Source organism: Chelonia mydas, chromosome 7, assembly GCF_015237465.2.
Source record: "Chelonia mydas isolate rCheMyd1 chromosome 7, rCheMyd1.pri.v2, whole genome shotgun sequence".
Classification (NCBI taxonomy): domain Eukaryota; kingdom Metazoa; phylum Chordata; order Testudines; family Cheloniidae; genus Chelonia; species Chelonia mydas.
In genome coordinates this window covers 58,935,472-58,996,419 of record NC_057853.1, presented here as the reverse complement: position 1 = coordinate 58,996,419, position 60,948 = coordinate 58,935,472, and the positions used below count along the sequence as shown (strand labels likewise).

At 53.9% G+C, this 60,948-nt stretch overlaps 2 protein-coding genes across 2 annotated transcripts; one reads left to right on the top strand and one right to left on the bottom strand.

Annotated features, from left to right (window-relative positions):
* Positions 1 to 9,428: 9,428 nt before the first annotated feature.
* On the top strand, positions 9,429 to 11,443 carry LOC114021737 (C-X-C motif chemokine 5). Its single transcript, XM_027831701.3, has 4 exons — positions 9,429 to 9,581; positions 9,672 to 9,804; positions 10,711 to 10,800; positions 11,072 to 11,443. The coding sequence occupies exons 1-4, from the start codon at positions 9,479 to 9,481 to the stop codon at positions 11,145 to 11,147; spliced, it is 402 nt and encodes a 133-aa protein (XP_027687502.1). The 5' UTR covers positions 9,429 to 9,478; the 3' UTR covers positions 11,148 to 11,443.
* A 3,773-nt stretch (positions 11,444 to 15,216) lies between these two features.
* TMEM72 (transmembrane protein 72) lies at positions 15,217 to 33,557 on the bottom strand. The gene is made up of 5 exons (XM_007069559.4): positions 33,301 to 33,557; positions 19,158 to 19,224; positions 18,764 to 18,835; positions 17,791 to 17,930; positions 15,217 to 17,485 (listed from the first exon to the last, which is right to left on the bottom strand). Exons 1-5 carry the CDS (start codon positions 33,368 to 33,370, stop codon positions 17,007 to 17,009), a joined length of 828 nt encoding a protein of 275 aa, XP_007069621.3. The 5' UTR covers positions 33,371 to 33,557; the 3' UTR covers positions 15,217 to 17,006.
* Positions 33,558 to 60,948: the final 27,391 nt, after the last annotated feature.

Sequence of the window (60,948 nt, the reverse complement as noted above, 5' to 3'; positions counted from 1 at the left end):
CTGGGTACATATCGTCAGGCCCCCCTTCCCTCCCTCCTTCCGTGCAAGCAAGGGCAGACAATCCTTTTGCGCCTTTTTTCTTGAGTTACCTGTGCAGACGCCATACCACGGCAAGCATGGAGCCAGATCAGCTCACCGTCACCGTATGTCTCCTGGGTGCTACACAGCAGCAGTTTATTGCCTTTTGGCAGCAGACAGTGCAGTATGACTGGTAGCTGTCGTCGACATAGTCCTGGGTGCTCTTTTAATCGGGTGTCTGGGCAAACATGGGAGTGACTCAGCCAGGTCATTTCCCTTTTAAGTTTCGTCTCGTGGTGATTCAGTCCTACCAGCAGTGTCTTTTAACCCACTGTCTTTTAACCTCCAGCCAGCAGAAGATGATGGCTAGTCGTCATACTGCACCGTCTTCTGCCGAGCACCCAGGTGTTGACGATGGCTAGCAGTCGTACTGCACAGTCTGCTGCCAGCAAGATGTATAAAGATAGATGAAGTGGCTCGAAACAAGAAATAGACCAGATTTGTTTTGTATTCATTTTCTCCTCCTTCCCTCTGTGAAATCAACGGCCTGCTAAACCCAGTTTTGAGTTCTATCCTTGAGGTTTTGAGTTCTATCCTAGAGGGGGCCATTCAGTTTCTCGCAAAGCCACCCCCTTTGTTGATTTTAATTCCCTGTAAGCCAACCCTGTAAGCCATGTCGTCAGTCGCTCCTCCCTCCGTCAGGGCAACGGCAGACAATCGTTCCGCGCCTTTTTGCTGTGCAGACGCCATATCACGGCAAGCATGGAGCCCGCTCAGATCACTTTGGCAATTAGGAGCACATTAAACACCACGCGCATTATCCAGCAGTATATGCAGCACCAGAACCTGGCAAAGCGAAACCGGGCGAGTAGGCGACGTCAGCGCGGTGACGTGAGTGATGAGGACATGGACACAGACTTCTCTCAAAGCAGGGGCCCTGGCACTGTGGGCATCATGGTGCTAATGGGCCAGGTTCATGCGGTGGAATGCCGATTCTGGGCTCCGGAAACAAGCACAGACTGGTGGGACTGCACAGTGTTGCAGGTCTGGGACGATTCCCAGTGGTTGCGAAGCTTTCGCATGCTATGGAACTTGGGGAGGAGGGAGGTTGGTTACACAGGGGCTGTAGCGGCGGTCTGTGCTCCTGCTGCCTTTCCTGCAGCTCAACCATACGCTGGAGCATATTGGTTTGATCCTCCAGCAGCCTCAGCATTGAATCCTGCCTCCTCTCATCACGCTGCCGCCACAATTGAGCTTCAGCCCTCTCTTCAGCCCTCCACTTACTCTCTTCAGCCCGCCACCTCTCCTCCCAGTCATATTGTGCTTTCCTGCACTCTGACATTGTCTGCCTCCACGCAGTCGTCTTTGCTCTGTCAGTGTGGGAGGACAGCATGAGCCCAGAGAACTTTTGATCACGAGTGCGTTTTTTTCACCTTCTAATCTTCACTAGCCTCTGGGAAGGAGAAGATCCTGTGATCATTGAAACACATGCAGCTGGTGGAGAAAAAAAAAAGAGGCAGTGGTATTTAAAAAGACACATTTTCTAGAACAATGGGTACACTCTTTCATGGTAAACCTTGCTGTTAACATCACATACACAGCACATGTGCTTTCTTCCAAGGTCGCATTTTGCCTCCCCCCACCACGTGGCTAGCCCCTCAACCCTTCCCCCTCCCCGTGGCTAACAGCGGGGAACATTCACCCCCACCCCCCCCCGGCTAACAGCAGGGAACATTTCTGTTCAGCCACAGGCAAACAGCCCAGCCGGAACGGGCACCTCTGCATGTCCCCTTAAGAAAAGCACCCTATTTCAACCAGGTGACCATGAACGATATCACTCTCCTGAGGATAACACAGAGAGATAAAGAACGGATGTTGTTTGAATGCCAGCAAACATACACTGCAATGCTTTGTTGTACAATGATTCCTGAGTACGTGCTACTGGCCTGGTGTGGTATAAGGCTGCCCTCCCCAGAAATCTTTTGCAAAGGCTTTGGGAATACATCCAGGAGAGCCACAAATGTCAGGGCAAATTAATCATTAAACATGCTTGCTTTTAAACCATGTATAGTATTTTAAAAGGTACACTCACCAGAGGTCCCTTCTCCACCTGGCGGGTCCGGGAGGCAGCCTTGGGTGGGTCCGGGGGGGACTGCCTCCAGGTCCTGGCTGAGAAACAGTTCCTGGCTGTCAGGAAAACCAGTTTCTCCGCTTGCTTGCTGTGAGCTATCTACAACTTCATCATCATCATCTTCCTCGTCCCCAAAACCTGCCTCTGTGTTGCCTCCATCTCCATTGAAGGAGTCAAACAACACAGCTGGGGTAGTGGTGGCTGAACCCCCTAAAATGGCATGCAACTCATCATAGAAGCGGCATGTTTGGGGCTCTGACCCAGAGCGGCCATTTGCCTCTCTGGTTTTCTGGTAGGCTTGCCTCAGCTTCTTAAGTTTCATGTGGCATTGCTTCGGTTCCCTGTTATGGCCTCTGTCCTTCATGCCCAGATTTTGACAAAGGTTTTGGCATTTCGAAAACTGGAACGGAATTCTGATAGCACGGATTCCTCTCCCCATACAGCGATCAGATCCCGTACCTCCCATTCGGTCCATGCTGGAGCTCTTTTGCGATTCTGGGACTCCATCATGGTTACCTCTGCTGATGAGCTCTGGCCAGCGTGGCAAGCTGCAGATGACCATGCAAACAGGAAATTGAAATTCAAAAGTTTGCGGGCCTTTTCGTGTCTACCTGGCTAGTGCATCTGAGTTGAGAGTGCTGTCCAGAGCGGTCACAATAGAGCACTCTGGGATAGCTCCCGGAGGCCAATACCGTCTAATTGCGTCCACAGTACCCCAAATTCGACCCGGCAAGGCCGATTTAAGCGCTAATCCACTTGTCAGAGGTGGATTAAGGAAATCGATTTTAAGAGCCCTTTAAGTCGAAAAAAAGGGCTTCATCATGTGGACGGGTGCAGGCTTCATCATGTGGATGGGTGCAGGTTTAACGCTGCTAAATTTGACCTAAACTCCTAGTGTAGACCAGGGCATAGACCCTGAATCTGTGGCAAGAGCCCTTCTCACTGTCTTTAGCAGAGTGGGTTTCACTAAAGAGATTTTATCTGACCGTGGGTCAAATTTCATGTCTCAGCTATTCAGTGAGCTATGGAAGTTATGTGGGGGTGAAGCAGCTAAAAACTGCCCCACATCACCCAGAAACCAATGGTTTGGTGGAAAGATTCAATGGGATCCTAAAATCCATGCTGGGGATGTATGCAAATAAAAGCGGTTCAAAATTGGGACAAATTATTACTGTTTTTGCTGTTTGCTTATAGGGAAGTACCCCAAGAATCAACTGGGTTTTCCCCATTTGGTCCCCTGTATGGAGGGAAAGCGAGGGGACCCCTAGATCTCATCAGAGACTCCTAGGAAGGGGACACAGAGGTAAAGGAAGAGCCAGTAACTGAATATGTTTAAAGTTTCAGAAAGGAGTGAAAAGACACGAGTAACCTCACAGACAGTCAATTCAAACAAAAGGCATGTTATGACAAGAATACTTGTAAACTCTGTTTCTTAATAGGCGATTTGGTGTTGCTATTAAGCCCCGTGAAAAAGTACAAAATGCAAAGTTCTTGGGAAGGGCCCCGTGAGGTAACTGAAGTGGTGAATGAAGATACAGATCATGTTAAAAAAACTTCACGGTGTTGCTGTTCCACAGCTAGTACATGTGAACAGACTTACAATCTATCACAGCAGGGAAGCCATGGTAAACATGACCTGCTGTGGAGCAACGGAAACTGAGGCATGCCACCTCATTATTAATGGCTGAATGCCAAAATGACTCGTCTCTGGAAAGCATCGATATCTGCAGTGAGTTAACATCTGCTGAAAGGGCAGAGGTGTTGTAAGTGTTGCAGAAATACAAAGAAGTGTTTTCTAAGAAGCCAGGGAAGACATACTTGCTAACTCATAAGATCATCACAGGAGGACCACAGCCACCTCCAAGTAGACCCTACAGGGCCATTGGCAAGGGGCAGAAACACATTCATACAGAAACACAAAACATGTTAGACCTCGGAGCGATGAACGAGTCGGACAGCTGTTGGGCACACCTGTGGGCTTGGTCTCTAAGAAAGACAACACTGCAAGGTTTTGTGTTGATTATAGAAAACTCAATGCTGTCATGGTACCAGGTGTGTATCCCCTGCCCAGAGGTGAAAGTAAGCCGGTATGCCTCAGTACGGGACCGGCTTTCCCAGACTTCAATTTAAAGCCCTGGGGTAGCGGTGGCGGGGCTCCGGTGGGGATTTAAAGGGCCCCGGAGCTCCAGCCACCACTACCGCCCCGGCCCTTTAAATCCCCGCCGGAGCCCTGCTGCCAAAGCCCTAGCGTAGCAGAGGGGATTTAAAGGCCAACAAGAGCACAGCCCCCCGCTGCATCCACTGTATAACTGCTCCTTACTACTGTCCAGGCTGCCTGTGTACGGCTTCCTGAGCCATGGTAGCAAGGGGTCCCCAAGGATAACTATTGGCATTCAACATCCTCAATGGTAATTTTCTGGTCTGGGAAATAAGTCCCTTCTTGCAGCTGCTCGAACAGCCCAGAGTTCCTAAAGATGCGAACGTCATGCACCTTTCTTGGCCATCACACGTTGATGTCGGTGAAACGTCCCTTGTGATCCACCAGAGCTTGCAGCATCATTGAGAAGTACCTCTTGCGGTTTATGTACTGGCTGGCAAGGAGGTCCAATGCCAAGATAGGGATATGTGTTCTGTCTATTGCCCAACCACAGTTAGGGAACCCCATTGCAGCAAAGCCATCCAGTATGACCTGCACATTTCCCAGAGTCACTACCCTTGATAACAGAACGTCAGTGACTGCATTGGCTTCTTGTATCACAGCAGTCCCCACAGTAGATTTGCCCGCTCCAAATTGATTCCCGACTGACCGGTAGCAGTCAGGCATTGCAAGCTTCCATAGGGCTATTGCCACTCGCTTCTCAACTGTCAGGAAAACTCTCATCTTGGTATTACTGCACTTCAGGGCCGGGGGAAGCAGCTCACAGAGTTCCAGGAAAGTGGCCTTAGGCATGCAAAAGTTTTGCAACCACTGTGAATCATCCCACACCTGCAACCCTATGCGGTTCCACCAGTCTGTGCCTGTTTGCCTGGCCCAGAATCGGCGTTCCACTGTATCAACCAGTCCCACTGCCACCATGATGTCCCAATTGCCACAGCCCATGCTTTCAGGAACATCTGTGTCCACGTCCTCCTCACAATCGACCTCGTGCTGGCGTCTCTTACCCCAATTCTGCACATACACCAGGATAATGCGCGAGGTGTTTACAATGCTCACAACAGCAGCGGTGAGCTGAGCGGGCTCCATGCTTGCCATGGTGTGGCGTCTGCACGGGTAACCCAGGAAAAAAGGCGCGAAACAATTGTCTGCTGTTGCTTTCATGGAGGGAGGGGCGACTGACGACATGTACCCAAAACCACCCGCAACAATGTTTTTGCCCCATCAGGCGTTGGGAGCTTAACCCAGAATTCCAGTGGGCAGCGGAGACTGCGGGAATGCTACCCACATTGCACCGCTCTGTGAGTTGATGCTAGGCACAGTATTGAGGACGCACTCCGTCGACTTAATGTGCTTAATGGGGACATACACAATGGACTGTATAAAATCGATTTCTAAAGATCAACTTCTATAAAATCGACCTAATTTCGTAATGTAGACATACCCTTAGTGTAACAATGGAGCAACCAGAGTTCCTTATTTGGGATACTGTGTCGGGGGAGATCAAATAACCCTGGATCCTTTGAAAGTTGAAGACACTGTAAATTGGCCTGTATCCCAAACCAAAAAACAGGGCCAATCATTCCTAGGTCTGAAAATCTATTATAGAAGATTTGTGTGTGGGGGTTCAGTGACACTGTATCTGCAATCACAGATTTATGTAAAAAGACCCAGCCAAAGAAAGTCATTTGGATGAAAGCATGCCAGGAAGGATTTGATAAGGTAAAGAAAATCTTGTCAGAAAAGCCTGTTCTACCTAGCCCTGATTTTGACAAACTGATTGAACTGTGTATAGATGCATCGGCCGTTGGCCACGAGGGCCACATGAGGGTTAGTACTGAGGGCTGCACCATTGACCCCCCCCCGCCGCTGCCCCGGCCCCACCTCCACTCCACCCCTTCCATGAGGCCCTGTCCCTGCCCTGCCTCTTCCCACCCCTTCCCTGCCCCCATTCCAACCCCTTCCCTGAAATCCCCACCCCAACTCCGCCCCCTCCCTGCCCCCAAGGGGTGCAGGAGTAGTGCAGGGTGCATCAGGGGACTCAGGGCATGGGGTTGGGGTGCAGGAGGGGTGCAGGGTGCATCAGGGGGCTCAGGGCAGGGGATTGGGGTGCAGGAGGGGTGTGGGGTGCATCGGGGGCTCAGGGCAGGGGGTCGGGGTGCAGGAGGGGTGTGAGGTATGTCAGGGGGCTCAGGGCGGGAGGTTGGGCTGCAGGAGGGGTTTGGAGGGCAGGTCTGGCTCGGCATGCACCGGGAGCAGGGCAGGCTCCCTGCCTGCCTGCCTGCCCTGCCACCGCTCCGGAAAGTGGCTGGGACCTGCGGGAGGGGGAGGTACAGGGGTCTGTGTGTTGCCCTGGCTGCTCCTCCAGGTATCTCCCAGAATTAGAGCTGCGCTGACAGTGGAGAAGCGAGTGGCAATCGCACTGTGGAAACTTGCACTGTGGAAACAGTGAGCGGGAATCCATTTGGAGTCGGGAAATCCACCGCAGGGGCCATTGTGATACAAGTGGGTGGGGCCATTAATCATCTCCAGCTATGCAGGACTGTGTCTCTCAGCAACGTGCAGGACATAGTGGATGGATTTGCAGCAGTGGGCTTCTGTCAGCAGTCCCTGATGTAGTCTCACATGGGGTCTCTACTGTTCCCTGTCTGGCTTTCTTTGGTTAGCCCCTGATCAGGACAGTTCTTAGCCCCCTGGCTTCTAATTAGGCCCTGGAGTCTGCTTTGGTCCCTTTGGGCCTTGTTTCTGGAGGCAGCCTGGTGCAAAGAGGTTGCCCTTTCACTGTCCCAGGCCTTTCTGCCCCCTTTCCTCCTCTGAGCCCTCTCCTTTTATAGCAGGCCTTGTTTCCCTTATTGGTTGGAGCTGTGGGTGCCTGCCTCCATGACTGGCAGTTGTGGCAGCTGCACAGGGGTGTGATCAGTCTCCCCTCCCACTTCTGCATCTACTCAGTATGAGGTCTGTAGACCCCATTACTGCAACGGGGTGATAGCTGGCATGCATTTTGGCACTAGCCCACCTTGCCACAGAGCACCTCAGCAGAAAGGACCACTTTTCTGTGCTTATACAAGCATTGGTGGATCACTGGGGATGCTTCACTGCCATCAATGTAGGCTGGTCAGGGAAGGTGCATGCCGCTCACATCTTTAAGAACACAGGCCTGTTCAGAAAGCTGCAAGCAGGGATGTACTTTCCTGACCAGCACATTACCCCTGGTGATACTGAAATGTAAGTAGTGATCCTGGGGGACCCAGCCTGCTCCCTGCTCCCCAGACCCATGAAGCTGTACACCGGCCAGCCTGACAGCACCAAGGAACAATTCAACTACTCAACAGGTACAGAATGTGCTTTTGGTAGACTGAAGGGGCGCTGGCATCGTTTACTGAACAGATTGGGCCTCATGCCATGGAGGAGAAGGGGGCTAGGCCAGTGGCGTTCATGCCATGTCGTACAGAAAGATCTGAGGCACAGCAGTGGATCCTTTCCCCCAGGAAAGCATCATAGGGAGAGTGGAGCTGGCATCAGCCAGGCAGTGAATCAGGAGTCGGACTCTTTGGTGGAGGGGCCCCTGCTCTGCTGGAGAGCCTTGGTGGAGCAAAGCCACTGGGAGAGAATCACCAGCACTAGGCCATGCCACAACACATCCCAGCATGGGAGGGAATGGAGAATGAGGGCATCTGACAGCCCATGGCCCCTGCTTCTCCCCAGAGACACCCCTGACCCCAGCCTGTCAGCAACCCTGCCTCACACTGCCAGCCACGCCAACAGGCTAGGCATCCCATCCCACCCAGCATCACACTCACCCCTGACAGGGAGTGACACTGCCCCCTCTCCAGTGTGAGGCTGCAGGTACCCGCTCCAGAACCCCGCAATACCTCCTCCAGTGCCACCGAAATAAGCCCGCCAGCACCCCCCAAATACCTCCACCAACTCCCCCAGGTAACCCCTCCCAGTACACCCCCCTCCAGTGCCCCCCAAATATCCCCCCAGTACACACACACCCCTCTAGCACCCCCAAATGCCCCCTCCCAGTACACACACACCCCTATAGTGCCCCCAAATACCCCCTCCAGCACCCCAATACTCTCTCCAACACCACCCAAATACTCCCACTAGCATCCCCCAAATACCTCTGCCAGCACCCCCAGATACCCCTCCCAGAAAACACACACACCCCATCCAGCACCCCCCAATACCCCATCCAGCGCTCCCCAAATAGCCCCGTCAGCACCCTCCAACTGTACCCCCCCAGCACCCCCTCCCCGGGCAGTGTCCTCTATGTGGGAACTTGACATATGGTAACCCTAGGGGTCACTCAGAGAGCCCTGCCAGCAGCAGCCGCCTGCTCCCAGCGTCTGGGCTGGGCACCGTACTCACGGCAGCCTGGGGCAGGGCAGCCAACGGGTGCAAGGGGTTGTTCGGCTGTATACAAGGAGTGTTGGGAGGTTCCTGGGCAGTGCGAGAGGTGTGACGAGGCTGCTGAGAGGCACCGTGCCCAAGGGGTTGAGTATTGCGGGGAACACCTCGGGGCGCATCTCAGGGCAGCCGGGCTCCGCAGCAGGGGCCAGCTCCAGGGGGCAGTGGCAGCCAGTGCCGGGCTTCTTCGGGGCAGAGGCAAGAGTGTGTCAGGGGCGTAGCTTGGAGCTGTGCTGCCCGCCCTGCCTGGGGTGTGCCTGGCACTGCAGAGTCAGCCTGGATCTGGGAGCAGGGCAGGGAGGGCTGCCAGGCCAGCCAGCCAGCGCCACCGTTCCCACAGCGTGAAGAGCCAGGAGTGGGCCTGGTGGCTCCCCGCAGCTTCCGGTCCGCCGGGTCCTGGTAGGAGGTGATGGTTTTTAAACTGTGGGGCGTGCCCCCTAGGGAAGTGTGTGCCACAGAAATCAGGGGGGTGCGGGGGGTGCGGACATGACTCCATGTGCCCCTCCACATTCCACCTCCAGGGGGGCGCAAATATTCTTGCTCTCCCTGGGCACTAAACTGCTTGGTTAGGGCTCTGTTCAAACCGCAAGTCAGAGGACAAGGGGGAGCTGCCCAGTCATTCTGGCTTTGCAACACCTCGCCTTCATTTCCCTGGAAAGCAGAACCCTGCAGGGAAGCAGCTGATACTAACCCGCTGCTGCTGGGTTGGGCACGGGAACGCCCCCTGACTGCCGCTGCCTTTATAGAGCCTGGCTCCTGGCATGCTGCTGCTTGTGGCACTCCCCAGAGCTAGCATGTTCTCCATGCCCCCAGCGACCTTCGTAGGCATGCTCCTCTTCTGCCTGTGCCCTGGGCACCGAACAGGTAAGCAGCAGAGGCCGTGCAGGCTCCCTGTGTGCGGGACTGCAGCGGGCGTTCACCCGAGGACTCTTAGCTGTATCTTTTCCCATGCAGTCCGGCAGGCCCAGGCGGTCCATGTGCCTACGAGGTGCACGTGCTTGAAGTTCCAAGAGAAGGTTGACCCCAGAATCATAAGGGATTTCCAGATCATTGAGAAGGGAGCCCACTGCCACCGCCATGAGATCATGTGAGTAGCGTCTGGCTGCTATGCAACCAGAGTCCTCATTTACCCCCTCCCTGCCCCTGGTGGGCTGTGATTCAGGCTCCCTTGGTTGAGAGAACCGGCCATAGCCATGGCCACCCTCTGTTACCAGCAGCAGCCTTCCAGCTGCTTTATCCTTCTCTGGGGCCTCTTCACCCCCCGCCCAGGGCAAAAGCATCTGGCCGTCCTCCTTCCCTGCCTATGTCGCCCCACACCCAGCTATCACAGGGCCCAGCCCCTCTGCTTTCCCAGGGAGGGGAGACTGTGAGTAGGCTCCCTGGGTCCCAGCACTAGGCTTCAGGGAAGTTTCACCTGGACGGGTGTGACTAACATCTCCCTGTGGAGGCTGAGGGGGCGGGGGGGAGTGGGGCTTCCTCTGCCCCACTCCCAGTCACGTATTTGATTGTACTGGTGTAGTACCCAAGGGAAACTAAGGCATGACCCGTGTTAGCGGAAGACAGTAAACTAGTAAAACTCCCACGCAACATTACCAGGTTAATACTCCCTACTCTGTCATTCATAGGGCAAAAGCCACTCCAAGCACTTCTTTAGAAAAGGCCAACACTGTAGACAGAAAGGTAAACAGCTTTTCCTTTGTACTACAGGCCCAGGGGAAAACCCCTCCTTCTCTCCACTAGCCAAGCAATTTGCATTGCCATTCTCCTGGTTCGCTTCCTTCACGCCTTTGCTGTTGCAGGGACAGGCACAGAACTTTGTCTTAAAACGTGTTCTTGTTTACCCAGTGTAAATCTGGAGTGACTCTCCAGATCAGAATCAGGCCCATGATACTCGTCTGCCTGACAACAAGACCCCAGCTCCAGCTCAGGCCCCGGGGGCACCGCCAGGGTACCGGGCACTGCAGGGGACCAAACGTATCTGCTTGTCTTCCAGATTAACTGTGAGGCTCGGGGGAGCCCAGAGAGAAACGTGCCTCGACTCATCCAAGAGGCAAGGGAAGAATCTGCTGCACTGCTGGAAGAGGTCAGTGCTCGGAGCAGTGGGCCCTGACCCCAGCTGGCAACTGCCAGCACCTGCTCCTCAGACTGGCCCTTTGCTGTGTGCAGTGGCAGCACTGGGCCATATTGTGATGCTGGTTTCACAGCCGCCCGGGCCGCAGGGAGGGCAGAGGGGGTCACTGCAAGCTGCCGCCAGTGTACAGAGAGCAGAGTCTGGCTCTTTTGGCTTGTCCCTCTGGGTCCCAGTGGCTGAGAGGCCCTCGGTCCTGCTCTGAAGGAGCCTCCTTCTCTTACAGAAACCTGAAGGACCACAGGAAGCAGCACGACTGCATGACGAGAGGGCAGCGACGCAGGACCAGGCCAAAGCAGTGAGCACGATGCACAGGCAAGGCCAGGCTCTGGGCTCCAGGGGCATGCCTCCCACGGCTCCCCCTGCACAGGGACTAGCTGTGGCCACACAAGATGAAGCGTGAGAGAGACAAGCTTTTTAGCTACACTCAGCTCTTCTCCAGGTGTGGAGAGTGGTGTCTTATAATGTAAAGCCCTTATGAGGCACAGTCTGTCCCACCTTGGTTTCCTTCCCCAGACGTGAGGAGAGAGCTCTGTGAAGCTTGACAGCTTGTTCCTCCTCCCCCCCCCACCAGATAATAAAGGTCCATTAAACCTTCTCTCTCCGTCAGTATTTCTTCTGTGTACCAGCTGTCTCCTCGCCTGCCCAAATGGCTCCAGCCCCACCACAGGAGGGCTGCGGCAGAACCAGGCAGGAAGGATAAAACAATAGCTGAGGGCCATACATCCCTCTCAAATGGACCAGTTCTGCAGAGAAGGTGGTTTGGCTGGGTGGTTTGAAACCTCTGCCAAGGACAACATTGATGAAGTTGCTTGATTCTCAGTGGGAAACATCCCTGCCCACAGGGGCCCTGCTGCCTCGAGCCAGCGCCAGGGCTGCGCGGCCAGTGCTGAGGAGAGAGAGCTGTTAATGGCAGACGGAGGGGGCACTGGTTGGCTCAGCTGGGAGCTGACAGACACAGAGTCCGGGGGCAGCGAGACTGACCCAGAGACTGATGGATGGAGAGCCAGGCACTGCAGGGGTAACTTGGTGCCCAGAGAGAACAGGGCTGGAGGGGAGTGCCCAGCACAGGGAAGACACTAGATGAATGGGTCTCTGTTGTTTTTAAACCTACCTCTCTAAGCTCTGTTCACCGTTTGGGCAAATAAATCACACTGGGTTTTGGAGTCTGTCATCACTGCAAACTTCCTTAGTGCAGGCCCCTGGGGGAGAAGGCAGGTAGGGTCCATGCTTGCCTGGAGCTGCTCGGGGTTACGGGTGGCGCCCCAGGAGTTGGCACCTGGAGAGCCAGTGGGCGAGCAGCTGGGTGGCAGGAACCCACCCTCCAGAGAAGTGGAGCCATGGCTGGGTGAGAGCGTTCGGGGATTGCAGTCTCCTGGCTTGGACTACACTCCCAAGACACACAGTGGAGAACTTAGCAGACACCGGTTCCATCTCTGGCCACAGCCAGGGAGGGGGATGAACTGGACTGAAATTTCCCCAGTTTGCAGGAACTACCCCGCAAACCCACAATGCAAGAGACACTGTGCCACCTTGTGGCCTTGCCATGCCACTGCACAGCACACAGGATCCAAGCCCCCTTGCTTGGGAAACTCCTGATTAATGCAGTGGTTCAACCTCCTCTGGAACTTGGTGGATGGGGCTGGGAGGGACCAGGGAAGGGCAGCGAGGATGATCAGGGCCTGGAAAACCCCCCTGTGGAGACAGATTGAAAGACTGGGCTTGTTACCCAAGAAAGGAGTCCAAGGAGAAGGATGTGATAAAAGTGTATCAAATAATCGGTGGGACCCAGAAGGGAGATCAGGGTGTCTGTTCTCACTATCTCTTCACACCAGAACAAGGGGATATTTAACAGCTCTGAAAGGTGGGAAATTCTGAACTAATGGTCCTTCACACAGTGGGTAGTTAGCCTGTGGGACTCACTGCCACAGGATTTTGTTGCGGGCAAAAACATAGCATGAGTCAAAGCCAGATTGGGCATTTATATGGAGACCAAGCCCAGCCAGAATGAGTGTGATGGGGCACCCTCTACTCGCATTTTCATGGCTTTGCACACAGGCTGCTCAGGGACCTTCCTTCTGTAGCTCCCAACATCTGGTTTGTTTCCAGTGCTTTGCATCCCCACCTTTCTGTACTCCTGTAGCCAGGCCGTTTCTGGAGCCATTAGGTGTAACTACCCCTTCTCCTAAGGGCTGGGGGTGGGAAGCTGTCTCTCCACATGGCTGGTTCCCTTTATCTGGCCCAGCTAGCCTTTCCCTTGGGCATCCTTCCTGTGCTCTGGGCTGGCGTGGGGTTGAGGGTCAGAGGGAAGCCCTGGTCTGGGCTCGCTCAGCATGAGGCTGGAGGCACGTAAGAGGGCTCTCTTGGCAGAACAAGGAGCTCCCTGTGTCACTCACTTACCCTGGCCACAAATCACCCGGCTGCCAGGGAAGAGAAACCAGCTGCTGGCAGTGCGAGGTGAGCAAGTGACTGCGACCCTGGCCAGCCATGGGGTGAGGGGGAGCAGCCATGGAGCCCATCCCCCAAGCTGGTCTGTGATCCACTGTTCCAGCCCCCCACAGCATCCCTGCAGGAGCCAGCGAAGGGGTCAGCCTGGCACAGCCATGCCCTGGTGGGGAGGGGTTCAGATCCAGGACCCCCAGTCTGGGAGGCCAGGCCCCTCTGCTCTCCAGCCCCTTCGTGCCAGTCCCAAGGCAGCCTCCCACACCCACCATCTGGTGTCAGCGACCGCCTGAGGGGCGGGGCAGCGAGGAGCTTTCCCTCAGGGAACATAGCTGACACGCTGGGATAGATGGTGCATGAATACCCCAGCCTGGCGGGTTAGCTGAAGGACTCCCAAGTACTCCAATGTAACTGCACTGGGCTGGTTGGGAGGGAAACCAAGGCAAAGTTTATTCACAAAGAGCAGAGATGTGAGTGATACCAAGCTGGGAGACGCGCCAGGGCTTGTCACCACCAAACCAAACTCCACCCATTTTCTGGTGACAAAAACATCATTGGAGCCAGTTACACTCTTTGATGAAGCTGTTTTCTTACTCACATCAAGGTACCGGCATCTCCAGCCCTGGGGACAACGGGACCTGACCTTCACAGGCTCGCAGGGTGCTGCACCCTGTGATCCCTCGGCGCTGGATGCTTTTTGCTTCTTCTTGTATTTCCCAAACTTCGCTGTTCCATCCCAGAGGCAAGCCGACCCATGGCTCTTCCATCCTCTGCACGTTCATATGGATACGGGCTTCCATTGCTTTGACTCTGTACTGCTCCAGTTCACTGGAGAGAGGTCGACAGCCGCCTGCACTTCCCCGCATTTGGGCATCGACTTTAAAGCAGCCCACCAGCAAGCGACTGTAATTCTGCCCATGGTGTTAACATGTTTCACAAGGACATTCATCCCCAGCGTGTCCCCAGCTTTCACGAAAGCCCTGCCTCGCTCCACTCCTACCGGACACAATTGGGTGATTCAACTGCTGGTTCTTTGGGGTTCAGGCCCTCTGTTCTCCCCCGGGATGTCTGTGTGATGTTGCACTCCATATGTTTTTGGAAATATGCTTATGAGTGTGAATATGATGTAACTGGAATATGCTTTCTGCAGAAGGTCTCTTGTAAGGAATCATAACAAAGGTTAGAAACTACTGAAATATTCCTCCTATTTGTATTGCACGTATCATTCTTGTTTCTGAAGCTAGAAATATGAAGTATAATTCTGAGGTCCTATTGTAATTATGCAATGTGTGGGCCATTAATGGTGGTTTAGAATCTTGATGGCTCCCATTGACGAGGGAAATTGGTTGTAAATGGTTTGTTTACCTGCAAGCCTTCCTGTGTATATGTGGGCCAACCCAGGAAGAATGGAGACTAGGGGGTCTTACAGTGACATGTGACCATGTCACCTGATACTGGAATCCATCTTAATCCTTGTACTTTTCCATTGATGGGGCGGGGGTGCGGACAAGCACAGACAAAAGATTCCCACCTTGTGCCAAAGTTATAAAAGGGGGTGGAGCAGGACAAAAGGGGCTGTCAGTCATGAGAAAACCCCTGCTTACCACCTGAGATGTCTGCTGGATCTAACAAAGACTGTACCAGGGGAAAGGATTGGGCCCAGACTAGGAATCAGTCTAGTCTGTGAAAGCAGCTTCTTGGAACAACTCGGAGGGTGAGGTTTACCTGTATTCAGTTTCTTAATGTATTAGACTTAGACTTGCGTGTTTTGTTTTATTTTGCTTTGTGACTTATTTTGTTCTGTCTGTTATTACTTGAAACCACTTAAATCCTACTTTTTATACTTAATAAAATCACTTTTGTTTATTAATAAACCCAGAGTAAGTGATTAATACCTGGGGGAGCAAATAGCTGTGCAACTCTCTCTATCACTGTTATAGAGGGCAGACAATTTACGAATTTACTCTGTATAAACTTTATACAGAGTAAAATGGATCTATTTGGGGTTTGGATCCCATTGGGAGCTGGGTGTCTGGGTGCTGGAAACAGATAACCTGCTGAACTGTTTTTAGTTAAAGTTTGCAGCTTTGGGGGCATGGCCCAGATCCTGGGTCTGTGTTGCAGCAGGCTTGCATGTTTGGCTCAACAAGGCAGGGTTCTGGAGTCCCAAGCTGGCAGGGAAAATGGACTCAGAGGTAATTTCAGCACATCAGGCGACAGTCCCAAGGGGATCTCTGTGACCAAACCCAGGCTGGACCCTGGTCGTCAGTCCCCAGTTCCTATCCCTGGAGGTGCTGCTCCCCTGGGCCGTGCAGGGCAGGGCAGACCTTGGCGCTGGAAGATGGACCCACCCTACTCTGTCCCAGGGCCATGCTCTAGGACACAGGAGGAGGGGGGATGGCTGCAGGGACTAAGGCAACCAGCTTTCTCCTACAAACAGCAGGCTGGTGGGAGTGCTGTGTCCCTTGTTCCCGCATGACCCCACAGCCACCCCTGGGGGGAGCAGTGGGAGATGGCATCTGATGGCCCTAGGCTGGCTCCATTCCCTGTGGCTTATCAGCGATGCTGCTGTGAGAAAGCCAAAGGCCCATGGGGCTGGGGATTAGATCCAGCTGGCTGGGGAGCATGGCCCAGGGCTAGCCACACAGCGGCAGGGTGGGGGGCCAGGGCGGATGCTGAGACTCTGCTGGTACCGACTGCCTAGCACTGAGCAGATGTCCATGGAGCGGCTGGAAAATGTCTGAGAGCGAAGGCTTCGCTGTCCTGGAAATACGCTGAGCAGAGCCTGGTTCAGTCCACCGGGTCAGAGCCTGCATGGATCCCACGGGGGTGGGGCCGGTGCGGGGCTGGCCGGTGCCCAGGGGGTACTGACACATGGCCAGAGCCTGCCAGGATCCCATGGCGAGTGTGTGTGTGTGTGTGTGTGTGTGTGGGGTGCCCAGGGTTTCACCAAAGCTATTATTTGGTTTTAACTGATTTTCATCTGAATTTTGGACTGCTCAAGTACATGGAAATAGTGATTAGGTTAAGAAAATCCAACCCATCCCACTAGCAGACGCCTCTCTGTTGATAGTAAGTTAAGCGCAGTGTGAATGTGAGGCTGTCTGTTAAAGGAAGGCAATGGAGTGAAAGACAGACAGACAGACACAGCTGATGTACAGCTCACGACATAAACCACAGCATGGAAGGGCTGTCACTTCACCACTCTAACTGGGCTTGATTTTGTGCTCTTTCTCCATCCCCCGCTCCCACCGCAGGATTAACCCTGATATTTACCCAGAAAACTAGGAAGTGGATTTGTTTGCCCAGTTTGCAGGGTTTGGAACACACATTGATAAAGTCCCAGGAACCGTTCCACCAGATAAAGATGGGAACCGAAGGGCTTTGCCCAGAGGTTGGTCCAGCCCCAGCAGGTGAGTAGCCAGGACAGCTCCCTGAATGCCAGCGCTGCAGCCAGCCCCGGGAGCTAGCACGGCACCCGCCAGCCCCGCCTTCCAGCCGGAAGCAGCAAGTGTTAGTTGTGGGGGGTTGGCTGGGCTCCCGAGCACCAGGACCCCACCTGGCGGGGGCTGCCCTGCTCCAGATGGGTCAGCTCTGCCCGTGGCATCTAGGCTGCAGGGGGAGCATGTCTGAGCCCTAAGGCCAGGCCCCGGGCCAGCAGGTGGGGAGCTCCAGGCTGCTGCCACTCGCCCCAGGCTGCGGACGAGGTGGGTGAGCGCTCAGAACAGACCTGTGGCACTGAGGGGCGTGACAAGGAGCGGGGTCTCTGTGGGCCCGAGGATTGGGGCTGTGTCGGACGTGGTCTCCTCAGCCTCGCTCTCTGCATCATCCGGGCTCTCGCTGACAGAGGGGATGATCCTCACCAGCTTCTCCTGGAAGTGCACCTGCTTGCCCGGGGCCGGGGTGGGCGGAGCAGGGGTGGGCGGGGTTGGGGCAGGCTCAGCCAGCCAGCCAGCACCCTTGTCCTCACTGCCCTTCAGGATGCTCTTCATTTGGCCGAGCAGGGAGGCGCGCTGCTCTCGGCGCCCCCCGGGGAAGGTGAAGGTCTGCTCGGTGTCACCACAGCCCGTGGAGGTTGCAGCCGTGGCACAGGGGTCCACATACTGCTCCAGTGGCCCCCGCGCCTCCCGGCGCACCGGGCTCTTCTTCCGCTTGCTCAGCAGGAAGTAGGCCAAGCCAGTCAGCACCAGCATGGAGCCTGGGAAAAGGCACCAGAGATGAGACATGGCAAAGAGCTGGGGAGGATTCACCAGGAAAACTGGGCCATGGCCCCTGCCTTCCATCACAGCCGGGCCATGGCCCCCTCTCTGGCATCCCAGTCGCATCACAGCCAGGCCATGGCCCCCCCTGCCTGGCACCCCGGTCCCATCACAGCCGGGCCATGGCCTCCAGCCTGGCATCCTGTCCCATCAGAGCTGGGCCATGCCACCCCAGCCTGGCAACCACCTCCTTACCCCATTCCCCTGCCCCCCATGCTGTACATGGCCCCAGCGCGCTCCTCACCGGGGATGGTGACGTGCCAGACCAGGACGGGATGCAGGAAGCAGGCTACTGAGAGCAGCACATAGCCCAGGAATTTCTGGAAGCTTGCTGGCTGTGTGGTTCGCTTCCAGAAGGTGTGTGCCAGGGAGCCCGGCTGGTAGCTGGGGAGAGAGGGGCAGGCGTGGGCTTGGGCAGGCAGAGCCTGTCACCAGCACCAGAGCCACATGGCTGGCAGGGTTGGGTCTGAATGCCCCTCTGGTGCCCACTGGCCCCAGAACTCAGAGCACCAGGCCAGGCCTGGACATGGGGCTGGCTAAGGCTTGAGTGGTCCATGGAGTCCATGGAGTGCAAGGGGCACAGGGCTGAGCTCCAAGCATTCTCACCCATTCCACAAGCCCGGGGACACAACCATGGGTGCCCAGTCCCTGAGGCAGAGGCCAGGAAAGTGTGAGTGACACATGCAGGCCCTGGGGGCAGCAGCATAGCTAGCAAGCAGGGTTTGGTGCTGCCAGCAGGGAGCAGCAGGGGGCAGGCTCCCTTGGAGGTGGGTCTGCAGCCCCACCTGGTCAGCCCTGTGCCCTCAGCTGAATGTGGGTGAGGGACAAGGGGAAGCAGGGGGAGGGGTGTGGGCAGGATGCATGGAAGTGTGGGTGGGATATATGGGAGGGTGCATGAGGGCTTTGTGGGCACAGCTCATAAGGGGTGTATGGGTGTGGGGTACCCAGAGGGCATGGGCAGGACATCCAGAGGTGGGGATGTGAGGTGGGTGGAGTCCACAAGGGAAATGGTTGGGGGGCATGGGCAGGGTGTAGGTATGGGGTGGGCAGGTGCACAGGGGGCATGGGCAAGGCACATGGGGATTCGGTATAGGGTGAGCAGAGGGCATGGACAGGGTGCAACGGGTGTGGGGTGGGTGGAGTGTATAGAGGTGTGGGCAGGCACACAGGGTGTGGGCAGGGGCAGGACACACGGGGCGTGGGCAGGGAGTACTCACCTGATACACATGCCCAGGAGCAGGCTGACGAAGAAGGAGACTTCGCAGATGGAAACCGCTGCCCCTGAGAAACTGAAGTGGAGGACCATGAGGACCAGGCCTGGCCACAGCCATGGGGGCGGCGGGGCCAGCCTGGGGCTCGGGGGCTCTACCTAGTGCTGGCCAGCTGGGCTCCAGAGCCTCAGCTCCCCCTGCTCAGCCATTGCACAGGGGAGGTCACGGCGCGCTGCGGCCCCTGGCCAGATCCACGGGGGCAGGCAGCGCTGTATTGAGCTTGCAGGGCTGAGCTGCCCCATGTCTCACAGGGTCCCAGACTCCTACACGGTGAAGCCAGGAGAGGGCCACTCGACCTGACGGCAGAGCCACTCCCCACGGTAACCCCAGCGATACTCACAGCAGGTAGACAGCCAGGCTCTGGAACTGCCCGCGCTGCAGGGTCTCCGCTCCCACTCCAACCAGCACTGCAGAGAGAAGGCAGCACTGGAGTCATGGTAATGCCCACCCCAGCACTGCCCTGCCTGCTCTTCACGGGGCCCTTGGGTGGGTGCGGGTGGGGAGCAAAAGCAGAGTGTCCAGTGGTTAGAGCAGAGGGTTGGAGCCGAGAGGGCTGGGGTCTGTCCTTGGCTCTGCCACAGACCTTAGGCTAATCACTGAAGCACTCCATGCCTCAGTTTCCCTAATGGGGTAGTGCTGCTGCTCCCCCCACTTTGCATAGGGCATTGGGACTCCCTGGTGCTCAATGAGCATTGGAGTCTCTGTGGCACCCTTCACTGGGAACGGCCTCACGTGCATCATGGCAAAGGATCACCAGCCCCAGAAACGTGGTCTCACTGTCGGCCCTTCCCCAGCTGTGTGCATGCACCCCGCGGCATAGCGGGTACCTGCATGGGGGGGGGGATTGTCACCCTCGCTGGGGCTACTATCCCCTGCTCCAAGTGGTCCAGGCGGTTGCAGGAGGGGTTGAGGGTTCCGGCTGAGGGTATGGGCTCTGGGGTGGGGCCAGGGATAGGGGTTTGGGGTGCAGGAGGGGGCTCCAGGCTGGGGGATAGAGCCAAGGGGTTCAGAGTATGGGAGGGGGCTCCAGGCTGAGGCAGGAGGTTGGGGTGTGGGAGGGAGTAAGGGGGTGAGGGCTCTGGTGTGGGGCCAGAAGTGAGAGGTTCAGGGTGCAGGAGGGGGCTCCGGGCTCAGGCAGGGGGTTGGGCTGAGGGTGGGTGAGGGCTCCGGCTGGGGGTGTGGGCTTTGGTGTGGAACGGGGATGAGGGATTTGGGGTACAGGAGGGGGCTCTGGGCTGGGGCAGGAGGTTGGGGCACAGGGGTGTGTGTGAGGGCTCTGGCAGGGGGTGCGGGCTCTGGGGTGGGGCTCGGGATGAGGGGTTTGGGGTGGAGGAGGGTGCTCTGGGCTGGGATCAAGGGGTTTGGAGGGTGGGAGGGGGATCAAGGCTGGGGCAGGAGGTTGGGGTGCAGTAGGGGGTCAGGGGAGCTGCAGAGCCGATGCTTGGTGCGGGGGCAGCGTGCGGAGCCCCCTGGCTGCCCCTACACGTAGAAGCCGGAGGGGGGACATGCTGCTGCTTCCGAGAGCCACAGGGAGCCTTCCTTAGCCCCGCTGTGCCGCTGACCGGACTTTTAATGGCCCAGTCAGCGATGCTGACCAGTGCCGCCAAAGTCCCTTTTTGACCGGGCGTTCCAGTTGAAAACCGGACACATGGCAACCCTATCTTGAGGGTGCGCCTTGGGGGCGGGGTAGAGCCAAGGGATTCTTCGGCTGCTGTGGGCTGACCATGAGGCTTGTGAGTGAGTTGACCCACCTCGGGCCCTTCATGTGCCTTGAGTCCCAGGTACCAGCAGGGCCAGGCCTCAAGTGTGGCTCTGGAGCAAGAGCTGGAGTTTGCAGCTGGGCCTGTCTCTGCTGGGCAGCCTGGGGACAAGCTGCCCGGCCTAGCCAGCAGCCCAGTCCCACGCACCGCTTAGCCTACAACACCTGGCCAGAGCAGGGAGCAGGCCTAAGTAGCACCTTGGCCTCTGCACTTGGCTTTCACCCCTGCAGGCGCCCCTTCCAGCTGCCAGCGCTGCCAGCATCCCATGGCGGCTGCAGCCACTCCTGCCCTGCAGGGTTTGCTACCACCCCTGGGGGCAGGGTTTGAGAGACAAAAGGTGCCTCCTCCTGCCCCAGCCACTTGGGGCTGCATTGGCTTCTGGACAGACCTGGTGCAGGGTGTGGCAGGGCACAGTGGGACCCTCCCTTTCCCTGCCAGGGGAGTGCCATGAAAACCCACTGCTCCTGCACAAGCAGCCCCAGCCTGAGCTACTCCCCAGCGACCGTCTGTGGGTGGAGGCCAGAAGGCCTTTGGGGAAGCCTTTGGGGAAGCCCGCAGGTACTAGGGCCCTGGGGCCATACCAGGGCCAGAGAGACTCAGCCGGGCTGGGCATGGCAGAGGGCATCAGGCTGCCTCCCCCTTGGGAATGGGCTGGCACAAGTGCCCTGGTGCTGAGCCCGCATGGGAAAGCTTTGTGGGAAATGGGCTGTAGCCACAGGGCCCCATGAAAACTCACGACCCCATAGCAGGGCCCAGAGGAGTCTGCTATGTGCATGAGTGTGTGTGTGTGTGTGTGTGTGTGTGTGTGAGAGTGAGTGTGACACTGTGTGTGTGTGAGATTGGGTGTATGTTTGCGACTCTCATGTGTGTGACTATTTGTATGTGTGAGACGATGTATCTGTGAGACTGTGTGTGTGATGCTTGTGTGTGTGTGTGGACTGGGGGAGTAGTACATTAGTGAGATCTCTGTGTGTGTGTGATGGGGTACTACATTAGTGAGATCTCTCTGTCTGACTGTGTTTAAAGCGGGAGCAGCCAGCCATAACCACCTAACACACGTTTGCAAATCACTGCAGGAGGCAGTGCCGAGTGCACTGGCTGTGTGAGGCAGGACCAGTGCTTTCCTTGGTGGTGTGTGTGCAGTGCCGGGCATGGTAGGCAGCCGATCCCTGGCTGGTATCTCCAGACATTGCTATAGTGCACACTAGCCATTTGAAATGACCTGTCCCGGGTGTGACAGTGCTTGGCCCCTGTCCACACAGCTAGGTTAGCAGCCTCCTTCACAGCTCAACCAAAGTGGCATTAAATATCGGTGTCTGGCTCTGATCCCGACTAGCCCTGGCCTTTGGGGGACTCACAGAGGGAGCAGGCTCCCCAGGGACAAGCCCTTCCCTGAGGCTGCTCTGCTGCCCAGGAGCGGAGGGCGAAGCGGTGCCCGGATGCTGGCTCATCAGTGCCCTGTGCTGTGGCTGCACGGGAGGCAGAGCAGTTTGCTTGCCTTCCCATGGTGCCTGCCAGGACATTGTCACAGAGCTGTGCCAGGCAGCAGGCAGCTGGGTCAGCCCTGGCTACCTCTTCACGACTTCGGGCCAATGCCTCTTGCAGGGGGACTGTCCTATTGCCGATGCTGCCTGGATTTGGCCAGAGCCTCCCACCTTCCTGGGGCAGGGCGAGCTGGGCTGGAGGCAGATGCCCGCTCTGCTGCTGCCTAAACTGCTATCGTTGCTGATTCAGGAGCCACGTGAGTCCTGGATGACAGGGAAGTGATGGCCCCAAGCCCAACGTCCACAGAGCAGGACTAGTCTGACCATCCACGTGTCACGGGCCCACTGCCCTGAGCTGAGCCCGCCACTTGGGTTTGACTGAAGCACAAAGTCTGGAGGCTGGCTCTGGCTCCAGCTGTGGAATGTGGATCCTGCAGTTTGGCCCAGGGCCCATCTTTACCTGATGCACATGGGCACATTCACAGCATGAGGCCATGAGCCCCTTCCCTGCCCATCTCCTCAGGCTCTGCCCTGCACAGACCTGCTGCCCCCTTTCTTCCCCCACTCCCCTGGTGGGGTCTCTCCCTCCCTCAGCACACAAGGATAGAGAGGGATAAACATTTTCCATTCGTGGGGGCAGGGGGTCAAGCCAAGATCCATTGACTTTGTTCCCACCAGGTCAACACTGACAGCCTCAGAAGATCCCACCTCAGTCTATCCAGCTCGCTTTAGCCTCCTCGCCTTCCTGGCCCTAACCACCTAGCCAGCCTTCTTGGCCTCCTCCCCTGCTGTACAGTGCTTGTCCTTATTGGAAGGGCCAATCCCACTGGCCTCGGCCTCCTGCCCCTACCAAGCCCAGCCCTGGCTACCTTGGGGGGGAGGATCAGTAGCGGCAGGAGAAAGCATGCCAACCATGCCAGCTATGTTAATAGTGGCTGTAGCCATGGCGATAATGCCACTTACTAAACAACAGAAAGCACAAAGATGGGCAGGCGGCTTAGCAGCCTGGAATGAGCTGTCGCTCCGTGCTACATGGTGCGGCCCCTCGGCCCACACAGCCAGGCAGGGGATTATGCACTAAGGTGGATTAAAGGCCTGAGCACATTGAGACCCTTCCTTGGCTTGCAACTGGGGCCTGGGAGCTGAACTCCCAGGAAAGCTCCAGCCTGCCTCGTTAACCCCTGAAGGGAAGGGCAGGATGAGTGTGCTCCTGGGATGGCGAATGGGGGGGAAGGGGCTGCAGGGGGCTCTGATCCTCACAAAGGCTGATGTGAAAACAGAAGTGGCTCCCAAGCCTGTGGCATAACTTCCTAAGTGTGTAATGCACAACACAACCACACACTGTGTGGGTCCCAGCTGAGTCAATGAGCTTTGTGCTGAGAGCACAGCTAGGTTCCAGATACAAACGTGGCTAGAACCTAAATCCTCCTGCTCCAAAAATCACACACCCCTTCCACTCCGGCTAAAGGAGAATCACCGTCAACAGTGAGTAAGAAACACAGGTGTTCAGTTCTGGGTTCCTTCCTGCAGTGGGGAGCAGTGCACACAAGCCTGTTATACTTCCAAATGGAAGAAAGGGGAAATTGTTAATAATGAATATAAATCAGAAGTTAGGAACTGTAGAAAACTGATATGGGCAGCAAAGGGACACAAGAAGACATAAATGGCCAGCACAGTTAAGGACAATAAGAAGTTTTAAATATATATTAGGAACAAAAATAATCTTGACAATGGTGTCGATCCACTGCTAGATGGAAATCCTAGAATTTTCAATAATAATTCAGAAGTATTCAATAAATATTTCTCTTCTGTATTTGGAGAAAAAACAGTTGAAACTGTCTTATCACATGGTGAGGATAACCATCTTTCCATTTCACTAGTATCTCTGGAGGATGTTAAACAGAAACTACTGAAGTTATATATTTTAAATCAGCAAGTCCAGATAACTTGCATCCAAGAGTTTTAAAAGAGCTGGCTGAGGAGATTGCTGGACTGTTAATGTTGATTTTCTGTAAGTCTTGGAGCACTGGGCCCTGGTCTACACTAGGAGTTGAGGTCGAAATTAGCAGCGTTAAATCGATTTAACCCTGCACCCGTCCACATGATGAAGCCCTTTTTTTAAACTTAAAGGGCTCTTAAAATCGATTTCCTTACTCCACCCCCGACAAGGGGATTAGCGCTTAAATCGGCCTTGCCGGGTCGAATTTGGGGTACTGTGGACGCAATTAGAAGGTATTGGCCTCCGGGAGCTATCCCAGAGTGCTCTATTGTGACCACTCTGGACAGCACTCTCAACTCAGATGCACTGGCCAGGTAGACAGGAAAAGGCCTGCAAACTTTTGAATTTCAATTTCCTGTTTGCATGGTCACCTGCAGCTTGCCACGCTGGCCAGAGCTCATCAGCAGAGGTGACCATGCAGAGCTCATCAGCAGAGGTGACCATGATGGAGTCCCAGAATCGCAAAAGAGGTCCAGCATGGACTGAACGGGAGGTACAGGATCTGATCGCTGTATGAGGAGAAGAATCCGTGCTATCAGAACTCCGTTCCAGTTTTCGAAATGCCAAAACATTTGTCAAAATCTCCCAGGGAATGAAGGACAGAAGCCATAGCAGGGACCCGAAGCAGTGCCGCATGAAACTTAAGGAGCTGAGGCAAGCCTACCAGAAAACCAGAGAGACAAACGGCCGCTCTGGGTCAGAGCCCCAAACATGCCGCTTCTATGATGAGCTGCATGCCATTTTAGGGGGTTCAGCCACCACTACCCCAGCCGTGTTGTTTGACTCCTTCAATGGAAATGGAGGCAACACAGAAGCAGGTTTTGGGGATGAGGAAGATGATGATGATGAAGTTGTAGATAAGTTACAGCAAGCAAGTGGAGAAACCAGTTTTCCCGACTGCCAGGAACTGTTTCTCACCCTGGACCTGGAGCCAGTACCCCCCGAACCGACCCAAGGCTGCCTCCCGGACCCGCCAGGCAGAGAAGGGACCTCTGGTGAGTGTACCTTTTAAAATACTATACATGGTTTAAAAGCAAGCATGTTTAATGATTAATTTGCCCTGGCATTCACGGCTCTCCTGGATGTACTCCCAAACGCTTTGCAAAAGGTTTCTGGGGAGGGCAGCCTTATTCCGTCCACCATGGTAGGACACTTTACCACACCAGGCCAGTAGCACGTACTCGGGAATCATTGTACGACAAAGCATTGCAGTGTATGTTTGCTGGCATTCAAACAACATCCGTTCTTTATCTCTCTGTGTTATCCTCAGGAGAGTGATATCATTCATGGTCACCTGGTTGAAATAGGGTGCTTTTCTTAAGGGGACATTCAGAGGTGCCCGTTCCTGCTGGGCTGTTTGCCTGTGGCTGAACAGAAATGTTCCCCGCTGTTAGCCACGGGGAGGGGTGAGGGGCTAGCCACGTGGTGGGGGGAGGCAAAATGCGACCTTGGAATGAAAGCACACGTGCTGTGTATGTAATGTTAACAGCAAGGTTTACCGTGAAAGAGTGTACCCATTGTTCTATAAAATGTGTCTTTTTAAATACCACTGTCCCTTTTTTTTTCTCCACCAGCTGCATGTGTTTCAAGGATCACAGGATCTTCCCAGAGGCTAGTTAAGATTAGAGGGCGAAAAAAACGCACTCGTGATGAAATGTTCTCTGAGCTCATGCTGTCCTCCCACACTGACAGAGCACAGATGACTGCGTGGAGACAGACAATGTCAGAGTGCAGGAAAGCACAAAATGACCGGGAGGAGAGGTGGCGGGCTGAAGAGAGTAAGTGGAGGGCTGAAGAGAGGGCTGAAGCTGAAAGGTGGTGGTAGCATGATGAGAGGAGGCAGGATTCAATGCTGAGGCTGCTGGAGGATCAAACTAATGCGCTCCAGCGTATGGTTGAGCTGCAGGAAAGGCAGCAGGAGCACAGACCGCCGCTACAGCCCCTGTGTAACCAACCTCCCTCCTCCCCAAGTTCCATAGCCTCCTCACCCAGACGCCCAAGAACGTGGTGGGGGGGGCCTCCGGCCCCCCAGCAACTCCACCCCAGAGGATTGCCCAAGCAACAAAAGGCTGGCATTCAATAAGTTTTAAAGTTTTAAACTTTTAAAGTACTGTGTGTCCTTGTCCTTCCCTCCTCCACCACCCCTCCCGGTGCTTCTCTCCTCCACCACCCCTCCCAGGCTACGTTGGCAGTTATCCCCCTATTTGTGTGATGAATTAATAAAGAATGTATGAATGTGAAGCAACAATGACTTTATTGCCTCTGCAAGTGGTGATCGAAGGGAGGAGGGGAGGGTGCTTAGCTTACAGGGAAGTACAGTGAACCAAGGGGCGGGGGGGTTTCATCAAGGAGAAACAAACAGAACTTTCACACTGTACCATGAAACTGGTCTTTAAAGCTTCTCTGATGCGCATCGCGCCTTCCTGTGCTCTTCTAACCGCCCTGGTGTCAGGCTGCGTGTAACCAGCGGCCAGGTGATTTGCCTCAACCTCCCACCCCGCCATAAACGTCTCCCCCTTACTCTCACAGATATTATGGAGCGCACAGCAAGCAGTAATAACAGTGGGAATATTGGTTTCGCTGAGGTCTAACCGAGTCAGTAAACTGCACCAGCACACTTTTAAACGTCCAAATGCACATTCTACCACCATTCTGCACTTGCTCAGCCTGTAGCTGAACAGCTCCTGACTACTGTCCAGGCTGCCTGTGTGTGGCTTCATGAGCCATGGCATTAAGGGGTAGGCTGGGTCCCCAAGGATAACTATAGGCATTTCAACGTCCCCAATGGTTATTTTCTGGTCTGGGAATAAAGTCCCTTCTTGCAGCTTTTGAAACAGACCAGAGTTCCTGAAGATGCGAGCGTCATGTACCTTTCCCGGCCATCCCACGTTGATGTTGGTGAAACGTCCCTGGTGATCCACCAGTGCTTGCAGCACTATTGAAAAGTACCCCTTGCGGTTTATGTACTCGCCGACTTGGTACTCTGGTGCCAAGATAGGGTTATGGGTTCCGTCTATGGTCCCACCACAGTTAGGGAATCCCATTGCAGCAAAGCCATCCACTATGACCTGCACATTTCCCAGGGTCATTACCCTTGATATCAGCAGATCTTTGATTGTGTTGGCTACTTGCATCACAGCAGCCCCCACAGTAGATTTGCCCACTCCAAATTGATTCCCGACTGACCGGTAGCTGTCTGGCATTGCAAGCTTCCACAGGGCTATTGCCACTTGCTTCTCAACTGTGAGGGCTGCTCTCATCTTGGTATTCATGTGCTTCAGGGCAGCGGAAAGGAAGTCACAAAGTTCCATGGAAGTGCCCTTACGCATGCGAAAGTTTCACAGCCACTGGGAATTGTCCCAGACCTGCAACACTGTGCGGTCCCACCAGTTTGTGCTTGTTTCCCGGGCCCAGAATCAGCGTTCCACGGCATGAACCTGCCCCATTAGCACCGTGATGCCTGCATTGCCAGGGCCCATGCTTTCAGAGAAGTCTGTGTCCATGTCCTCATCTCGTCACTGTGCTGACGTCGCCTACTCGCCCAATTTCGCTTTGCCAGGCTCTGGTGCTGCATATACTGCTGGATAATGCATGTGGTGTTTAATGTTCTCCTAATTGCCAAAGTGATCTGAGCGGGCTCCATGCTTGCCGTGGTATGGCGTCTGCACAGGTAACTCAGGAAAAAAGGCGCGAAACAATTGTCTGCCATTGCTTTCACAGAGGGAGGGAGGGAGGGAAAGAGGGCCTGATGACATGTACCCAGAACCACCTGCAACAAAGTTTTTTGCCCCATCAGGCATTGGGATCTCAACCCAGAATTCCAATGGGCAGCGGAGATTGCAGGAACTGTGGGATAGCTACCCACAGTGCAGCACTCTGGAAGTCGACACTAGCCTCGGTACTGTGGAAGCACTCCGCCGAGTTAATACACTTCATACACTTAGAGCATTTTGTGTGGGGACACACACAATCGACTATTTAAAAACAATTTCTAAAAAACCAGCTTCTATAAATTCGACCTAATTTGTAGTGTAGACATACCCTGGGGAAGTTCCAGGAGACATTGATCCCAGGCAAGATAATGGAGTGGCTGATATGGCACTCAATTAATAAAGAATTAAAGGATGGTAATGTAATTAATGCCAATCAACACAGGTTTATGAAAAATAGATCCTGTCAAACTAACTGGATATCTTTTTTTGGTGAAATTACAAGTTTGGGTAATAAAGCTAATAGTGTTGACATAATATACATAGACTTCAGAAAGGCATTTGACTTGGTACCGCATGACATTTTGATTAAAAAACTAGAACAATATAAAATTAACAGGGAACACATTACATGGATTAAAAACTGGCTAACTGATAGGTCTCAAAATGTGATCATAAACAGGGAATCATCATGGAGTGGGTGTGTTTCCATTGGGGTCCCACAGAAATCAGTTCTTGGCCCTTTGCTATTTAAAATTTTTATCAATGACTTGGAAGAAAACAAAATCATCACTGACAAAGTTTGCAGATACCTCAAAATTGGGGGCATGGCAAATAATCAAGAGGACACGTCACCTAGTGATCTGGGTAGCTTGGTAAATTGGGTGGAAGCAACAATATTTGTTTTAATACAGCTGAATGTAAACGTGTACACATGGGAACAAAGAACGTAGGCCTTACTTACAGGCTGGGGGGCTCTATCCTGGGAAGCAGTGACTCTGAAAAAGATCTGGGGGCCATGGTAGATAATCAGCTGAACATGAGCTCCCAGTGTGATGCTGTGGCCAAAAGGGCTAATATGATTCTCAGCTCCATAAACAGGGGATTCTCAAGTATTTGGCACTGGTGTCACCACTTATGGAATACCGTGTCCAGTTCTGATGCCCATAGTTCAAAAAGGATGTTGATAAATTGGAGAGGGTTTAGAGAAGAACCACGAGAATGATTAAAGGCTTAGAAAACCTGCTTTATAGTGATAGACTGAGCGATCTGAGTCTATTTAGCTTAACAAAGAGAAGGCTAAGGGGTGAGTTAATTGCAGTCTATAAGTGCCTACAAGGTCCTGTGGGTTCACATCTGCTCTGCCAGACCAGGGCTTTACTTGGGATCTCAGGGGTGCCACACTCACACCACAAGGGTGGACAGGGGATGAGGCTGGAGTTTCACAGCGAAGCCCTTTCACTGTATAAACCCACAGGTGGGTCCTGGCACAGCAGGGCGTTCGGGAGGGTTTCCCGGAGCCCCCCAGGCCCTGATCGGCCCACATACTAGTGGAGCCAGAGCTTACTTTGTGAGTGCACCTGTGTGGGTCTACATGGTGCCAAGATGGAGGATGACCATGCCCGAAAAGCCAACGCAGAGGATCTGTCTGGTGACTGCACGGGGCAGGACGCTTGGTGGCTTGGGCAGGAGGTGTTGAGCCTGGAAGAGCTGCTTCCAGTAGCATCCTGCGCCCCTTTGGGCTGACTGTCCCAGGTGTGTCACCGGTCAGTAACTCACCGTCTGGGACTTGCCTGTGGGGGGATTCATGGAGGCACAGGGTGAACTCCTGACCCCACGGCAAAACTCTCAGGGACTGACTCAGTGGGAAAGGGAGGAATCAAGATGGCTGACGTGGCAACATTCACAAAATCTGGCATGAGTAAACACAGTTATCCCTATGGTCACAGCCACCAAGACACAGCTGGGTGTGTGTCCCTCCCACCAAGTGCTGGTTCACAGGCGTGGGTTTACAGTGACCCCTGCTGGTGGGAGCACGGCAGGGCATGCAGTGCAAATGGGCCCTTTGCTTGGGGATCTTTGGCAATGCCTGGTATCATCTGTGGTTTCCATCCCTATGGACCCAGGCACATGTGTTGCACCCATTTCATCTCAGCTCCAAGTCACTAGCTCTGGGTACAGGAGAACCGCCTCCCGACGGCTAATGTGCCCACCATAGACCATCACCATGGGAACTGAATCATAGAATCATAGAATATCAGGGTTGGAAGGGACCTCTGGAGGCCGTCTAGTCCAACCCCCTGCCCAGAGCAGGACCAATCCCAACTAAATCACTGAAGACACTGGCTTGACTCCAGAGCAGGTCAGGAGCGTCATTGGCTATTCTGATGCCTTTGTACAATATGTCGGGTCCTAGGCCAGTTCCTGGGGACACTGTATCATAACTGGCATGAGCTGGCCTGCTGATCAGCTGCCCCAGCCGAACCATCAAGGAGCGAACTCCCGTCGTGCTCCTTAGAGGTGGTCTCTCCAGCTCGGAGCTGGGGGGCTGCCCTGCTGGCTCTGTGAATGGGTACAAGACTTCTGTCTCTGTGCTGTTCTCCGGCCCCTCGCACCAATACTGACATGCTCTGGGAATCTGAGCACAAAGCGCAGGGGTTTGCTGCCCTGGGGCTGTGCAGGCCCCTGGATGATCATCACTACAAATGCAGACAGAATTGAGTGTGGGGGAGTTTGAAGCCAGCCAGCAGGCCATGCTTGGGAGCAGGACTGGTCATCTTCTTCTTTATTCAATCTTTCTTCCAGCAAGTGAATGGTGCAGGATTGACTCCTGATTTCTGCTCCTCTCCTGCTGATTCAGAAGTGTGGCCTGAACAGTTTGGACCAAGGATCATCAGCCTGGTGGCCTGTTTGCTTGGGCTATTTGCTATCTGTGATCTGAGCCATGCCTAAGGCACAGGCACAAAATTATGAATTAAACAGTTTAAACAGGAGAATTTGGAACAACTAACAATCCTCCTCCCAGTATGGATTTTCAGCAGAAGAGTCATCTGTGCTAAAAGCTGTGAAACTTTCGGGTTTCCCAACCATTCCCACCAATCACAATTACTGACCATCAACAAACCACATGGCTCCACCAACCATGGGGCTGCCTGATCACTGACCATCAACAAACAACACAACTTCACCAATCACGGGGCTGCCCGATCACTGACCATCAACAAACCACATGGCTCCATCAATGACGGAGCTGCCTGATCACTAACCAACAACGAACAATATGGATGCACCAGTCTTGGGGCTGCCTGATCACTGACCATCAACTAACAACATGGTTTCACCAATCACGGGGCTGCCTGATCAGTGACTAATATGGCTCCACCAATCATGGGGAGCCAGCGTGCTCAGAGCTTGGGGTGGTGGGGAGGGGGATATTTTTTGCCTCTCCAACTGACTCTATGGAGGGCCAATCTATGGAATCCCCCAACACCATCCAGAATCTATGAGCGAGGCTGATCCATTAGCCTCTTCCTTTGGCAAGTCTGTTCGGACGGCTCTGAGCTCTGGGGACTCTTTTCCCTGTGGTCTCCATTTCCCAACCCTTTTAGCATTAAAATAATGGATGCAAAACCACCTGTACCTCATTGGGCAGTGAACACCATACTGAGCTGGCTGCTCCCTCCCTCCAGCGACAGCCTCAGACAACATAGGGAGATATGAAACATGGAGACCCCTCGCTGGGGTCTTTTGGGGAAGGCAGGTGACACTGGGCAGAGCCCAGAGTGGAGAGATGGAAAAGTACAGGGCTCTGTAGCGCCGTCCAAGGCAGTGTCCACATTGCAGGGGTGCTGACTTTTGCTAATTTCCAGAGGAGCTAGGGAAGACAGCACAAGATACTGCAATGTAAACACCATCGCCATGAGAGAGAGAGAGATTACACTCCAGGAAGACGTCTCAACTTTGTAAGCTACTTATGATTTCAGCTCTTTATCCTCTGTTGGCACATGGCACTGGGGTCGGGCTGTCTCCTGGGCAAGCATCCACTATTAACACTGGAGCCTTAGGGGAGAGTGTGAGCCACACTCTGCGTGTGTGTGTGATCGAGGTCTGCATAGCTGCGATCCAGTTTGTCTCATGCACAGGCTCACCCCGCTGTGCTCCTATGTGCCAGTCTGTAAGAGCCCCAGAGGGGAGAATCTCTCCAGTCTGTTTGCCCTGCAGCATTGCCCTTTCTATCGGTGCCTGGTCAGCGCAGTTAGCTGCGGGGAGTACATTCCAGAGCCAGCAGCCAGCGCTCTAGCTGTGTGCCGTCCGTCCATGTGTTCAGCCCCAGGATTGTGCTCGGGGTCGGCTTAGTTGAGCTGACCTCTTTGTCTCTTGCCCCCTGTTGCCCCATGGCAGTGTGAGGTGTCTCCCAGAACCTGCTAATGCTCACCTGGGAAATGCTGAGAGACACGGGTTTGCAATGCCCTACTCCGGCAAACTAGCATCTGGAATGAAGCAGGATCTGCCAACAGGACCCACTTGCCGGCTCGAGTGAGATTCTGCACAGCTACATCACCCAGCCAAGAATTACAGAAGCAATCACCTTCAGCTCCCAGGGGTAGGTGTCATTGTCCCTGCTTTATAGATGGGGACACTGAGGCACAAAGTGATTAAGTGGCTTGCCCAAGGCCCCAGCAAATTGGTGCCAGTGCCATGAATAGAATTTGTTGCTCCCGCCCCCGCCCTCTGCACTTGACTCTCCCCTTCAATGCAGCAATTTTTACCTGCGATGACTATTCTACACCATTGTGGTTTGCAGGGGGAGATCTTCTGCACATTCAGCCATGGAGATGCCAGCTCAAATATTCCCTTTTCAGCTCTCACCTGGTATGTCACCCGCAGCCAAAGGCAACCTCCTCCAACCAAAATTTGGTCCTTCAGCCTTGGTCATTTGGCAGAGGGAGCCATGTAAACAGGTGGGGGAGTCTATGATGTTTGCATTGCAAGGAAAGAGCAAACAGCTCCCTGAATCTGCTCTCTGACAGCTTAGTAGGAAGGCAGAGGAGCAATGCTGCAGCAGCATGTTCACCAGCGCTGGGGCTCTTCTCTTCATCCCGCTTGGGACAAGACAGCTTTTCCCCCCGCTTTGCTCAGAGTTTGGAGCAGCCCCTTCCACTGAGCATGAGGACCTTCCCTCCATGGATCCAGGTTACTCTGCTGCCCCAGCCCATACCATGGGAAACTAACCTTCCTTCCCAGCAGCAGTCCCTGTGGCCCCCAGCTTCCAGACATTGTTGAGCCCCATCCACCAGCCCCACCTGCCAGAGGACGCACCCACTGACACTTAGCAATGGGGAGTAACAACATCTCACGTTTCGCTTTCTAGGCCCCAAGGCTCATCATCCCCAATGGGCAGATGGAGGAAGGGAGGGTGGCACAGTCACAGCCAGGAACAGAACCCAGGCATCCGGATGCCCATGCACCACCTATTACTTTGCTCCAGCTGTCAACTCCTCCGAGCACAAAGGGCGACGCTGCCTCTTACCTGCTGCCGTGGAGATGCCCAGCAGTCGGCAGGTGTATTCCAGTGCAGTCCAAAAGGCCCGGTGCTTCATAGCTTCAGGAGATGAAAGCCTTCGAGCCACCGGCTGGAATTCCTTCCCCAGCCTACATGCCTCCCTGGCCAGCTCCTTCTGCTGCCCCACCCAACCTTCCCAAGGCAAAGGCCCCGCCTGGGTCAGGTGCTGGCAGTGGAACAAGCTGCCACCACAGGGAACCGGTCGGCGCTGCCTGCTCCAGCTCCCCGAGGGGCTGGGAAGTGCTGGCCTTCTCCTGGCTGTTTGTTTGTTTCCTGCATTGTTTGGAGGGCTGCGATTAATGATTGCCCAGGGGAGCGGCCCTGGAGCCGGTGGGCCAGGCAGCAGGGGGCACGGGGCCTTTCCTCCTGCTCCCGGCTGGGGCAGAGCAATCTGATTAAATGTCACAGAAAGGCCTTACTGCACCACAGCTCTGGCAGCTCAGATTAACCACTTGGGAGGAGGGGGAATGTGGGGATTTGGTCTCCGCTTGACAGCAGCCTGTTGCTGGCAGTTCCTCAAGGATTGAGGGCATCCCGCAGACCCAAACCCCACCTGATCCGTGCTGTCAGGCTGCTGGCCGAGGATTTCCCTGGGCACCAAGCACCCGGCTTGGAACACCCGGGGGAGCACCCAGCACCACTCAGGGTGGAGAAGCACGCACAGGGTCAGGGCGGGCACTCAAATTTATTTGGATTGTGTTGGCCCTGCAGAGCCAGCCTGGCCGCGGGGCAGGGAAATGGAGCGTACAGGGCGCACGTGCCAGGCTGGCACTGAGGACAGCCCTATGGCTCTGGCTTCACCAAGAAACAAACATGGAGCTCCCAGTTCCTCTCTTGGGAGCAGAGTCCCCCGCCAGCATTTACACCATGCCCTGGGGGCCACCTTGTCACCTCTGGCATCTGCACAGGGAGGGTGGATGTCACCCAAGAGGCGGCTCTGTGGTTTGATGTCTGGAGCAACGCGTCTATGCCAGGGGCATTTCACGGCTCTGCTGCCAACAGGCCAAGTGCAAAGGCCACCGCAGGAGCAGCATGCTGGGCATGTTCCCGCTCCCGTCAGCCAGCCCGTTGGTTCCCCACCAAGTGCTGTGTGGGAGGAAAGCACGGGGCTCATTGGGCACAGACTGTATGAGCTGGGGTCATGCATTGCCGCAGCACCTAGAGGCTTCTGCTGAGCTCAGGGCCCTGCTGCGCCCGGCGCTGCACACACTCCAGGAGAGACAGGCCTGTCTGAAGGGGCACAGAACAGCGCAGAGATTGCCCAGCAGAGGCAGAAACAGAACAAGCGCTGCCAGGCTCGTCTCCTGCCCACTAGCCCACACAGCCTCAGGAACGGCCGGTGATTCAAAGGGCAGTTGCTCAAACACTCCACTGCCCCCGGCGCCGGAGCCCAGCTCCCTGCTGGTGGCTGCTGGCGCTGTGAGTGCTGGGCTGGCTAACTCTCCTGGGGTGGGGCTACCTGGTGACTGGCCCTGCTGCTGATGGCCCTACCCTAATGCAAGCACGAGGGAGAGGCTTTGGGAAGGGCTGAATCATGGGTGCGAGTGGGGGAACCAGGCTCCATGGGCACTGGGTGCAGGGGAGTGCCGGGCACTGCGGATGTACTCAGCACACATAGATGGTGCAGACCAGCTGCTGCTGTTGGATGCAGGACACCCTGGGCCTGTGAGCCCAACATCAGAGGGGAGCCCCAGCCAGCACATGCTGCATGCTGCCAGCGAGGACTGGCACAGATGGCGATCAGGAGCCGTCCTCTTAGTCGTGCACCCCAGAGCTGGGCATGCGGATCCCCAAGGGGGGCATGTGTGTGAGACCCCCAACTGACCCTCCCCTTCAGCTGGCTCCTTCCACTGTCCCAGGACAGACAGGGCAATAGGGACCACTGAGGCAGCAGAGGAAGCACAAGGCTCCTTGCCCAGGGGGCACTGTGCATTCCTGGGAGCACAGGGGGCTGTGGGGGAGGGGGGCAGTCTCTGCGTCTCACCCCTTGCTGGCTGGGGAAGCGGTGATTTCGGAGGCCTGGGTTAATCATTGCAGCAGCTGCAGGGCGACTCTGGAAAGGTGGCTTCCACCTTCGCCAAGGTCAATCGCTCGTGCTAATTGTCGTGCAGGGACTGTGGGCTTACAGCTAAGGCAGGTTGTCAGGATGCCTGGGTTCCATCGTGGCTCTGCCACCGACCCCCTGAGTCATGTCAGGGGAGTCACCTCACCTCACTGTCTATCAGTGCACCCCACTGTCACGTGTCCTGTCGCCAAAGGGCAGGGTTGGGGTGCAGACAGTAACGCTCCATCCCGGGGACCAGGACTGGGTGCCTTTGCACAGGAGCACGTATTTTGCAGGCTGTCATTTCCCCAGAAGCCTGAGGGAGTTGGATGCCCAAATCCCACTGGAAGGCGATGCGCTCCTGACTCCCCTACATGCCATTAGATAATCTTAGCCAAGCAGTTACAGGACCAGAGAGAGGCAGCACCACAGGGCTCCTGGGAAGCTGGGAGGAAAATTCTCCCCTGAACAGTTTTCCATTGGAAAAAACACTGGTAAGTGGAAATCAAAAGTTTTCAGGAACGCGTCAATTCTGAAAAGTTTTGCAACGGCAAATTCTGAACCGATTTGAAAGAGAAATGGAGTATTTCGTTGAGAGTTTTGTTTCTTTTCATTTCAACTTTTTCAGTTGGTTGAATCTTTTCTATGACAGTATTTCATTATTGTATTTCAATGAATATCTTCTGCTTTCTCACAGTTCATATTTTATATGAATGTATACTGTTTTAGCGCTCCCTAAGCAAAGCATTTTGAGACCATCAAAACACTAGAAGAGTTTCAAAGCACCCTGAGTTGGTCGTTTAAATGTTTCTGAAACAAAATATTTTGGAATTTCCATTCCCCAAAAACAAAACAAAAATTTCGACTTTGTGGGTCAAAACCAAATGTGGAAATGTTGGAATTTACTGCCAGGCAGCAGTTCCATTTTCTGACCAGCTCTCCTGGGGGGTTTATGCTAAGGAGCCAGATGTCTGGCTGCATCCCCACTTGTCTGAGGCTGGATCTGTAGATCTGACCAGTATTTCAGTATTCCCTTCCCAGCTGGGGCCAGGAAATGCCCACCTGACCTCTTGTGCCCTTGACCCAGCATTGCCAATCCCGGAGCTTCAAAAATCGACATCAGGCTTCCGAAAACCATGAGATTTAAAAAATAATAAGGTTCAGGTCTTTTTATTTGCTGTCTGATTTTGGGGTCCCTTTCCAAGCTTTTCTTGGTGACCCCCAATGGCCAGAAACACCCTTTTAAAAAAATGGCAGCCGAGTCTCTCCCATTCACATGCCTCCAAGGGACATGATGAAAACCAGCAACTGCCACGGTACAATTCCACAAGCTGGCAACACTGCATCCCTGTCCAGGCCTGAATTTCTTAGGCTCCCACGTCCTGGGACCCAACTCTGCCCAGGACACAGTGCAGCACGGCCAGCCCTGCAGATGTCTCCTAGATCAGAACTGGCACAATCACGACTCCTCAGACCAGCCTGTGGGAAACCTGCAGTGCCTGGCCTGTTCTTAGACAAACGCCTTGTGCCGCTGTGCTGGGCAGGGGCAGGGGGAGGGGCGAAGGCCACCCTTTCAGCTGACACCTGAGGGAATGAGCAGGACCCCCGAGCTAAAAGCAGGCAGGGGCTGTCACAGACTCGCATCCTCTGTGGATTGGGCACAGGGGGACCTTTCACACCCGCCCAGCCAGCAAGAGACTGGACTATTCCATCCAGCCTGGCCTGAAGCTACCTATTGGCCCAGCCCCTCCCGCAGCGACAGTGACGAATGGCACCGTGGAGTGGGGGCGCTCTGGGCCCCTGTCTTGGGTGAGATGACAATCTAGCGTAGCTGCCCCCCACGATGCTGCGACCACAGCATGGGACCCAGAGCTGGACACTCACTGCTCCCCTCCTGCAAGCCCAGCCCACAGCAAGATCAGCCCCTGTGGGGCGCCAGACTCTGGGGGCCGCCCTGCACAGTCCAGAGCTGAGGGGAGCACAAAGGAAAGCAGCGCATGATGGAGCTGGGGCTGGGCGTGTGAGCCCCTGCTCCAGGGCTCTGCTACGTGGCGGCCCAGTGCTGCTGCAGTGCATCAGCGTAGACCCAACGAGAGGGGTTACAGTAAGTGACCCACCACCCTGATCCAGCGCAACTCGGGGCTCTGTCAGCTGACCTGCGTCTCTCGGGGCGTGGGGTTTCCACCCCGCGAGAGGTTGCTTTCCAGTCACCTAGATCTGACCCAGCGAGACCGATGCTGCCATGCTGGGAGGGCATCACTGCAAGGCTGCTCAGTGTCCAGAAGGTGGCAGCAGGCTCCCATCATTGCTGTGTAGCCAAGGCTGGTCCCCGGTGCGGGCTGCTCTCAGCGGGGAGAGGATCAAGGCAGGAGAAAGCTTTCCTGGCTGAAGAGAAGGAGCCGCTGCAGAGCAATGACCCCAGTGGGGTGGGCAGAATTCCAGCTCGGAGAGGAAGATGAATCAATCGGGTTTCTAACAGAAAGGCGTGCAATTCAGTGCTTGTGAGGCCCAGCCCCTGCGGCTGCCCCTCCACACGCTCCCCGCTCCGGGGGGACATTCCACCGGGCCTGCCGCCTCTGTCACGGAGGGGATCAAGGCACTGCTCACACAGGACCTTGACTGTCAACCACCCGCCTGCCCGTGGGGCTACCAATCTGCCGCGATGCAAGCGGCGCGGTGCTCAGCACCAGGATGGTTCATGGCATCACAGTGGGGAAGTCGGGTGGTAGGAGGTATTCTGAACGGAGGCTCGACGGCAGAGATTTTCCACAGCACCCAAAGGATTTAGGAGCAAAGCCTACCAAAATGCAATGGTGCACAGGCTCCTAATCCCCCTAAACATTTTTGAAGCTCTGCCCCACAGCTCATCACAGCTCCCTCCCTTTGCACGGGGGGCTGGGAGGGATTCCTGGCTGCTCTACCCCCCAGCAAACTCATGTAGGGTGAGACAGCTGAACCCAAAGGAAGAAAAGCCTCCCCCACAGTCCCCTGCTGGCAGAACAGACTGCAACTTCTCACTGGCACAGTCCCAGAGCGGGGTGGGTGCCTCAGCAGAGAGCTGGCCATGCCCAGGACGAGAGCCCATCAGAACCCCTGCATGCCCAGCCTCTTCCGCAAACATTCAACAGCCACCAAACCATGCTGGGAAGGGCTGCTGGGAGCTAGTGTCATGAACAGCCTCCATGAACAGCAGGGCCCAGTCGCCAGTGGGGCCAGTGGGCACAGCTCTGTGGGCTTGGACTGAGCGAGGCCGAATGATCCCAGCTGAAGGCCCATCAGCCTGTGTGTGCCAGTCCGAGTTAAAGGGGCACCTTCCTTTCAGTGTATGCAGGCCCTGACCTGCTGTCTGTCTGTCCCTAGTTATTTATTCTTCTCCAAAATGTGTGGATTTGGTGGGTGTTCCGAATCCCTGACCAAGCAGCAGCCTGGCAGGGCTTAGGCAGGTACAACTTCAAGGCCCAACATGCTGCCACCCACAGGGCTCTCCAAAAGCCTCAGGGGAGCCCTGGAAGACAAAAAGGTGCTTAGATGGGAAGCCTGGGGAAGGGGAAGTAGCTAAGCCAGGAGCCCTCCTCCTATAAGGAAAGACTTTTACACAGTGCCTCATTAGCTTGTGGAACTCACTGCCACAGGAAGTCATTGCAGCCAAGAACTTAGCAAGATTCAAAGAGGGATGGGATATTTACATGGACAAGAAGGATATCCAGAGTTAGCATCTGTGACGACAGTTGCCAGGTACAGGGTCCCTGAAGTAGTGGGTGGGCCTCAGGGCCCAGGTTCCCCTACTGGCCACAGGGGAAGTGGTACCATCAGAACAGAGCCGGAGAAGACTGCCTGAGACTGTTTATGCGGAAGGACTTTGGGTAACTCCCTGAAAGGGACACCATGCAGTGACCTGGAGGGAGGAGGCGGCTGCAGTTCCTGGAGCGAAAGGGGCCACATAGTGAGACAGGATGGGTGAGACTCTGCCAGAGGAGGGTGCAATGTTTGGCAGAGCTAATCCCCAGGACGGCAAGGAGGAGGTGCCACCAGCGGTGAGTCCACTCTGCTTCTCTCAGCCGTTGTTGCTCCTTCCCTGGACTCCTTCCTACTGCTTCTGGGCTAGCTGGGCCTCGGGTCTGAGTCAGTCTGGTGAGTCCTGTGTTCCCCAGGGACTCACCCTCACTGCTGTCAGACTCCCTCCTGCCTTAGGACACTGGCCTCAAGCACTTCAGTGCAGGCTGCCACAAGCCCTTGAGAGGTCACTGCCTGTCAGGGTTCCCTCCCCACTCTGAACTCTAGGGTACAGATGTGGGGACCCACATGAAAGACCCCCTAAGCTTATTTCTACCATCTTAGGTTAAAACTTCCCCAAGGCACAAATTCTTTGCCCTTCGATGGTATGCTGCCACCACCAAGTGATTTAACAAAGAATCAGGGAAAGGACCACTTGGAGTTCCTATTCCCCCCAAATATCCCCCCAAGCCCTTACACCCCCTTTCCTGGGGAGGCTTGAGAATAATATCCTAACCATTTGGTTACAAAGCGATCACAGACCCAAACCTCTGAGTCTTAGAACAATAGAGAAATCAGTCAGGTTCTTAAAAGAAGGATTTTATTTTAAAAAAGGTAAAAATCACCTCTGTAAAATCAGGATAGAAAATAACTTTACAGGGTAACAAAAGATTCAAAACCACAGCAGAACTTCCTCTAGGCTTATTTTCAAAGTTACAAGATACAGGAATAAACCTCCCTCCAGCAAAGGAAAAATTCACAAGCAAAACAAAAGATAATCTAACACGCCTTGCCTGGCTTTTACTTACAATTTTTGTAATATGAGAGACTTTTAGGATGGTTTATAGGAGAAGGAGTTTTCTGACCTGATGCTTCTCTGCTTCCCAAGAGAACACACAACAAAGCCTTCACCCCTACAAGATTTGAAAGTATCTTCTTTCCCCATTGGTCCTTTTGATCAGGTGCCAACCAGGTTATTTGAGCTTCTTAACCCCTTACAGGTAAGGAGGAATTCTAGGCTACCCTTAGCTGTCTGGTTATGACACTATCCTACTGGCCAGGCTGGCACCCAAAATCAGCAACATCCACACACCACAGGTTTCTCATTGCCCCAGCTTCTGAAGTCCTGTGCCTGTGTCATAAATATAAAGGGAAGGGTAACCACCTTTCTGTATACAGTGCTATAAAATCCCTCCTGGCCAGAGACAAAACCCTTTCACCTGTAAAGCATTAAGAAGTTAAGATAACCTCACTGACACCTGATGCAAAATGACCAATGAGGGGACAAGATACTTTCAAATCTGGAGGGGGGAGAAACAAAGGGTTTGTCTGTGTGCGTGATGCTTTTCCCTGGAACAGATCAGGAATGCAGCCTTACAACTCCTGTTAAATTAGTAAGTAATCTAGCTAGAAATGCGTTAGATTTTCTTTTGTTTAATGGCTGGTAAAATAGCTGTGTTGGATGGAATGTGTATTCCTGTTTTTGTGTCTTTTTGTAACTTAAGGTTTTGCCTAGAGGGATTCTCTATGTTTTGAATCTGATTACCCTGTAAGGTATTTACCATCCTGATTTTACAGAAGTGATTCTCTTACCTTTTCTTTAATTAAAATTCTTCGTTTAAGAACCTGATTGATTTTTCATTGTTCTTAAGATCCAAGGGTTTGGGTCTGTGTTCACCTGTACAAATTGGTGAGGATTCTTATCAAGCCTTCCCCAGGAAAGGGGGTGTAGGGCTTGGGGGGATATTTTTGGGGGGAAAGACGTCTTCAAGTGGTCTCTTTCCCTGTTCTTTGTTTAAAACGCTTGGTGGTGGCAGCATACTGTTCAAGGCCAACGCAAAGTTTTTACCTTGGGGAAGTTTTTAACCTAAGCTGGTAAGAATAAGCTTAGGGGGTCTTTCATGCAGGTCCCCACATCTGTACCCTAGAGTTCAGAGTGGGGAAGGAACCTTGACAGCCTGCAGCAGAAGAAACTCAACTTTTGTTTGAAAGAAAGGAAGTTTCTAGCCCTCGTGGTTGCAGAGAAAACCTGGAAGCCAGGGTTCCAATGGCTCAGAAACCAGATCAAACAGAAACCCCGCTCCTTGGCCAATCCTGTGACTTTTTGGAGCCTGACTCTGCCACGCGCAGTTCCTTTGTCTGCATATTTGATAATGATGGCCGAAGAAGTACCTCTTCGGCTGGAAATGGGTGGGCGGGTGTGTAGTGTACAAAAGGCCAAGCCCACATCCACCCATCCATCCATCCAGAGCATTGGAGTCTTTGCCCTTTCTTTGGCAGGAGCAACTAAGCTGCCCCTGGTAAATCCCAGCCTGTGCAGGAACAAACAAAGGGGCCCCCAAAGGTGTCCAAGGCACAAGGAAGATAGTGATTGATTCATCCAGCGAAGGAGGTGTACAACCAAGAGCCTCCAAGCTGCTTTCTGAAGCCCAATGGGCAGGCTGTAGAATGGTTTAAGTAGATAAATAGCCTGGAAGCTTTCAGGGAGTGACAGAAAAGACCTGCTTTTGGCCTCAGAAATGCATGGGAAAGCTTGAGATCTTCTGAGGGATGGAGCTGGGGTTATTTATGGAGATGTTCCCGCTTGGCGGGGCTCATCCTGCAGCTCTATTACACGTGGCATTGGCTCCAAAAGGCCATGATGCAAACCAGCAAAGCAAGAGCCATCACTCAAGTCACCACATGGCTTACGAGGGTGGGGGGGTTTGAGCATGTAAAACCGTAGGAGGCGAGGCTGGCCATGGGGAAGGAGCCCATGGACAGTGAGGGTCTCTGATCTCCTCCTGGTGTTAGAGCAGTGTCATTCCTTGACACCAGTGATGTTACTCCTGACAGTGGCAGGGTCATGAAAGCACAATCAGGCCCTAGTCCCTCCAGTGGTCCCTGATGCACGCAGTACCTCGGGGGGCATTTCACTCCACAGACTGTCCGCACTGTGCCTTTCATGGTGATGCAGGAGCTTGGGTCACAGGTGAGGGTGTGTGCAACAGGCACTTCCCGCCCCATCCCTGTGTGGCTGGAACTAGGAAGCATTGCAAGGGGCAGAGGTTGGAAGTCTGCAGGAGAGGAAGCAGCAAGGGGTCCTGGACGCAGATTCACTTGATCTTCAGACTCAGTTCAGATGAATCTCTGGTGCTTCTGTGTGCTCCCCGCAGCCTCTCTGGCTGGGAACCTGGGCTCTGGAGATCCAGAGGCTTTCCCTGCCAGGCGTCTGGCACTGCCTTGCGTGGGGTGACTCTGAGAAGGCAAGAGGAGAGGGGCACTTTGGCATCTCCTCGCAGCAGAAGGGCTGCTCTGGGAAAGGCTCTCCATTCACATGCCTGTTCCCCACTGATCCGTTCCCTTGGTGAAGCAATGGCTCCTCCCAGCATAGTCGGATGCAGTGCAGGAGACGGTAAGGCCTGATCTTCCTGACTAAGTTGCCCCCCCCCGACCAGTTTTTCTTCTCTGAATTCCTTTTCTCTCGTGGCACTGTCAGGAGGGACTTGGAGACATAAACGATTGGCAGCAGCATTCACAGAGCTGCCAGCACCTGGCTCTGGCCCCATGCAGCATTGACAGACTCACTAGCCACAGCGCTTGCCCTTCCGGTTGAATTTCACCACATCACAATAATGGCTCACCAAGTGTCCTAGCCGCTGCTCCTCCTCCTTCCCAGCCTGTGCTGTTTGGTGCTGGAGGATGTTCCTCCTCCTGCACGTAATCAACACTTCTCAGATCCACTGCAGTTCTAAGCAAGCTACAGATGAACTGCTTGGGATCGAGGAAGGCTCAATTAGCCTGAAATCTTAGTCATGCCTTCTAAGCACAGGCGTGCACCGGTGGTGTGGGGTCTTTGGCAAACAGCCTCCCTCTCCATGGGAAGTGCATCCTGACCTTAGGATTTTCTAGAGTCTCACTGCATGGGCCTGCTTTATTTATCTAGCTGTGCTGGTGTAACTTTTGGATGGGCTAGAGCAGTGGTTTTCAAACTGCGGGTCGCGAGCCAGTACAGGGCGTGGAATGTAAGGCCCTGGGTTGCGGCGGCTCTGGTCAGCACTGCTCACTGGGCTGTTAAAAGTCCCATCGGCGGTGCTGCCCAGCTAAGGCAGGCTAGTTCCTACCTGTTTTGACACCGCGCTGCACCCTGGAAGCGGCCAGCAGCAGGTCTGGCTCCTAGGCGGGGGGGTCCACGGGGCTCCATGTGCTGCCCTCGCCCTGAGTATTGGCTCCACACTCCCATTGGCTGAGCTGGGGGGGCAGTGCCTGGGGCAGGAGCCACGTGGAGATGCTTGTGCGCTTCCGCCTAGGAGCCGGACCTGCTGCTGGCCGCTTCCGGGGCGCATCGTGGTCCGCAGTGCCAGGACACGCAGGACGCCTGCCTTAGCACCCCCACTGCGCTGCTGACTGGGAGCTGCCCGAGGTAAGCCTGTGCCCCAACCCTGCGCCCCAATCCCCTGCCCCAGCCCTGAGTGCCCCCCAAACCCAAAGCCCCTTCCTGCACCCCAAACCCATCATCTCTGGCCCCACCCCAGAGCCTGCACCCCCAGCCCAGAATCCTGACCCCCTGCCCAGCCCAGAGCCCCCTCCCACACCCTGAACCCCTCAGTCCCAGCCCTACCCTGCAGCCCTCACCCCCACACCCCACCCCTCTACCCCAGCCCTGAGCCCCCCCGACCCAAAACCCCTCATCCCCAGCTCCGTTAGGTTGTGGGCATCAACAATTTTCTTCAACTGGGTCGCCAGAAAGGAATTTGAAAACCACTGGGTTAGAGTTCACTGCATTGCCCTTCTCCAGAGCCTAAAAAACCCAACGCCTCCCCTAGAAAAGCAGCCGGAGACCCAGAATTTAGTCTCTATGGATTTTCAGCAAGGATTGGTCAGGATCAACCTCCCCACGTCCAAATCCCAAAAGGAACAAAAGAAATGAATTTAAGTAAAATCTTATGATAAAGAAACAAACAACAGTAATGTAATTTTTACAATATAACATGGCTATTGTATAGTCCACAGACATTATCTTCACAGTTATACATAAACATACATAAAGAAAACAAATTAAAATCTGAACAGGTCAGTCGCCACAGAAACACAGTGAGAAGAAACAGAGTTCCCAAAAGCTTAGGGAGCTTGTATGTCTCAGTTAGAGTCTTTGATCACCAAATCTATACAGTCTGCTGAGTCTAAAACAACATCTTCCCTCCACTTGCTTGTAGGAATCTTCAGCTGGCATCCAGGCAGACTCTTCCTCCGCTGAAATCACTGCTAGCCAGTCAGGTAACTGATTAACCAATCACTCCGTTAAGTGTATAGAGTTTAAAAAAAACCTGCTGCAAGATGCTTCAGCATTAGGGAAACCAGCCTGCTTTCTCCTCCCCCTGGGCTCAGCTTCCCCGCAGTCCACACAGGGCATACGGCCTTGTGCAAAGCAGCTGCCCTGACTAGTTGTCCTCCTGGAGTCTGACCCCACAACAGGGAACCTATTGGAGCTGACCTCAAACTACCACACCCAATTCCAGAAATTTATGGATGTGGAGGGCTAAACCTGCCTATCAACAATGACCCAGACACAACTCACTCCTACCCTGCCCAAACGGGTCTCCTAAAGAGATATCTCCCTATTAGGTGCATGGGTTACACTGACAAAATTGATATTTAGTACATGTAAGAGCAGGGGTGAAAGTAACTTAAAGGACTTACCGGTGCGCCGGCATCCTGATCAGGGGGTGGAGCCTTGACCAGAAGGGGCGGGGCCTCAACCGGAAGATTTAAAGGACCCCACTCTCCGTCACAGTGATTTAAAGGGCCCGGGGCTCCGGTTGTGGTAGTGGTGGCTGGGAGCCCCGGGCCCTTTAAATCACTGTGGGAGCTACCAGCTGCAGAGGTGGCTGGGAGCCCTGGGGCTTGGGGGTCATTTAAAGGGCCTGGGGCTCCAGCCGCAGCTACCGCAGCGGAGCCTTGGGCCCTTAAATTGCTGACCGAGGCCCGCTGCCAGAGCCCCGGCATAGCAGCCGCGGCCAAGGGCTCTGGTGGTGGTTTAAAGGGCTGGGTGATTTAAATCACCACCTGGGGAAGCTGGTCGGGTATGGCGCACTGGCTCTTGCTGGTACGCTGTACCGGATCGTAGTGGCTTACTTTCACCTCTGTGTAAGAGGTCACTGTAGGTTTAACAATCTGAAGAAGCAGCCTTGAGAATATTCAGAAGCTGTTCAAAGATTGGAGGGGGAAAAAATCACCCAAGAGATGGGAGAAGTGAGAAGTGCTAGAGCTGAGCTGCGAAGTTTGTGTCCAGATCTAATCTTTGCTGGCTGCTGGGGTCTGAATGATGGCGTGGCCCATTACAGAGATGGGCTCGAGATGAAGTCCAGATCCAGATGTGAACCCTCACATAAGTGGGAGGTATTTAGATGTGGGACTTTGGTTCAGGCTCATCTCTAATATTCACCCAACTGAAACCTCCTTCAAATGCAGCTCTGCTCTGAAAAGGGACTGGGTGAAAACTGTGTGGGATTCAGGGTGACTGTTCCTCTCTGACTTCCTAACCTCAGGCCTGATTTCCCACTGCCCTGCACCTCATGTAGTTATATACAGCAGTGCAGCGCACACGCAAGAAGCTGCTGTGCTGCTCTGGTAGCGATTTACACCAACTAGTGACTAAATACTGTGCGGGCCAGTGGAGAATCGGGCCCTGTGTCCGCTCAGGTTACAGGCGAACAGATGTATTTTCCTAACTGTCACACCTACAAGCTCAGCCTGGGATCTGAGAGTCAAGCTGGAGGCAGCAGTAGCAATGACAAATGTTCTGTCAATTAAAGGCCAGCCCTTGGGAAGAGCTGACATAATGGGTACGCCAGTCCGGAGCAGGAGGAGGTGTGTGGGATTGACACAACAATCCAGGCCTCTCAAAACTCGGAAGCCACTACAGTGATTTGAAAAAAACTGCTTTAAAACTATCGGTGGGCTGAGCCCCCTTCTAGCACCCCTAGCCTAGGGCAAAGGAACTGGTTTTCCAGAAAAAGTCCGTTTCTATTTTTAAATGAAAGTACTGACAACGCTTTAATTACATCAGGCTTGGTTTTGCTCTCCCTTCTACTGGTGTAAATCAGGAGCAGCCCCATTCACACCAATGGAGCTTGACTGGTGTAAAATGGGTATGAGGGAGGTAAGAATCAAGCCCATTGTTTCTCAATGCAATGCTTTTACGCAGGCCTCTAACTGTACAAGTCCCATCTGAGCCCTGCCAGCACGTCACAGGTGTTCAACACATGAGCAGGAGACACCTGGGAGTTTATTACATGACCCCCTATGTCACCTCCCATGCTGCATCTGTTAGAGATTTGTCTTCGTTTGTTCATTCAAAGTGCACTGTGGCTAGCCGCAGTCTGCCTTGCAATTGCTGTAAATAGGTATGTAAAGTGCAATGCTAGACAAAGCCATAGCTCAGCACTAGGGCCAAGAACTCCGCTGGCCCCATATGGCTGGTCCTTCTTCCATTCCTGTTGCAGGCTGGTGTCAGATGTTTAGTGGCAGCGTTGCAGCTGGTAGCTCTGGGACGTATAGATCTGTTATGCAAGCATCACCATATGGCTGCACCACTCCATCTCCTGGGCCTTCATCATCCTGATCCTGAGAGATCCTGACCAGACCGGGCCAGAGTGACGGACCCAGGTGCCATCACCACTTCCCCCAGCTCTGGCTGAACCATAACCACCACCTGGCTTGTGAGACGTTGTCTTCCCCTCCACATGTGTCCTTTTCCTTCCCCACCATATCTTCTCTTTCCTATCGCTCACCTCTTTCTTTCTGTCTAATGAGAGCCGGCTGAGCCGGGCAGGACTGTATATTTTGAAACAATGCTGGGAGCCTGTGAGCAGAAAGGCAACTAACAGCATTGCCATAAGCAGCCTGATGCTGGGACAAGTTTCCAGGTCTGAGCATGGCTTGTAAGACCATTTGTTTTTCCAGCAGTGAGGTTACATGTGAAAGTCAACACCAGAGACAGAAGCCACATTTTCTATCTTTGTTGGTCTTTTCTCTCCCCTTTTGTGTGTGTTCATCTTGTTTTGTCTTCTTAGGAAATGGAATTGAACTTTAGCAAGAACAGCAACTGCAGCTCTAGCCCTTCTCTGCTAATTTCATCTCATTTCCTCCAAAAGGACAGTTATTACCATCTTTGATACCGTCTAAGACCATCAAACAAGGGGAGAGGATTCCTTCTAAAAACTCACTCCAGGTAAGGGGAAAGGAAACAAGGGATGCTGGTAAAACGAAAGCCTGATTTAATTCTTTAATGCTTTAACAATTTTCCCTTCTTTTCTGTATCTTTAGCAAAAAGTTAAATGGATGTTTCATGGTGTTTTTGCCATGGTACTAAGCAGGCTGAGGTCTCTGTATACCGAACCCCATACCTTGTTTAGTAGTGTTAGTGTAGGACTGCGACAGTGTTATGTTAACACCTTTGATTATTTGGGCCCATATATTCCATCTAAATTAATGCAATAGCCCACAGGCGGGTCAGACATGGCTGGGGCAGAGGGTTGGCTGGCGCGTCTCAGTGGAGCACCTGACAAAGAGACGGAGTGTCTACTTAAGAGAGGGCTGCAGGGGACTGACCATCACCATATGGAAGCAGAACATGCAGGAGAGAGAGAGGGCAGGAGGGACGCTGCCCAGCCTGAAAAGCTGACAACCCTCAGACTCTCAGAAGGGGTGAACTCAGACTTGGGAGATGGTGTCTCAGGATTATTGGTTGTTTTCAAAGATCTGTAACTCGAGTGACATTACGAGTAAAGTTACTGTGGTTAAGAAATTCCTTTGCTAACCCTGTGTTCCTGCCACCTTGTCCCTGAAGGGGTTAAACTAGAAGCCCAGAGAGACCACAGCTTAGGTGGAGCTCTGGGGAAGTGTGTGCAGGCAACTAGAGGGTTTGGAGGTCTCAGACACTGAAGTCGGGATCTAAGATGGCTGAGAGGCAGTGCCCCACAGTCCAGGGAAGGCTCTCAGACAAGAAGTCTGAGCCAGGGTGTGTGTCCTGTAGACCCAGAGCTAGACTAACCTCAGTCCAGATGCAGCTGGCTTGGAACCATGTGGGACCCAATGATTGGGTCCACTCACAACAGACTGGTGACCATACGGTGGGGTGTGTGGCCAGGTTCTAACACTCGCTGGCTGAGCGAAGTGAGGCTAGGCAGTCCGCTCAGCAGCATTTCTCTGCGTGTCTGTCTGTAACACGATAACTTGCGCAAACCCCGTCCGATCAGTTCCACAATTTCAGGGAATGTGCTGGGATTGGTGGGAAGAGCCCTGTTGATTCTGGGAACCATCGGAAAACCAGCACCCTGGAAAAGCCTGATTTCCACACCCCGCCCATTTGGTACTGCAAGCGAAGGAGCATTGTGACATCCAAGGTAATGCAGCCAGTCACTACGCCCTCCCTCCAGTTCATTTGCATACTGCAATCCCATTGGTTGACATGAGTCAGCCAATGAAACAGCAGGTCAGGTCTGAGCTGCGTTGACACAGCTGGGGGGTTCAGGACTGGGATAGCCGGAGCTGGTACAGATGTACTGGCTGAGAAAGAATGAGGCTGGATATTTGCACTGTGACTCCCTCCACACTAGCCCTGGCTCAGGCAGCATCATTTGCCTTTGCCTAGTCACAACAGTTTATGTTCATCTAAACTGTGCCGTTTGGTGCTGCAGCCAAATGGGCACTGGCCAGGGGAGTGAAGACCATGGCAGGAACAGCCTAATTTCCACGAACATCGAGTGGCTGGTGGATTTACGTAAGGTTCTAATCCTGCTGGGGAGCTTCTGGGTGCTGAGGAGGGGCAATGGGGGAAGAGACACATACGGTTAGGGGAATGTGTTGATTTGGATGAAATTTTCATTGGAAACCCAGCAGGCAGGCTGCCTGCCAGCCAGCCAATCAACCAAGCAGGAGACCCTGGTGGGTGCAGTGAGCTCAGGCTACAGGAACAATGACGTAGGAAACCCTCTAGTAAATAATGATTAACGTGACCTTGTAAATCACAGCAGGCTAACCAAGGTTTCAATACCTCTTTGAATTACTTTCCATTCCTCACATACTAGCACAAGGCTTCCAGGCAAAACAGTAGCAGATCAGTTCAGTAGGGCTGGCCACTGACTTTGTGCAGGTATCACTTATACAATAAAAGGGGCAAGGCAGAGAAGAACCAGGCCCATTGACTTCAGCAGAGTTACTCCTGATTTATACCTGTGTTGGTGAGAGAATGAGACCCATGTATCGCTTACAGAGTTTTGAACTCTCACAGTATACATATGCAGCAATCAATCATTCACAATTGCTGTCACTGCAAACTACATTCAAATTATAAACTTTATTTTAGGCGTGATTGAAAATTGTTTTGTATCTCCATTGGTAATAGGATCCAGGCCTCCAGGTCACTGATGACCCCATCATGTCATTCCTCTCCACGTGAAGGAGTCCATTGGGTGGGTGACTTTCAGGATCAGGTCCTTCTACTCAGCCCAGGTCGGCAATGAGTGAAAGTTGCTATCAGCTGATGCCAGTTAGGTGGCTTATGTGATATAAGCTGGTGGTGCTATTCCTTGACCTGCTTCTAGCTGGGCGGAGACCAACAATTCCACTTAGCGAAGACTTTCTAGGCTTTGACATGTGTACTTGTTCCGATGTGGATTGAAAACAACCCCTTTCCAAAGCTTTTGCAAAATGGAATTTTGTTGAAATTCCATTTACGGAATGAAATGGTCTGGTTTTCTATTTGAATTGACCAGAGAGTCCAGCCGGCAGCTTGGGAAGCCTTCCATCCAAAATGGCCTTAAAATCGATATGTCTCTGCAAAAGATTTCAATTTCAGCAAATGGCATTCCCCAGCAGAAACACGCTTCACTGAAACTGTTCTACCTAGCTCCACTGCCAGAGCAATTTGTCCCTCTGATTAGCGGCCTCAGCAGACAAGCCAAGGATTTAAAGAGCTTAAAGATTGAACTACTGTCCCCTTCCAACTAGAGATGCCCAGGTCAGTGCTGAGGAAGCGCAGGGCTCTGCCCCATGGTGTTGCTCTCCTACGGAGAATGAATGCCATTCTCCAGCACTGCCCGCTGAAGCAGCACTGAATTCACACACACAGGTCGTGTCCTCAGTAGATTTGGCGGCTGCTCTGGGTGATTTATGTGTGTGTTTAACCTCCAGACTGATCATGTTGGTCTCCTGCATGCCATGAAGGACAATGAGGCGGAGGAGCAGGGAGTGGTACAGGCTCCTTACCTGTCATGGCTGGGTCACTCCACATAAATACCCAGGAGTTGCAGGCCACCCATTAATAGAGTGTTTCCAGGCCTCCCTCTCCAGCAAAGCCCTCCCTGAGAAAGGTATATCAATTCAGTGCCCTCTGGTGGTAACAAGTGACGCTCTAACTGAGATGAGGACAGAACCAGGGATCGCTTTCCCAGGGCTGATGCGCAGTTCCTGACCCCTCTGTCCTCTTTGCCTGCTCCGCTCCCCTTGCTCCCAGAGGGGAAGGAGTCAGCAGCAAATATGGAGTTATCTGCCTGCTTGTATTACAATGGCAAGATGGTTCAAATGGCCAGGAATTTGGGGTGCCCAAACTGAGACACCTGAAAGGGGACTGCTGGTACAGAAGCACTGAGCATCCACCCTCTGGCAATCCCTTTCAGGTGTGTCCGGGGGGCCCCCCACACCCACCACTCACTGTGGAGATGGGTCACTGTCCTGAGCCTGTCCCGTGATTTCCCAGCAGCAGGTTGGAGGAGATGAATGATGTGCAGCGGGGCAGGGTCCAAGATCTCCCCTGAGCTTGGAGCGTTTGAATCTCCAAACTGGGATTCTGGCAAGGCCAGCTTCAATCTTGACAATGGCCTCTGCCTGGCACATCCCTCCCAAAATGGCCTCTGCCCGGCGCGTCCGCTCCCCCCACCCCTTCCAAAATGGCCAAGGAAGGGCGTGAAGATATAATACTGTAGTACTGCTGGCTGTTTATGTGGTTTGGAGCTCTTTGGCTTTCACTGATTGTTTTAATAGAAATCACCAAGGCTTTGCTTTGCCCTCAGTGGGAGGAACTTTGCCGTACACGCTGGAGGTTTCCTACAAGATACTGAATGTATCACTTTTAATTCTGTGGATCCCGATTCCGGCCCAAGAACCCTGTTACCCCCAGCTTGTTAATTAGTATCAGTTGGCAAACAACACAATTATTATTAACCATGACAAAGGAACAGGATGCTGCCTGAGCCAGGGCTAGTGTGGGGGGAGTCACCGTGCAAATATCAAGCCTCATTCTTACTCAGCCAGTACATCTGTACTAGCTCCTGCTATCCCAGTCCTGAACCCCACAACTGTGTCAACGCAGCTCAACCTTCATAGTGTGCCAGCTAGCACTGGGGTGTTCTCAGGGTCACATCACTCCCCTTTTCCCTCTGCTGCCCCCTACTCACAGTTTGTTGTCTGAAGTCAGTGAAGTCCCAGAGCCCAGGGATACATTCAGGTGGGTACATCTCCCACCCCAGAGGAGAGCGATGGCACACCCTCTGTCACTGGTTGCCAGCACCGGGCCATTGCTGTCACCTCTGTGTTGCTGCAGTGCCGTATCTGGAGGTTCCTCCATCTAGTTTAAGGACTTCAGCTCTTAGTTATTTCATGGGATAGTGGGGAACCCCACCGGTGCCACCTCCTCTGTATTGTCTTTCAGAACACGGTCCCACACCAGATCTAAGGCTCAGCCCCCCAACCAGCTTATTGGTGATTTCAGCTCTTTGAACACTGGAGAGAGACAGACATGCCAAATCCACGAAAAAAATGCAGAAATTGGGCTTGTTTTTGGCTTAATTGGCTTGTGAGTTGCTTGTTGGCTAGTTTTTGGCTTGTAGCTTGTTGAGCTTGTAGCTTGTTGCATCTTTTTTTTTTTGATCGGCTCCCAACAAACAGGGGCAAGGGTGGGGGCAAGCAGGGGCAAGGGGGAAAAGAGAGTCAGGGTGCACAGTGGGCCCACCAGAGTTCCAGACTACATGCCGGAAGGATCTAGTCACATTGAGTGTTGGGGTTCTTAGAGATTGGCTTGTTTTAGCCTTGTTTTGAAATGGGATTAGTTTGATTTTTTGTTTATTGTGAAAGTCGGGTGCTTATTTACCGCGTGAAAGTTAGCAACTGGAGGGAGAGGGCCAAACAGCTTTTGGAACTCTTTAACCAGAGTCTACACTACTATGCAGGAATACCTATCTCACCCCCTTTCGCTTGGATTTGGCATCATTACCCCCTGCTTAGGAAGTGAGGTTAAATTAGGGGGACTCCTCCCCCACCGGCAATTAGGACATATTGAGTACAGTTCTGCTGCCCTTTGCTCATGCAACAGGGATAGCAACATTGCATTACCCCTGCATCAAAGATTATAGTGAATTTTAACTCAAAACAACTGAAATTGATCCTTTTGGCCAAGCAGGTTGGTCTGCTGATCATTTAGGCAAAGTAAGTGTGTCTATGCAAATTTGGTCTGCTCCTAAAGGCTTTTCCTCCCAGTTCATCAACAGATGGCAGAGGTGATCTCATTCAGACCACTGCTTACATCTGTGTGCACTGAAGTTTGTCTTTTCCACCTGAAATGACCACACACACTTTGGCCGAGGAGTGGAGGGGGAGATAAAAAGTCAAAAGATTGGCTAAAAAAACATTATTTGAGATTTTGGGGCCATTCTTATGATGGGGGGGGCAGTCTGACTCATGATTATTGCTCTTTTGAGGTTGGCAGTACTAGTGAGACTGGGAAGTTTGGGGAGGACATGTCATGTTCTTCGTATGTAATACCGTTGTTGAATCCCTGCTTTAAGTGCAATATTCAACTCAACTACGGAACCAAAGCTGGAACCTCCATAGCACGCAGTCTGGGAGATCATACAGCTGTCTTAGCCAGCATTCTTCTAGGAAGAGAGTAGAATTCTTCTGTGCTTTGACTTAGGCCTCATTAGCTAAATCAGACCTAGAAGACTCACTGAACACGAGGAGGGCAGCCCTTGGTGCTCTGCTGGGCTGAGAGCTGGGGAAAAAGAGAATACAAACATCCTGGAGGCAATTCCCACTGCAAAACTCCTGTGTAGATGAAAAACCAAAGCTCATAGGACTGAGCCAGACATTGATGAAGGAGAAAACTAATTTCCCCCTGTGGTGGGGCTAGCAGTCCAGGAAACCCAGCCCTCTGGGACAGATGTATATTTCTGCATGATAACTGAAAACCTCACTGATCGGAGATCTCCCTAAAATCCAGGATCTCCCTATTAAGTATTCAGCTGGATTGTTTTAATGAGATATCCTGTTGTGCTGCAGACAATGTCTATGGTTAGGGCTTTTCAAGTCCTTCCTCATCCCCTCCCCAGTGGCAGGGAAGGGTAGCTAAAGGCACGGCCTGTGTTTTGACTATGCCATATAACCTGCTGACCGTTTGTAATCTCCCCGCTGCTGGTTCTGCTCTCGCTGACCCCAGTGCAGATCAGAGCGAGCGCCCCTCAAGCCACTGCTAGCTGAGTCTAAAGCTGACAGGAGGCCAGAATCAGGCCCCATGGCGTTTCCCAGTGAAGCAATAATTACACGTGACATGCAGTGGTTCAAGATTTCCATTCTCTCTTTGATTCTTCTCTGGGATTACGGTCTGTGTAAAGAACAGAATTTGAGAGCAGTAGGACTTGTCTTTTCCTCTTCTAATACTGTCACTTAAAGTGGAAAGGTGGGGGGGGTCTCAGGTCTGAGGGGTAAACTACAGCCTTGAGCATTAGGAGAGCTGGATTCTATCCCTGCTGCTGCCACAGACTTGCTGTGTGGTCTCAGGCAAGTCAGTTAACCTCTTTCTGTGCCTCGGTTTTCCCCATCTGCAAAATGGGACAATAATACCTACTTCAAAGGGGTGGGAGGCAGCTTTAATAGAGTCATAAAAGGAAATAGCTTAGAGCGCTGTAGGCTCCAGGAGCGGCCTAAGAGCAGTGTAGTGCAAGCACTGATCTATTGCAGTCTCTTTGATACATGCACTTAGTGAGAATACAGTGCATTGGAAAGGAAATGCCGGCGTGTCGGGCACTGGTGGGAGACGGAGCATCCTGGCAAACGCTGTTTGAAGGACTCATGTTGCCCTTGTCCTGAGTGAAGGAGGTTGAGGGTTAAGCTCTCGGTCCACAGCAGGTCTCAGCGGTAATGCCCCACTATCCCAGAAGGAGCTCTGTGAGCGCAGAGGGAGCAGGGGCTGCTAGAGACAAGACGTGCTGTGCAGATCTGAGAGCAGGGTTCTGCTCTGAGCAGGGCCGCAGTGTCCTACAAGGAATGCGGCCTTCCAAAAAGTGAGAACGTGCTGATTGCTTCAAATAAAAATCTTCTAAGCTGACCAAACCAGTCTGCAGCAAGCACTTGGACGCTGGGGGGCGGGGGGGAGCTGGGTGGATGGCCCTAGCCATTCGGCATTGGAGGGAGATCAGTCAGGATGGATATAAAGGGTTTTCTGTAATTGCCTTTGTGGGAGTCCAAGCCCCTTTCTCTCTGAATTTTAGGGGCGGGCCCAGCAACTTGGGAAACGCTCTTCCTCCTAAACAAGGAAGCAGGTGCCTGCACTGGCCTCGTGTGCTCAGAGTCCATCCCTGTGAGGGAGGAAAGACGAGGCGTTGAACTGGTGCTAAAGCACTGTTGGTGGGAAAGCACACAGATCTCTAACAGAGCAGCAGGAGACCTGGGGTGAGTGTACTGGACAGTTAAATCCTCCCTTCCTGCAGGGCTCATGCCATCACTCGGCAGCTGGTGCTGCACACCTTCAGCCTGCCAGCAAGGCCGGTCTGGGTTTAGGGCCTGGGGTCTAGGGTTACCAACTTTCTAATCACACAAAACTGAACACCACCTCCCCACCCCTTCTCCAAGGCCCCACCCATTCCCCACCCCTTCTCCAAGGTCCTGCCTCCCATTCCTCACCCTCACTCACTTTCACTGTGCTGGGCAGAGGGTTGGGGTGTGGGAGGGGGTATAGGCTCTGGGCTGGGGCTGCAGGCTCCAGGGTGGGGCCGGGGATGAGGGGTTTGGAGTGCAGGAGGGGGTCCTGGGCTGGGGCAGGGGGGTGGGGTGCAGAGGGTGAGGGTTCCAGCTGGGGGCGTGGGCCGAGGGTGAAGGGTGTGGGAGGGGGAGGGTTCCAGCTGGGGTGGAGCCGAGGGTGAAGGGTGTGGGAGGGGATTCCAGGCTGGGGCAGGGGATTGGGGTGTGGGGGGTGAGAGCTCTGGCTGGGGGTGGGGCCAGGGATGAGGGGTTTGGGGTGCAGGAAGGGTCTCTGGGCTGGGGCAGGGGTTGGGGTTTTTGTGTGTGTGTGAGAGAAAGAACTCCAGTTCAGGGTGGGGCCAGGGATGAGGGGTTTGGGGTGCAGGAGGGGACTCCAGGCTGGGACAGGGGGTTGAGGTGCGGGGTCCCAGTGGCTCTTACCTTGGCTCCAAGGAAGCATCCCGCAGGTTCCTGCGGCCTCGAAGCACATGGGCAGCCAGGGAGGCTCCGGGCATTGCCTTCGTACCTGCAGGCACCACCCCCTGCAACTCCCATTGGTCGTGGTTCCTGGCCAATGGGAGCTGCAGAGCCAGTACTTGGGGTGGGGGCAGCGTGCTGAGCCTCCCAGTCCCTGTCTGCCCAAGTGCCTAGGGGCTGTAGGGACCTAGTGGCTGCTTCCGGAAGCCATGCAGAGCCAGGGTAGGTAGGGAGCCTGCCTTAGCCCCAAACTCCCACTGTGCTGCCGACCGGACTTTTAACAGTCAAAAACCGGATGCCTGGAAACCCTACTGGGGTCCCAGTACTGAGAACCCACATGTGATGGGGTATTCACCCCACACCAGACTGGAAAGAGCTAATGAGGCTGAGGAAGCCAATTAACTTGATAGGCCACAGCTGAGGGGACTGAGGCTGGCTGAGCAACCCTTGACTGGGGACAAAGCCCAGCTGAAGAGGAACAGGTGGGGCTATGATAAAGCCAGGAAATTGGCAGCAGAAGGGGCTGCAGCGTTGGGGCTGTCAGTCACTCTCTGGCTGTAGGGAGGGAGACGAGGAAACCAGGGGGAGAGGAGCAGTCCTGGGGTCCTGGCCCTGAGGTGCTCCTATAGGAGGGGGGAGAAAAAGCTTGGTAGAGGTGAGTAGGTGCAACCTGGGGAAACAGGAGCAAGGTTGGGTCTGTGCAGGCCTTGGCTGCTGGTTGTAGGGTCCTTGGGCTGGAACACGGAGTAGCAGGTGGGCCCGCGTCTCCCTACCAGCCCTTGGGGAAGTGGCACAGACCCGCAGTGGAGCAGGAGATTGCCTGGGACAGTCGTCCTGTGGGACTTTGGTACCCCGGAGGGGGATGGCTATAGTGACCTGGCCGGAGGGCTGAGCCATGGAGGGAGAGCACACTGACTTGCAGGGAGAGAGAGTGGCAGGGCGTGTGAATGAGCAGCGGAAGGGGGTGTAGGACCTGCAAAGAGCTAATCCCCAGAGCGACCAGGAGGGGGTGCCCCAGAGGGGAGTGAACCCCATGACACAGCCTCATAAAAGCCAGCTCCTCCCAGGGAGAAAGGGTGCCTGTTTAGAGTTCTAGAACTGCTCCAAACCTACGGGGCTCCGTAGTCGACTGGCACCAGGGCAGCGCTCAGGTGGCAGCATGAGGTAAAGGACCAAGGGAAGCCGCACATCTCCTGGTGTGGTCTAACGCTGGCTGTGTGGGAATACGAGGATGCAGCGGGGCTGTGGCAGCAGGGGAGGGTTGTGCAAAGAGCACACAACGGGGGTTGAGGAGGATGTCTGGCAAAGGGGTGGGGGGTAAGGGGGAACAGGGGCCAGGCATCACCATGTGGTGGGGTGTGGCTGAGGATCAGGGAGCAAGAGGGCAGGCTATGCTGGGGGAGAGTGTGTGTGTGCGCGCAAGGTCAGGTGAAGTTTCGAGCAAGAAGGAGGCAGGTTATTAGGGACCACTGCTCAGGGAGGGGGTTCAGGAGGGAGCAGCGCTAGGACCTCATCCAGGCCAGACCCCTGCCCAGATGCCTTTCCTCTGGACATGCTCCCTTCCCCCAGGTGAGGGGCCAAGGGGTGCCCAGGTGAAATCCACGCTGCGGGGTGGGGGGCTTCCTGGCTGAGTAGATTCTGAAGAACAATTCAAACCCAAACCATAAGGCATTAGCCTAACCTGTCCTGGTAGTTACAGAACACACTGCACAGTGCGTCCAGACAGAGACACTAGACACACCATCCCCTAGCCGAAGCATCATGGAATAACCCCAGCATGGGGTGCCGCTAGACGATTCTGTCCTCAGAACATTTATCATCCCGTCAGATGCCATCATGACCATTTTGCACCTAGCATTGATATCAGAGCTGGGTAAGCTCTGTGGCCTCTGATTTCACAGATGGGGAAACTGAGGCACAGAGAGGGGAAGGGATTTTTTTACGGTCACAGGGGGTTTCACAAGATCCTTCAATTACCTTAAATGCAAACTAGCTAGAAGTAGTCCAAAAGTTCAGCTATCTAGGTTCTACAGTGACCACCAACCTCACACCAGATGAAGAATTAAATGTTCGCATTAGAAAGGCTCCCACCACATTTAGCAGACTAACTAAAACAGCATGGAACAACTCAAAGCTTACCATTAGACCAAAATGCTAGTGTACCAGGCTTGTGTCCTCAGCACTCTCATGTCTGGTTGGGAAACATGGACAACTTATGCTCCTCAGGAGAAAAGATTAAACAGTTTCCACCTATGTTGTTTATGCCACGTACTCAACACCAAGATAAAGTCACCAACGCAGAGGTCCTTCGAAGGGCAAATTTACTAAGTGTGACAGCCCTGCTCAAGCAAAGACGACTGTGCTAGCTGGGTCATCTGAGTAGTTTGGAAAATGGACGCATACCCAAGGATATGCTATATGGGGAGCTATCAGAGGGAACAAGAACAACAGGACTTCCAAAGCTTCGCTATAAAGACACATGCAACTGAGATATGAAGGAATTTGATTTGATCCTGACCAAGGGGAAATCTTGGCAAGTGATTGTAACAAGTGGCACCATTGTCTCCATCAGGGTATCAAAGTCCATAATAGAAGCTGGCTCCTACTTTTCTGAAGAGAAAAGAGCCCGTAGGAAGCAAGCAGCTCCCAACCAATATACATATGTAAGGGGACTGTTGTCCCTTTACTAAAACTCAGTGGGGGTGTTTCGGTTGGCTAGCTCCCAGTACCAAAAGAAAGGGGAAGGGTCTATGGGAAATCAGGACCCTGAGACTGACAGTCCCCAGGAACAATGGGGAGAGGCCAATGCTCCTGGTCAGCCTGAATGACAGGGCGGGCAGGCGAATCAGGGAGTCAGGAGGCCAGGGAGGGTCCTGTTCTCCCTGTGAGCTGGAATTGCCTGGATCAGACAGAGTGGGGCCAAGCTAAGGAAAAAGCGGGGGCCCAAGCTGAGCTGGGGAGCAGAGCTGTGCCAGATCCAGAGGGGCCAGAAAAGCAGCCCAGGAAGCAGGTCAGTGCTGGGAGCAGTCACTGAAGCAGCCTGCAGAGCAGATCTGTTCTGGGAGCAGAGCTGCAGCAACCAGAGCCAGAGGGGCCAGAGAAGCAGCCCAGGGAGCTGGAGGCAGAGCAGCAGCCGCCGTGCTGAGGCACAGTAGAAGTGGAGCTGGAGCAGTCTGGAGCCAGGTGCGGTGAGCAGCTGGGGAGAGTGAGGGGGACCCTGGGCAGCAGCCCAGCGCAGGGAGCCCAGCCAAGATGCCTGGCAGGCCAGACTTGGAGGGGGATTGTAACCCTGAGGGGGGACTGACGCTGGGAAGAAGAGTCCTGCCACCTAAAGCCTGAGGGCATGTAGCCACTACCAGAGCAAGTGTCTGACCCGCAGCATCCCTGCAGCACAGCCAGGGCCCGAGAGGGGGCCTGGGACTTGGGAGGAACAGACTGAACCTTCCTTACATTCCAGAGACGCTGGTTGTGATGTCCCAGTGCCACAGAGCAGGGTGATGTGTTTTCCTTTAACCCTTCCCATTTTTTCCTTATTTTTTTAAATTGACTGCTGTTTAATAAATTGTATTTGCTTTTAACTGTATGTAATGATCAGTGGGTCTGCGAAGCACCCAGTGTGGAGAGAGCATCCTGGAGTGGGGACACCCGAGCCCCTGCCCTAAGTGACCACAACAAGGTTGGGGGTTGAGCCCCCCCAGAAATCCTGGGCCCAGCCTTGTTGGGGTTACGAGGTCTCTGCCACACAGGAGAGTGGAAGGGGAGCCCTTGAGGTCAGGCAGGCCTCTGGGTAAAGGAAGTGGGAGCGAGGACTCAGATCCTTTCGCTTGCCCATTTGCTTGCAGGGTAGTGTATAAGCCAGGAAAGTTCCACACAATAGCGGGACCATCCCCCTGCTTACACATACATTTGCAATAACTGCCAAAGATCATGCAAATCTCAGATTGGATTATTCAGTCACATGAGCCATTGCAAACCATCTACATCATAGGCTGCAATTCCCACCGTCTCCTGCAGATGAAAGGATGCCAACAACATAATGAGTCTGGCTGAGCCCAGGGCAGCAGCCAATTCCCCCGACCCCCAGCCCAGCGTGGCAGGCTATCTCCGCTCCCTGGCTGCATTGCTCGGCTCCGTCTCAAACATGTGCTTGCTGCAGAGCTGCTCTATGTGCTTGAGCTGGAACTGAGCTGAGCGTTCTAGCCAGCCACGTGCTGGCAGCCGGTTGGGAGTGCTGCCATTCAGCCCTTGGTGATCTTTATCAGGCTAGTTCCTGCTGTTTACAAGTTGTGTTAAATCCCTGCAGCAGGCCATAAATTGTGGCTCCCTCTGCGGGGCGGGGAGGGGCGGTGGGTAGCAGCCCTGGAGCTAGGGGCTGTTATCTCATCAGGTCTCGCATGGGGCCCTCGCCTATCCCCCGCTGTGTGAGGCTCTGCCCTTGTCTCCCCACTGCTCCTATTTGCACCGTCACTGGACAGTCTCAGCTCCCCAGCACCTTCTGAGCCTGAGACTCCCTCTTCTCCAGCACATCAAGATCCAGCATAGCTCATCTCCTCCCCACGCGCCCCACCTTGTCCCTCCCCTCCATCGGTGACCCGAGCCTCCAGACCAGGTCTGCTGCTTCCACTACCCTCTTTGCTGCACACCGCTCCTGATGCATGGAACGGCCTCAGAACTGACAACAACGCCAGCTCCGGGAGTTGATGGGAATCCTCAGCGGAAACTCCAGAAAGAGCACGTGACTCAGTGGAGGGTGGGTGATCTGCCCTGAGCCAGTCCCCTTGGGTAATACCAGAATCTGTCCAGCTGAGGTGTTGCCAGGTTTTGGGGCCCTTAGCGCAAGGACGTTTTCAGTCTCAGTGTTCAGGCCAGGCTCCAGCTTAGGGAAACTCTCTCTCCTGATGTTTCAGCCGCCCCTCCCTCCCACAGGTCGTGGGACTCCCCTTCACTCCCAGCCCTAAGCTGCTGTCCAGATTTGCTGTGGGTGGTGCATCTGCTGCTGAGTTCCATTCCAGAGATGGCTGCACCCAAGTGATCAGGGAAGAACTTTGTTTGCGTGTGTCATTGTGGTAGCAATCACACACGCACCTAGGTAGCAAAGCCACAACCAG

Bases quoted from the DNA above. Each gene is read 5' to 3' on its own strand.
- LOC114021737 (XM_027831701.3), top strand. From the start codon at position 9,479: ATGCTGCTGCTTGTGGCACTCCCCAGAGCTAGCATGTTCTCCATGCCC. The intron at 9,805-10,710 runs GTGAGTAGCGTC...CTTGTCTTCCAG, and splicing joins TGCCACCGCCATGAGATCAT to ATTAACTGTGAGGCTCGGGG. The intron at 10,801-11,071 runs GTCAGTGCTCGG...CTTCTCTTACAG, and splicing joins CTGCTGCACTGCTGGAAGAG to AAACCTGAAGGACCACAGGA.
- TMEM72 (XM_007069559.4), bottom strand. From the start codon at position 33,370: ATGAAGCACCGGGCCTTTTGGACTGCACTGGAATACACCTGCCGACTG. The intron at 19,225-33,300 runs GTAAGAGGCAGC...TTCTCTCTGCAG, and splicing joins GGGCATCTCCACGGCAGCAG to TGCTGGTTGGAGTGGGAGCG. The intron at 17,931-18,763 runs GTGAGTACTCCC...CTCTCTCCCCAG, and splicing joins CTCCTGGGCATGTGTATCAG to CTACCAGCCGGGCTCCCTGG.